General features: G+C 39.2%; 1 protein-coding gene across 1 annotated transcript; it reads right to left on the reverse strand.

Moving 5' to 3' along the window:
* Positions 1-1,291: 1,291 nt before the first annotated feature.
* On the reverse strand, positions 1,292-54,320 carry ELAVL2 (ELAV like RNA binding protein 2; the record flags this gene model as incomplete). Its single annotated transcript, XM_079548807.1, has 6 exons — positions 54,292-54,320; positions 41,754-41,844; positions 39,229-39,469; positions 22,088-22,191; positions 3,711-3,864; positions 1,292-1,521 (listed from the first exon to the last, which is right to left on the reverse strand). Exons 2-6 carry the CDS (start codon positions 41,823-41,825, stop codon positions 1,292-1,294), a joined length of 801 nt encoding a protein of 266 aa, XP_079404933.1. The 5' UTR covers positions 41,826-41,844; positions 54,292-54,320.
* Between the last annotated feature and the right edge of the window lie 17,769 nt (positions 54,321-72,089).

Raw genomic sequence — 72,089 nt, forward strand, 5'->3', positions numbered from 1 at the left:
CACATCCACCAAGGAGAGAACTCACCCCTGTCACCCAACCCATGCCTGATATGCACTTGATACTACTTGCTACAATTATGCTTTTAAGAGGAGCAAATTGCAACACCTCCTCATGGTTGTTGCAAGCATTAACTTCATGCTTAACATCTTACCAAAACACATCCAGATAAATTTAAACTGGCATTCACAAAAACGCACTGTTTAATAAAGAAGAATCACAAACAACCAAAAATTTAAAAGTTTCAATGCCTGATGTTGCAGAAGATGGCTATTATATTGCAATTACATCATTCTTCTTCCCAAAGAAGCAGCACGAACATTCCCCAAACTCTGAATACAAGCAGCATCCCTCAGTGCTGACCTCCAGCGCTGTTGAGCACTTGTGGCACAAAGGCTGATAAGCTGGAAAGAGTCTGGAAGTTCTGCTAGAACACTGTCCATGAGCTCTGATCACCGGGACCTAAAAGGAAGGGTGGCCCACACACAGCTTCTCAAGGCTGCTACGTTCTCTTCTTTCTAAGCACACAGCAAGCTGATTTTGTTGTTTGAAAAATCCAATAGCACACCTTGGAGTGTACCAACAGCACATTCCAGTAACATGGTCGGGGTGGGGGCTGGAAATAAACTATCAAAGTCACTGAAAACAGCAAGACACTCAGAAATGCAGGTAATAGGTTTTCTTTCACTCTCCTCTTGCCATTTGTACTTTTGAATACATTGAGTCGTCATAAGGAACTATATGCTGCAGTTTCCACACAATCAGACATATCCACAAAAACAGGTGCAAAAGATACCTGAATTTTGGAATATGGGAAGACACTAGCATGCACTCAGTAATAAGCCAGGATAAAATCTCGAAGACAGAATGGAGAAGAAGTACAAGAGTTGAGGAAGTGAAGGATGGCTGTGGCATATCATATGGCTAAGAGATATATTTAATTACTCATGTCACTACTGACTGAATCAGCTTTCAAATTAATGAAGAAAGCACAAAATTAAAAGCATCCTTAAGTGATTTGTACTTTTTAGTGACTGTCTACAGTAAAAAGAATGTTATCTCGTTTTTAACAATAAATAGGTTTACTAGATGCTTTCCAGCCATCAACAGGTTGGAACACATTTTTCTCTTTCAGCTATATTCTTGGAGCATAGCTGCAGAAACTCCATGGGTTTCTTTCATACAAATCACAGAGGACAGGAAGAGGACAGAGAAGATATCAAAGAGTGCAGGGAAACCAACAGGCCCCTGGGAAGATGCATTTTCCAGCTTAGTTAAACAGAAGTATCTGACTTACCTAAAACGTTGAGCCTGCTGAGCTAGAGGTGCTGGATACCTTCTGTTTGGAGAGTGGTACAGCTGGGAAAGGATGGCTTGATTGGTTTTTTGGCTTGGATTGTTAGCAAACTTCACAGTAATGGGCTCTGTGGCAGCTGGAGGCTTCTGGCCGTTCAAGCCTTTGATAGCTTCTTCTGCCTCGATACGTTTGTCAAATCGGATAAACCCCACACCTCTGGACATACCTGCATAGAGTGAAGGAAACTAATAAATTCGGAGGCACATTTGACAATATTTGATTCTCTCAATGAGTGCTATAAACAGTTGCTGAATTTTTAGCTTACTAGAACTGGTCATACACTGGTAGAAGTAAGACTTTTTAGAAAAGTGTTGCAGTGCTTGTTTTTTGGGTTGCGTTGGTTTATTTAAATTATACGAGGCAAGCTGCTTAGAAAGAAGCCATGGAAGGCTAAGTCAGAGTATATGCTGAAACAGTCATTTTAGAGGAATGGAAGTGAACCCAGAATTGCAGAACTCATTTGCACTGTAACCTCTGTTCAGTTGGTGCTACTCTGCAGTATCTAAGTGATTTACAGAACCTCCATAAATACAGTCTACTCCCTAGAAAGGAGAAATGCCTTATGTTCTCTTGCAGCACCCCTTGAAGTTCACTTTGAAGCAAATATGGTAGAAGAACACAAGAGTGTTCTAGGTTGCAGTAATAGGAATTACAGGACAAGTTTATTTCTGTAAGTGAAAGACTCCCTTTCAACATACAAACGTGTTTTTGTTGGGATGTTTTTGAAGGCAACTGATTTTTTTGGGCCACAGACTCTTCATGGGAATAGGCCAGTCAAAAATAACAGGCAGGGAGATCAGCAAGTATTTATAGAAAGTCTTAGGGAAATAAATCAAAACCTCATCCTGCTGCTTGGATATAAACATACTGAGGTGTCAATACTTGCATCTACCACATTAAGCTTCTACGTCTAGTATTACTTTTTGTTGTGTGCTCAGTTTAACAGTCCTGAATCCATTTAGAAGCCTCTTACATTTCTGTTCATGAATAAGCAGGCAAGTTTGAAGTTTGTCCTCACTTTAGAAAGGCATTAACTAGAAGAAGCTCTAGAGGCAAGTGTCACAGTCTCAACTTCGCATTTTTCATCCATCAGTTTTTGTCACAACCTTATTATTCATACCGTTCTGAGTCTCTCTTCCATTCTTCTTAGCAACTTTGAAAAAAAGCTTAACCTGAACAATCCATGTCAGAGAACCACTGTGTTCCAACTAGGATGAGTATGAGTACTTAGAATTATAGTAAACATTAAGTTCACGCGTACTTATTAGCCCCCATCAAATGCCACTCTTTCTGTGCAATATACAAAGCACTCTGGAAGCAGTTATTTGTTGAACAAAGATTAGAAATATGTCCAGCAAATCTACATCTTCTACAAGTCAGTGCTTTGCATCTAACAATCATTTTCATGTTTCTCTCTCCTCAAAGCGTCAATATTGAGATTTATGTTAAGATAAGTGCAAAAAAAAAAAAAAAAGCCTGGGCAGTCAACTATAGGCCAGCCAACCATCAGACAATCACATACATGTAACATTTTCAAAGTAAGGTTATTTGAAGACTTTAAGCCAGCATGAAAGTTCAGCATAGATGTTTTACTGCCCTAGTCTGAAGAGTAACCACCAGTGTCACTGACATTCATTTACTTATTAGAAACACAACCTAGACTGTAACTCACCTTCTAAAGCTTATTTCTATTTATACATGTAAAAGACACTCTGAAGACATTTATATGGTGTGTGAATGTGGTTCCCAGGCACATGGATTAGTAGTGGGCTTGCTACTGTTATACTGACAGCTAGACTTTGTGATTTTCAGTGTCTTTTCCAACCTAAATAATTCTGTGGCTCTTTAAGGCATTGCTAAATGCAGAGTTGAACTGCTCCTGAGGAATTCAATATTCATGCTCTTCAGAGTGTCTCAAGTGATCAAGGCAACCATGAAGACAGTCTTAATAGCAACTAACAGTCCACACCTTTTGTAATTCAAGCCTCCAAGAACCAGCAGTGCATTTCTGCATAAAATTATTTTTTAAAAAAATACATAGTAGCATTTCATGTATGGGGACTACTTTTACATAGAAGCTTGGAAAAGAAGATGATAGCAGCTGTAGATTTATTACAAGACATGAAACAGGATTCAAACCTGCACCTATGTGGTGGAAATGACTCAAGCTGGCTCATGATACTCCACAATCTATTTTTGTCCATTCATATTTATGAACAATTGTAGCAGAGGTTTCCATTTTTTAGCCCTTATACAGCTTTTATACATTTCAGAGACAAGACTACTGTACTGAAAGGTGAAATATTTTTCAAATTGCTAGTCCAAGAACGAGAGCACACAAAGCTGCCCACTTACCAGTGAGCTGGTCAACTAAAATACGAGAAGTTATAATGCGTCCATATTGGGAAAAGAGTTGTTCCAGTTCCTTCTGAGTCATTGTTTTGGGAAGTCCACTAACATACAAGTTTGCATCTCTGATAGAAGCTGAACTTGGTCGCGCATAGGAAACCTAAGAAGAACATGAAGTAATAAACATGACATTCAAAATACTTGGAACAGAACAAACCACACTGTTCTGAGATACTGAAGTGTTTTTCAGGATAGACACTTCACAATGACAGCTGTAAGACAGGAATGCAACACAGATCAGAAGTTGATTGCATAAACTCATACGTAACCTGTAACTTAAGCAGTGTTCTTAGTAGAAGAGAAAAGCAAGGTATATATACACCAAATCTATATATAAAGTGTTATTTCTGAGCAATTTTAAGATTAAAGAGGATTAATACCTAAAAATACTTTAATATCTAAAACTACCATTAACAACAAAAAATACCAGGGATACAGTCTTTGACAATTCAGATATCAAAGCAAAGACAGTATGAAGCACTTACAGATCTGAAGATGTTGGAGTACTAACTCTGCCCACTCTAAATGTACAAAGCTCACTATCAAATCACATACAATCACCCAGAAGGTAAAAATAAAAAGTCGCATTACTAAAAATGTGTAGCAGAAGAGGTAATGCAACAAGGAACAGCCTGATCTGGAAAGGACCTCAAAGGCCCACCAGGTCCAGAGTTTTACTTGCCTGCCTCAAAGTGCTTGCCAGATAGACAATTTCGTAAAAACTATTACATTCAACTCTTAAATATATCATGCACAGTTACAGGGCTCAGTATCTCCCAATGAAGTCCTGACAAGTTTTACCTGTAAAAAAAAACACCACAACTGGGCACACACACTAGTGGAACAGGATAGAACAAATTGCTTAGGGGCTTATCTTGTACAAAATATAAGGGTAAAAGGATTCTTAAGGAATAGCTAGATTTATCCCCTTTCTCCTCCATAATTCAGGTTCTGTGCAGCTGAAATTCGATTCCATAAATCTACCTTTTGCCTAGCCTTGAATCTATTTTCAGAATGCTTCCCACTTCGTTCACACATAGGTCAAAGAACTATAAGGCCCCTTTGTAAGGTGAAAGCAAAACAAAAAGCAATTAAGACTGATTGCCCCAATACCTGAACAAGCACTATCCTCAGTGCTGTTTTAATCATACGACCTACTAGAGAGGCATTATTAAAGGCTGTCTTGCTGAATGGGTTGACCTACAAAAATTCTATCTGTCCAACTTCAGACATGCTCCAACACAGAACCCTGTGAGGTGCACTACCTTCCTTTTTAACACAAAAGCCACACAAGAACTACAAAGGTGTCTTCAAAGTCCTTGTTTTCTGGAGTCTAGCATAGGCAACTGGGAATAACAGCAGTCTTTCCTCATTTACTTTGAATATTTTTAACCAAGGTGTTCAATTTCAACAGAAAAGCTGTCAGTGCCCGAGTTTCACAATGAACAGAAGTTCCCAGTTCACACAGTTTCAATCCTTCATAGAAGAATGCTCTTTACTGGAGCTGAGTCTACTTTCCTCTACATGCCGTTTCCTCTCCTCTTTTCAAATTCTAGAAATATGCACTAAATAGAAATATGCACTAAATCTAAATCAATTTTTTGGGACAAATTGAAACCAAACCTCTGAGGACAGGCTGGAGGAGTTGGAGCTATTCAACCTGGAGAAGAGAAAGCTTTGTGGGGATCTTATATGGGTCTTTCAGTACCTGAAGGGTGCCTACAGGAAAGCTAGGGAAGGACTTTTCAGAAGGCAGTGGAAGGACAAGAGGAAATGGCTTTAAACTGGAAGAGGATCGATTTAGACTAGCTATTAGGAATCAATTCTGTACTTTGAGGGTTGTGACACACTGGAACAGGTTGCCCAGAGAGGCTGTGGATGCCTGGATTCCAGGATCCCTGGAAGCACTCAAGGCCAGGCTGGATGGGGCTGTGAGCAACTTGGTCTGGTGGGAGGCGTCCCCTGCCTATAGCAGGGGGGTTGAAACTAGGTGATCTCAAAGGTCCCTTCGAACCCAAACAATTCCCTGATTGCCTCACCATTTCAGAGTTATTCTGTCATCCAGTAATATACGCTGACAAATATTACTTTCTATTATATTTTTTCTTTCCTTCAAAAATTTCTTTTACGTGTTTTAACTTCTTCAATACACTGTAAACTAAAACAGTTCATTTTGTGGATTTGCACAGCAGCTGGGAACTGATTACAATCAGTTTTTGCTAACTAAGAGCTTAGAGAGTACTCCATGAAAAGAGAACTGAGGATTATTCCTGGAAGATGATATGAAATACTTAGCTAAAGTAAGATAAACACAGCAGGTGTGTTTCAAGGCATTAAATGACTGTAATCTGCCATAAGAAGCCTCTAATTATGACAATCATAACACCAAAGTACCCAAAATGGCTGATTACGGTTGTTTTGCAGTACCATACAACTAATTTATTCAAATACTACACAATACTTCCATGTAAATCTTGATGAAATCTCATGAACTTGCAAACAAGGCATCAGGTAGCAGATGTTGAAGAGAACAGCAATTGCATTCCTGTGCCTTGTGAAAAGCTCTTTTTTGCACATCAGAAGTTTATCAGGTCCTTCCAGAGAGGCAAACAACTGTTCACTTCTGAAAACTTTCTACTTTTGATTTCATATTCAAGTCCAAGTCACTGACATTAGCTCTTCACAGAAAGACAGGCATGGAGAGACCTCTTATGTCACTGTGCTGTTTCTTATTACCAAACTACATGACCATTTCAGATGAGCATTTGTAGAGTTAAGTATGATGAGCAGAACAGAACTACAGAAATGAAAATGAGGGGGAAAGCATGGCATTGAAATTCAAACTAACAGAAGAGGAATCAGGATCAGTACCACAGGCATGGCAGATTTCCTGACAGAGCTACATCAAATAACCGATTCCGGGCTGAATGGTTTGACACATGTTCAGCAACACTTTTTGCATGTGGCAAATCTGCTACCACCACAGAGCTGTGAAGCCAAGACCCAGAACTTGCAAGCTGTGTCTGACACCAAGTTCTTTTCTTTCTGTATATTCAACCTCCATTCTGCCTAACACCCTGTATTTCCAAGAACTTCTGCTAGGTTACCCCTTACTCTTTTATGAGCAAGAAATGTACACCTTTAATATTCCCAAGTGCACAGAGGTAAACTGAACCAGAGACAAGAAAACATACAGAGAATGAAGTTCTGCTGCATTCAGCTGAAAGATAGTGTTGGATACCCAAGAGGTACAAAAAACGTAACAACTAAGGAAAAAGGTATTGACAAAGTTGCTGTGAGCTTCTTTAAGTAATAAAACTATGTTATATTTGGCAGAAATACCTGAGGGGGAGCCAGGCCAGAGCTGAGACAAACTGCTTGGCAGCAGCCTAGACAACATAAAACCCTCAAGTATTTCTGAACAGCTGAGTTCATGTCTGTTCTCAAAATGAACCCCCTGCACTCCCCAGAATTCAGCACCATTAGAACATAAAGGGGCAGAGCAAAATCCATTGTTAATGGAACTCAGTGAACATTCAAGTGAAATCTGATGCCAATGGAAGCAGGAATAGATAAGTTCTACTTTACTTAGAAGTTAGATGAAGAAGATGCATAGCTGCATGGATCACTTGCACATCTCAACTTTATTGGTCTGTTTTTCATTCTCTCTGCAATGGAGATAGACTGAAAGTTTGTTTTATCCAGGTTGAAATTAAGCTGTCAGATAAGTTTTGTTTCTATATGCATTTGTTCATGTCCTCTAGAGAACAGTTAGCATTTCAGGCAGTGAGCATTGGCTGGAAAAACAGTGACTTATCTTTACATGTTAAGAAGAAAGCTTACTCAATGACCAAACATTTCTCTGCTGAGAGACTTAAAGAAAAAAAACACATTAACAAGAACAACTCATAGTTTACTCAAGATTAAATCTGCTGCAGAATTGCTGTGGCTAGCTTTGAACTCAAAATATAACTCAACAGCTTTCTAAGCATGCATTTTTCTAATCTTAGAGAACAGGGGCTGCAAAACATAAACCTTGCAAACTACTTCTGAACAGAAAAGAAGTCTATATGAACAGAAGATACCCAAAAGCTTGCCTAGGACACACCTCGGGCTGCTACTGTTTTCCCAGACTGCCTTGACCTTGTTTCAAAAGTAGGTTATATAGTTCTTGACAGATTAAATAACTCAATTTTCTACACAATCTAATGTAGTGATTGGACTCTCCATCCAGCTGCCCATTGCCCAAATCATTCTAATTCAACACACAGGATGGAGTAAAAACAACACAAGCAGAAACGAGAGCTGTTAGGAAAAGAAAAAGATGCACAAGAAGCCCTCTCAAAGAACAACCTTAGGTCAGTTCATTGACCTGTGAGGCACTATTTAATACCTGTTTTTCTCTTGCTCAGCCATACTAAAGTGGGCTAGAACCAAAGAACCATTGCACAAGGTCTGCTTGATCAGCAGTTCAAGTTCAGCACTGCAGAGAATGAAAATTCAACCTTTCTTACTCATACACTGGCCTGACAAATCTCCCTGCTGATGAGCACAACCCAGCAACAGAGGAATAGATAGCACAGTTCTCACAAATGAAGCTGCTGAAGCAGTATAGGTCTGGAAGCATGATGATGTCCCTAACTACAGCTGGTTTCCTGCTCACCGTCTCCAGAACAAACATGTAGCAGTACCATATGCTAGAACTGCCTCTGCCTAACCTTTTATCTTCCATTCTCTGCTACTTCAATTTTGCATTTTGCTGCACAACATGACATGTGGCAAAGCATTCCCACAGTTAGGGCTCAATGGGTATTCCAGCAATGACAAGAAGCATCGTTTCTGTACAGGTGATGTCCTCTCAAAGAATGAGCAGCCAGGAAGCCAGTCACCTTCACAGCGCAAGAACTCTCTCCAGGAGGAGCCTAAGTGCTGGTGACTTTGGGCAGGAGGGTCAGGCAGGAAACAACAGGAGAGACACTGACATGCAACTGCTACAATCTGACCAGGAAGATACAAACCCTTCTCTGAGCAACTGGAATAAGCAATAGGTCTTGCTCCCCAGGAAACTTGAGTCACATCAATATCTGATGAGGAATACCACAGGGTGGGAGCAAGCAAACCATGAGTTTTTAGATACGCACTGATGATAAGTTCCTCACAAATCCAAAAGGAGGATACACTGCTGGACATCATACTTCCAAACAACAGAGAGTTGGCTGGGGATGCAAAACTTGAGTACATTTTGGCCAAAGTGATCATCAGCTGGAGGATTTTAGAATACTGTAAGGATGGAGTAGGGCAAAACGCAGGACCACAGAAGAGCAGACTTGGGCTTGGGAGTGATTTTTGAATATCAACTCCTTTTAACCACGCTTTCCTCCAAGTCTAAATCTCACTAGATTCTTCCAAACTGAACACTATAAAACAGCCCAAAGATCCATTCTAGCAAACAGCAAATCAACTAAAGGTGACCAGATACCTGCTAGCATGTACAAGACATTAAATTTCACGAGTGTAGGATGTGAAAGCAAGGGCAGATGACAAAGGAGGAACATGCAAACTGTCTGAACAGCTGAAAAAGAGGATATGAACAAACGCATCAACATCAGATAACTAGGAAAGACAGAACTGATGCTGAACTCATAGTAATGATGAGAATGTTCGTTCTTGTGATGCATGGATGTCTACTGCCAAGGCCACTGTTGATAAATTGATAAATGCCACTTGGAATAGTTTGACATAGCAGTCATGGCCTACACTGAATGCTTTTAAGAAAGCAACAAGCTCTAACTAGTAAGTATTACTCAAGTTTCAGTGTAATTCCCCTTAAATTCAACAAGGTATTCATGTATTTTTCATATCTAGGAACATACTATCCATGTAGGGAAACCTGCAAAAGGTACTCCTGCCTCTTGATTCATACATACTGGCATTTACAAAGATCAGCCACAGTAAGAATACAAACAGAAATCAGTACATCAGGATCACTAACTAAACACTACCTCTAACCACTTCACTAAGCACCAGAAGTTCTGATCAGGTGGGAAAAAAAAAAAAAAAAAAAAAAAAAAAAGAATCACAAGTTCAAACACCTAATATAACTGAAGATTTAACTTGTTCCTCTGGGACCTTTTTCCTCTGACTACTGCAGGTCAGTATTAGAGAAAAATAAGAATGCACAAAACATTACTGGTACAAGAGAACTGATGCCCATGCAAAAGAAATTTGTATAAAGTAAAGGACATTTGGTTTTTATTCATTCAGATTCATTTTCCTGTCAGTTTCCTAGTTCAGTTACTTCCTGATCCTTCCAGATTCATTCCTTTTATGTAATATACATACACTGAATCAACAGCTGTACTGAAGTATTACTTCCACAGATACTTCAACAGGTGAACATTTTATCAGTAAGCATCAGAGTTTGCAACATCAGAACTATTAAACAGTGCAAGTCAAGAAGCAGCTGGAACGTCTGATTTTTAAATATTTAATGACAACATATAGAACACATTTGCTCTGCAGGAACCAATTTAAAAACTGTTTTCCTGGAATTTTCCATTGCTGCTAATAGCAAAGACCTGCTACCAGAACCTCAAATAATATGAAATCCAAGTATTTTCACTGCTTTAATATTTCATCTCTCAGCATCAAGATGAATTGATTTACAGCTTTCAGCCCAAAACTGTGAAAGCTAGCAGGTTAAGCAATGAAGTTGCCAAAAAAAAATGCAAAGATCAAGTCTTTAAAATAGAATGTCTCAATTTCTTACCATCTGCTACTACCTTTTGATACTTCAAATACTGTAGTTCTATCTTTTTTTTTTTTTTTTTAACCACTTAGCTACTTAATAGTCTAAAGAGCAAGCAGGGAACATATGTTGCCTGCATGAACTTTAGGAAAATGTGATTAAAATTTAAAACCCTCTGCTTAAGGTATTCTGGGATCTTACTGTTTTAGAAGTCAGAATTTCAATGTATGTTTACCTCCAACAGCTTCCAGTGTAAATTTTTAGCTTAGGATGCTTTGGCTGATAGATACTACCCATTTCTTTTAAAATACTTGTTTTAGTGGAGAAAAAGAAAACCAGACATCCACAAAGTGGGCTAAACATTTCTGCAAAGCATACAGGTGTATATTGGGAGAAGACAGACATTAGGAATATAAGCACCCTTGGCAAGCACAATAAAATAAGGATATAGTTTCTGCTTAGGCAATGTTCTCAGAGGTGACTGTACAAGGCAAGTGTCTTAACCTGCACTTAGGTCAGTATATGAGATGCCATGATTCGAGATCTCTTCATGTATTTCCAATAGAATGATGAAGCAGAACAGTGAGCTTGGTTTCAGCTGTCACTAGTCAGGAAAAGGCTGCCAGAAGAATGTGTTGCCATGCATTTATCAAGTCTACTTTCTGCCTCTATTCAAATTAAAGACGGACTCATTCCAAACAAACCTTGAAGGCTGGTTTTCCACTTTATGCAAGACTGTTAGGTTAACACATAGGTGCTGTGCAGAGTTTATGCTGGTGGTAAAAGCTTGTACTAACACATTTGTGACAAAAGCAGACTAGCAACATGGGCTTCCCTCTGTAAATAAAAGCGACTTAGTGTGTTTTAATAGTTCCCAAGAAAGGTTTTTTAAACACTTCTTCACCTACATGCCTAAATTAGTAAACAGACTGATAACAGGTTTTGCTTTTACAGCTTGGGCTGCAATAGATAGCCCAGAAATGGCTTTTCAGTACTTTTAATCAAACCATGTTTTGCTATTCAGTCCCCATCTTATGAAGAATGCCAGCTAAACCCAGTGCCAGAGTTCCAGGTTAGTAATGGAATACTTGCTCATTCCATGCCCAACGCAAAGGGAAGGAACAGACCAATCTGCAGGTTTGTTCACTCAGAAAAACAGACACAATCAGAACCACAACTGGCCACAAAGTGGTAATCTGTGGGATCCTGGTCAGAGGGACCAGGATGATTCACCCAGACACGAGGCTCATCAGAACACTGAGATGCAAATATACTAATTGTCTCAGGACGTTTCAGCACAGCAATATCAGTTCCTACGCACTGGATCCCCCATACTGCCACACAAGGACAGCTATGCTGACCAGCACAGCTCTTTATATGGTCCTATCAACAGCTCTGCTGAAACACTGAAGCTCCAGCTCTTTCACAAGTAAGCCTAAGGTAAGATATTAGAAGTGACTACTGATAGACACAATAGTTTACAAAAACCAAAGGACATACCTCAAAAAAAAAAACAAAAAAACAACCCAACTTCTTTTGAACTTTGACATTCCCTGAAAAAAAAAAAAAAAAAAAAAAAAAAGTAAAAATGGTGAAGTCTCCTTACAGATGGGAGTTGCCTGCAACTGCTCACTGGAAAATCTTCCCCTTTGCATTTTTTACCATCTTCACTCAAGCATGTTACTGCAGAGTGTGAACACTGGATATGATGTCTCAAACATGGGGCTTTCATCAGTTTTAAAGTTAAATATTGAAGAGAAAAAATTCACTGATTATAGTAATAAACTTGTGCTCACAAGGATAGGTTACTGTAAGATTTTGTACTTTCACTTCTCTTTGACCACATTATGAAATTCTGTGTTTGACTTGTCAGGCAGGAGAACCACCACAGCCACCTGGCACTTCTCTCCTGCAGCACAGCTCACATTTGGCAGACCCGGCTTTCCAGTGGATAGCAGAGCAAAAGACCCAGCTGCAGAGAAAATCTGGACCAGCTGCTGGGAAAACCTGGATCAGCAGGAAATTAAGGTAAAATCTGGTTTCAATTCTATCTATAAATCCCAGCTAGACATTTTAATCTACTCTTCTCTCTTTTCTTTGCAATTTCCTCAAAACGGAACATAATTTAATCATTATGAAAGCAGATGTAACAAGAAGCTGAGTACAGAGATGTAAGCTTTATGATGGACACAGATCATGAGCAGATGCTATTTGGATGAGAAGAAAGGTCTAAGAGGAATGAGACAACCATGTGAGAAACTGAAAAAGCCCACAAGCAATCCATTGAGATAAAAACATCTCGCAAGGTGTAAAGCATAGGATTCTCTAGTCTAGAAAGAAAGCATTTCTTCACAGTACTATTCCCAAGGGTATCTTGAAATACAGCAATATCTCCTTATGAAAGCAAGACATTTTTTCAATAACTAAAGACACACTGTATACAGAGGCTGAGCAGTCATGTTGACACAGGTGAGGCCAACAGTTGGTCTTACATCAGCAAGTCATCAACTCTTTCCTGTCACTATTAAGCCAGTCATTAAGCTATGGGTTTTCTAAAAGAATATGGCTTATTCTCATCATTTCTCAGGAGCCCTACTGATCAACAATAGCATTGTATTCAACACATGGCAACAACACACCGGAATAACAGCTTATGTTTCATTTAAGATTTTAAGGGTCTGTTCTCTCCCAATGCCCATTCAGGGTTTACAGCTAGATGAATGCCCTCTACTTAGGAATCAGTCAGCTTTGACTCTCACTCAGTCCCACGCCCCTGGATAGCACCGACTAATCTAAGAACCATGTTTCATTTGGAAAAGCAACTGTAATTCACTGGTTTTTCTGGACAGAGAAGATGCTTCAACTAGAAAGGCTGTTATAACTTCCAGCAGCTTCCAAAAAAACCCAAAACCAACTATCTTCTGTTCTAGAATTCCCAGGAGGAACACACCTTAGGAAAAAACAACTTCCCACTCATGAGAGAATTTTCTGCAAGCAACGTTGTTGAAGATATCTGAATCTCTTTCATGCAAAAGTGATAAAACGTGATTCTATAAGCAAGGACAGATCAAGCTGGTACTGCACTTAAACACTCTTTTCCGGTGTATTGTGTGCTTATACAGTTAGAGTATACCTTCAAAAAATCCTTGGAAACATCACCAACATAATAGGAATGTATGTTTAAGTATCCTAACATAACCTGAAGTTAATAAGATTTTTCATAACCTCAACAGGCTTTGAAAAGAGTCAGCTAGAGAATCTCTATGCAGCATGTCACAATATCCAGCAGCGTGTTTCAAACATTACAATGGTCTACATTTGCCTTTGGCCTTGCAAGTAGCAGCTTGGTGTATAAGAGTAGCACCATCTATTTAAGAATATGGTCAGTTTAGGCTAAAAATACATTGGTGGTCTCAGAAAGAATAAGAAAAAAGATGAACAATTAAGCCCAAGCAAACATCTGAGCACTGGTTACCAATTTCAGCAAGGATGGCTCAAGGCATTTTAAATTAAGTGTCCAGAGAGGTTGTCCTTGACCAGGACACTGGTTTTCCTTCTGTCTCTTGCTATTAGCACTGAAGAAGACGTAAGACACCATCTTCAGACATTAGAATAAGAAAGGATAGATATGGTACTTTGGGTTTGACAGGCCCTGAACTGCACTCTCCAGTTAAAATTTTTTAACTCTTCTGTAATCCTAAATACGTATTCTACTTTAGGAAAACAGTGGATGAGGAAGAACACCAAAATACATAATTTAACACATGAAGAAAGTCAGCTCTTCTCTAACTTACTTGAGTTCACAATTTATGTCCTGCTGGCAGCTACATTTCCTGGTCCCTGCTGTGCTGCTTTTTTCTTTAGATCAATCTTAATACAATTGAGAAGAAGGTGACTAAGAACCGTTCTTAAAATATAACTGATAAAGTGTAGTTCTTCAAGATGAACATCTAGCAAAATTACCTACCACAAAAACAGGCTTTCAGAAGACCTGGTCTGAAGTGGATACAAAAGATCTCTACTGCAGGGAACCTGCTTTAGTAAGGGAGTGGAACTCACTGATCTCTAAAGGACCCTTCCTACACCTACAGTGCTGTGATTCAAGTTGCTTCCATCCACCAAATCACACATGCAGAAGCATCGAAGTTAACAACAGGAAACAAATGGAAACCCTGTTAAAAACTAACAGATTCAGGTTTTCATAAAAGTGCTTGAGACAATATAGGTAAAATGCTGTACTATCAGAAATCTATTGTATTACAAGAGAAATAAAGCAATTAAGATCACTGATGTCTTTCTACAAAAAAATGAAATAAATATCGCGCACTCCAGTGGATATAAGGATAATAGAGATTAGAATATAAGGAAAAACTCTTTTACAGTGAGAAGCACTGAAAGAGGCTGCCCAGAGATGTGCTTGATGACCTGTCCCCAGAGACTGTATCAGACCCTGGGCAACCTGATCTAGCTGTGGTGACCCTGTTCACTGTGGGGGAGTTGGATTAGATGGCTTTCAGAGGTCCCTTCCAAGGATTCTTGATTCTATGCTAATCCCAGGATAACAATTCTGCTGACTGCTTTGCCTTTAAAGGGTCTGCAGTACAGAAGACTTCAAAACCTGCAGTCAGTTATCATCTCTTTAAGAATTACTTACAAGATCTAATTTACGTGCAAAGGAAGAACAACAAATAAAAGGAGACATTCTCCAAACTTCTTTGCACCTGGAGAAAAGGCTTTCCTACTTCTGGCAGCCCTGAGACCTTTCCCATCCTTATCATTCCTGATTCTGATCTAATGAATACACTCTCCTCACTAATGCCCAACAGCTGCAACAGCATTACACACTTCAAGCACCTCCAGTTAAAAAACATAACCACTTCACTTAAAATGACAGGACTACATAGTATAATATCCAGCCCTTTACAGGAACATACAAAGAACAAAGCAAGCAGCCTCAATACTGCTTCTGTTTTTGAAGCTGAGATGAACAAAAAGAAGTGTACTTTTAAGTTCTCCATGTTCCTCCTCAGCAGCTCTCCAAACATAGAAACACTGACAAGCACATCATTGAGTCTGCCCCGCATTAATCACTACATACCTTGTAAAAATGTGAAAAAATAATTATCCAGATACTATTTACCTATAAAGCCTTTCACAAAAAAGTCTTACTGCAAGGATGAAAGATGCCTGCAGTCAAAATTTACAATGTCAAATAGCCTGGAAAACCATTAACTTGAAAAAGGTCAGATTCTCAGTACTTCTATAATTTCCAAAGTAAGTGCATCTGTATTTTGGAGTTAAGTACTCTTGATGAGAAAAAATAATTGTTTTTAATAAGCCGAAGCAGATGTTCATGCTTGACATTTGAAGCTTTCTGGATGCATGCAGAAAAGTCATATCCTACTTAGACTTTCCACAGCATGGAGAGGGCTAAGGACAATTAAGTGTAAATTGGTCCTGTTTTTTTTAATTATTATTTTCTTGCATTCTTAGTACTCAGCCCTATGGCAACATTTACAGTCTTCCTCCAGCACTGGTTTGCCCTACCACATCTATTCATGCTGGATATCTTTTGTGCAGGCTCAGAGAAGATCAAGCCCGCTCAGCTCAGCAGCCTTAGTGCAAACTGCACTGGTGTGAGGAGCCTCTGATCCCGGGAAAGTTGCAGTATACTCCTGCAAGAAAAGTGAACTGACCTAAACAGGAAAAAAGCTATGCAATGGAAGGAGAGACAAGTACAATTTAAAGCCCAGTCTCAGATTCTGTGTTATTCACTTTGGAGTAGTTTGGCATTAAGGAAGAGCCATGTCATCCTATCGTGGTTTGCAGGATATGACAGCAATATGCTCTCACAAGTGAATCCTTCTCTGAACACAAGGAGTAAGCATTCAGATAAGCCAATTAAATAACATTCATCATCTGACAGTATGAAGAGATTTGAATTTCAGTGAAGAACAAGTTTTACTTGGAGGTGAAAAGGTATGTGTGGGGTACGAAGGGGGCTTAAAACAGTTAAAGCTTTGACAGCATCTCCATAACACAGCTAAAAGTTGTATAATTACCATTTATATAACTCCTGAAGAAATTTATGGCAAAAAAGCATCTTTACCTTTGTTCCAAGATAAATTGTTCTACTGCTTCAGATTTACTAGAGTGCTTCAATTTTACCTGAAGAACACTCCTCAGGTATTTAATAACTACTCCGTCATGACCACAAAACTGTCTGGCACCACACCCCTTCTCTCTATCTTTGCTGATTGACAACATCAGTAAAATTCACTGGCTTTAACTAAACCTCCAAACAGAATTCCCTTTTGCCACTCACCAGATCAATGTTCTTTAGTACTGTAAGAGCAGAACTGAGGTGGTAAGGAGGCTCTCATTTCACCTGCACAGTTCAATTGCCCCGGGTATTTAGAATCAGAATGGTTTAGATTGGATAAAACCAACTCACCTACTCCACAATTCATACATTTCATTGCTCTCCAGAGAGATGAGAAGTGACATGACTAAAATTTTCTTCTAGAAGTGTCAATGTTAGAGAAGAGAGGAACAATCAAGATATTTTTTTCCTGCTGCACTAATTCAGAAATCAAACAAGTACTTTTTTATCCAGTGTTTTATTATTTCTTATGAAACACTTTCAAAAGCACTGTCATAGGTTTGTAATGGTACAGATCTTGAGCAGCAAAGTTAGAGGACAATACTTTTAAAATGAATCCTACTGTGTATCTAATTAATGGTTCTAGATAGCGGTTCACAGTGAAACTGCACAGTATAATGCCAAATGCTTAATGACATACTATCTCAGAGGACACAAACAAAGCTGCTGCACATGCCTTCAAGTCTCTCTTTGCTGTATTTCCAACACTGAACCAACAGCTAATTGCTCTAATTGCAGTTTTGTACAACAAGGCAGTGAACTACGAAAAATTGATGGCAAAAGTAGGACTTCTCTGCATGTGGCCAGAAAATCACTGAAACTTACTTCCAACTTCCTTTTGGAAATGTTACATGTTAAGTCTGATAATTATTTCTTTAAATATATGCAAAGCTATGAAGGAGTGGGAAGAAAACCCATGGATTTAATACTTTAGATAAAATACTTAAATCTATATTCCCTTGACAGGTGATAATTACCCACATAAACACTAACAGTCAAGTAAAGAACTCAAAAGAGGAAAAAAAAAACCTTACTAAATCTGATTTTTAAAAAGCAGGTAGAAGGCAGTTAGATAATCGATGCTATCTTACACAGAAGGTTAGGCCTGTAGCTAGGACAAGCTATTTTCATTCCCATTTCCAATTAATTTCCAATTAATATCTGTGTATGTGACTGCACCACATGTCACCTGCATTTAAGAAAGCCACCTGTTAGCCCTTGTATGGGGAAGCTCTGCCATATGGAGAGCTGAGATAAGGACTGAGGGAAGTTCCGCAGCCCCATCTCACCCTGTGTCAGAAACAAGCATCATGTTACTGATACAAGCTCTGTCCTTTGGGAGCTCCAACCCACTCACACCACATGCATCATTCAATCACCCTGGCACCCACAAGAAGGAAAGCCAAACTCTGAGATCTGTGTCCTTCTGCTAGCATTAATCACATTAAAATCCACCTCCTGACACAGCTTTGTACCAGTTGAAGGACTGACCACTGTTTTTTTTCCCCCCCTTTTAAGAGAAAGAATTCTGTCTGTGCAAAAGTCATTTACGACTTACTGAAAGATACTGCCATTCAGATCATCTTATTATTTAAACTGTCTTTCTGAAGGAATTTTCCCTAAAGTGAGGTGAAGGAAAATTCACAGAGGAAATCTACCTAACAAAGCATGTGCTGAGTTCACCTATCTACATGAAAGGAAGTGATACTTGCAGTATTGTCTGCACCTCTAAGCTTTCCACACTTGGGAATTATGTTTTCAGGACAGAACAGAACAACAAGCTACCATACAAGCAAATGGGTAATCAAAAGCCATCACTGCACACACACAGTTCTACAGTGGCTTTGCTCTATTTAGGAGTCAGTGAAAAAGTACTTCCTAGAAACATCTTCCAAAAGAGAAGCCACAGAAAGTGTTTCATGTCTTCTATGCCATAGCTTATTTTCACCTTGAAGCTGAGTATCTCAGTGAAGCCAAAATTCCAGACTACTGGCAATTCTAATAAGCCTACTTACATGTATTCCATAAAGCACTACAAAGGATGGTCTTTTAGAAAAAGGCAGCAGACAATAGGTTCAATTTTGCTACCCACACAAATAGCCAACAGCTTGCAAATTCATGTTTTAAATATATTTTACTTTAAGAAGACAGTAGGTGGCATCCCTTTTAGGTGTCAGAGGAATATAACCAGTGTTTAACAGTTATATTATACTAAAGGAGAAGCTGTGGATGAGGGGTACCTGTCCTATACACAATTCTAGAACATCTCACATTGGGATCAATTCTCCCTGAACAGGAGAGCACTTAGTTCAGGCACGACATGAAGGTCCATCACCTAAACAATTTCCCTCCAGAACTGCATGCCAACAGGGAAACAAGCACTCTCAGCAATTAATCTAGCAATCTGAGAAAATTTTTACAGAGATCTGAGAAATGCAAGGAGAATACACATCTTTTCTTCTAAAGTAAAAATATCCACTGAAGGCACAATTCCATCATTTTTCAGGACTGTACATTAAAAAGTGGCTGATATCCATGTTTTAAGTTTCGAATTTAACTTCAAATCAAATTCAACCACGAGCTGGATTTTGAGTTTGCCAGTAAGTACATAGTTTTTAAATGGGCTGTCAGGTCCAGATAAATAGGAATACTGCAGGTTCCATCAAGGTCCTGGTACTGACTGCTCAGAAAGGACTGCTGCCCCAGCATGTTCCTGCACAAAGAGCTCTGATATCAGCTTCACTTCTGTTCAGGATAGTCTCTGGACTGATTAGAGGAATATGAAATACAGCCTGCTTCCCAGGTGACTATTTATATTGCTTCAAAGACAAAGGCAGACATCCCTGACAGTTCTTCTCAACCACACAGACATCTCAGCTCTTCTAACAGAAGCAACTTTCTAGTGTACCAATGCCCTAAGTCCTGAAGCACATCAGAAACCCCCTTAACCAATCCTTTCCACTGTAGTGTTGAAACTGGTAAAGTCAATCAGTTTTAAACAGCATATGGGTGAATACAACCATGAGAACTTGCCCTGAAACCCAGCTTATGCTTAACAAGGGAGGGGAAGGGAGTAAAGCAGTCTTTTCCCAACTATCGTACATTAACCTTGTAAGAATTTGCTGAAGTTGAACAGAATGGAACACGGGCAAGAAAAGTCATGACAGAATGGCAAGTTCTAAGAAAAAAGCCAACACTCAGTCACTTGTCTTTTAACACAGTCCACAGAATACCCTGGGCAGATGCATTCCTTATTCTTACAAGCCAAGACATTTAATCCTAATTAATGCTAAGTTGCATGTACTTGCAACATTACTGGAGTAGAAATTTATTCCAAGTCTCCTTCAAAATCTGCACATGCTTCTGGAGCACCAAATGATGTCCTTCCAACTCGCCCCACCAAACAACATGGAGAGCTCCCTGTCTGCCACAGCCAAGCACCTACCCAAATCTTTTCATGACTCAGTGTTTGTCAAACAGCAGTATATGTGTGTTTCAAATAGCATCACATACTTATAAAACTTCATCGATACGGAAGAGGTAGGAATTCTAATTGTAATCACTGTCACCTCGAATTAATTTCAGCTATGTTCAACTGGCTCAGCAGGGGCTTTTAACTTCAAACATATTAAGAGGAGAGCTTTTGGTTACAAGATGGAGGGGCGTCACTGCTCAAGAGATCAGACTGCAAACCCTGCTGTTTAATGAAGAAGCTGGCTGACACACCACCTTCAGACACTAACATCTGTGGAACGGATTCAGAAGTCTCCATTATCTGATAGATTTTCATCTCCTATCCTGAGATTTCAGAACCCAGACAATTGTTTGCATGAATATTTTCTTCTGTGTATAATTGTGTGATGATACACTTTAAAAGTATTAATAACAAAAACATAAGAAACATATGCTAATTATAAAGCCATTTCCTCTTCACCATGACCCTGTCTTCATACATTTGGAGAAAATGAAACCATTTTGCAAGAAAGAAAAAGATGCAATTGGAATGAAGCAAGAAAAAACAACTGATGAGCCAGGTCTCAATATTTGTACTTTTAGAAATTCAGTAAACTGAATTTAGTAAATAGGAGACACAGGAGTGTGCAGTGCAAGACATCCCTTGCTCTCCTCTTTTCAGCCTGACAGATCATCAACTTTTCTCAGATGGGTGATGATCACAGTGCTAGTTACTTTCTGGCCCAGGCTAGCAGATCAAGAAACAGGCACCTTGCTCCACAGCTAAGGACTAGATGAGCCAGTGCCAACCTTAGCCACAGCTCCAAGCACTGTGGCTTAAGTTTTGGAAGAAATAACATCCAGCTCAAAATCATATTTAGCATCTGACTATGAGTCAGTCATCTTACCCTATAAATAATAAACAGCCCAGGTGCCCTTCGAGCTCTCCTGTATGACAGCAGACTGAACGACAGGATGTCCCTCTAAGTAGGGATGCCTTGAGGACACATGCACTGCAGTAACACCATACACCTTGACATCGAGAGACTCTTTGTTGATACAGATCCTCAGTAAATGAGTAACAGCAAAGACCCCAAATCCTACATAAGCTTCTATCTTAGATTGACTGTGTACATGTAATCCCTTAGACCTAAGCCATTGCCAAGCTAGAAACTAGGGGTGGATTTAAACATATTGAAATCAAGGTGGAATTTAGAAAACAAGAGTCTCCTCTAAACCTTGTGACTCAATGGGAGGGTCTCCTTGAGAAGCCTGTTTAGTCCTATATATCTTGTAAAAGTAGGGTAACTTATCTCAAATCTTGTGAAGTTTGTCTTACAATTAAGTTTTGTTAAATTACTTTTTTATAACAATAAATGTACTGCTGCTTTTCTTTTAGAAGAGAGGTGTACAGCTCCATCCATGACAGGAGCTAAAACAAGAACATGAATTCCAAACAAATAACCATATAAACACTAACTACCTCGCACAACCTTGCAAGACCAGTAACTCAAGATCTTTGTAGCCAAAACAGTTATCTCAGCATTTGATTTTAAGGACATGCAAGAGAATATTTTTAGGCTGCAAGTGCCTTGAATTATATCCTCTTATTTGAGAAGGTAGGTAGAAGTGCACAGGGCAGCCTTCAGACGAGATAAAATATTGCACATCTGTAACTCAAGCAAACAAAGCATTTGATATGATTTCTCATTTAGATCACACTCACGTGCAAGTGCTAAGAACTTGCAACTCTTGATTTTCTATACTTAATTACAATCTAGCTTTAAATCTAACTAGGTTACAAAGGACAAATCACCTACTTCATGGTGAAATCCTACACTATTTTATTGCCAACAGCAGAACACCTGAATTTCATTTGGAAGAACACAAGTCATAAATAAGAAAGTCAAGAAGTCAAAAACAATTTAGTTTCTCAAAGTCATAGAAAGAAATACATACTTTTATAGTTTTAGTTTGAAGTCTCAATCCATTCAGGGTGTTGATAGCTTTTTCAGCATCCTTCGGGTCAACATAGTTCACAAAACCGTAACCCAAGCTCTGTCCTGGTTAAAGAAAGGAAAAAGTGATCATTAGCGTATCTATGCTGTCAAACAGAAAACTAGAAGTGTTTTAAAAACCTGAAATGCACACACAATGAGTCATACTGAGGAACAGTCACCTGCAACAATGAAGATTAAGATGTTCACAATGCTTTATTTTTCCAGTAAGGCTAATATCCTTAACTAGCCTTCACTTTTCCCATAGATTACTCTAAGTTCAATGAAGAAATGGCCACAGTAATTTTAATGAAAGACTTGAAAAAACTACATGAAATACATTCAGTAATTTGTTATTAACTGTTGGGAGACAAGAAGTAATGCAAGATTTTTCAAGTTCATCTTTTTAATTGAGTACAGAAAGCATAATGGCAAAATTCTCTAATAATACTTCAAAATAAGGGAATTTCAAAGGCATTTTATTATCAGAATTTGAGCCAAGAGATCTCCAAAGCTGACTGTTTCTACAGATACTACTCACACAGAGTACAGTCTCATGGTAGCAAGGGGTTTTAAAAGACCATTTTGTTTCTCTATTCATATCAACTCATACAAATGACTGGACATCAGTTAAGTATCATTAGAACAAAGATGCCATGTTAACAGGTTCTTCCAGCATCACCAGTTCAGCTACCACAATAAAAGGAAGGGATGTCATCCAAGGGGACATGGACAGGATTGAAAAGCAAGCACATAAGAACATAATGACATTCAACAAGGCCAAGTGCAAGCTGCTGCATTTGGGCCAGGGCAATCAGATGTGTACAGATAGAGATTAACTTACTGACAGTAGCCCTGTAAAGAACAACCTAGGGGGACTGATGGACAAAAAGTTGGACATAATCAGAAGCATGCTCATGAAACATGGAAGACCAATATGCTGGGCTGCATCAAGAGTGGAGTGGGAATCACGGGAATCACCTCCCTCTGATCCACCCTCATGAGGTCCCATCTCTAGTACTGAATCCAGGCCTGGGGCCCCCAACATAAGAAAGATGTGGAGCTCTTGGAGGAGGTGCAAAGAAGGACCACAAAAGATTATCAGAGGACTGGAGAACCTCTGCTATGAAGGAAGGCTGAGTGAATTGGGCTTACTCAGCCTGGAAAATAGAAGGTTCCTGGGAAAGTTCCATTTCAGCCTTCCAGTTTTTTTCCTTTTTTTTTTTAATACAATATAGTAGCAATGTGACAAGGGGAGAAACTGTTTTAAACTAAAATATAGGGGAGACTCAGGCTATATTGTACAAATACCACTTAGAGGGCAGTGAAGCATTGGAAAAGACTGTCCAAAAGAGCTGTGGATGTCACAGCAATTTGTGGCAATTCTGTGTCAAAGAAACACATAAGCCCATGAGAAGATAAAGTCTGGCTAGCAACAAGCAATACAAAGCCGGAAGTCGAACCTCATCTCTTCCAGGGCTGCTGTTTGCTTCTGCTTTTGTTAAGGGAAAATGCATAAGGGGTTTTTTAGTTCATATACGAGTGGCTGAGTTCTAGAAAATCATTCCACACAAACCAGTAGAAGTATTAATTCAAACAATCAACAGGTTTCCCAGTTATTGCAAAGTATGTCCAAAATCTGCTGGTTGTTTTCCCTCTTTTTTGAAAATAAAACTTGAGTTAGAAAGATAAGGATTTAGAAATTCAATTAAATGTTTCACAGCCACAAAAATTTACACTCTAAACTTGGCTAGCACTAATGGTATCTGTAAAAAAGCCTACAAGAAATCTGATCTGACTATACATTTCAGATGGGGGAAGAACAGCATATCTACTGCACACATTTCACTCTTTCCTTAACATGGAATTAGCTAGCAAGTACAATACAAATAGATTCTCATTCTGTGCAGAGACGTCTTTTCTTTAATGTTCAAACTTCTTGCTTTCAAAACAAGCTGAGAAACTAGACGCGTAGGCTGTCCACCACATAAAACATTTAGAAAAGGAACTTCAACATTCTGTAATTAAAATCACTAATTTATGTTGCCAGAAGCTAAAGATAAAACCAAGTAGCTTTGGACTTTTCCATCTGACTCTTCTTCATCAGCTAACTTCATACACCAGAGTAGAAGTCACCTGCAAATCATCTCACATTTGTTTCCAAGTCTAATAAGATGTTTAAAGTACATTTGTTGAAGTCCACAAGTGTATGAGAGAGGAAAAAGTAAACCTACAGTTCTCCTTAAGTTAAATAATTCTTGGATTTAAACACAAATCAAAAACCATCTCTAGTGCCACTTTAGAATAAGGTCATCTGCATCTAGATCTTAACCTCAGAAGTGTTTCTTCCCAATTTGTGCATAATTGCACTGCCAGCAATTTTAAAAGCCGCCAATGGCTCTTGGGGCTATCTTATTTCTTATTGTGAGTTACTACTTCTCCCACAAAGGAAAAATAATACCTTCAAGGAGGTTACTTTGCCCATTTCTGCAAACGTGTAATACTTGACACTACATGCTCAACTGCATCAAATGAGCTTCTTCACCTCAACAGTTCTTGTGGTTATTTCACAGCTTAACATCTAAAAATCTGTTTCTGTATTATGTTTTGTACTGGATTTTATGCTCTGGACTAAACACAGAAACAGTATAAATGGCAATCCGCGGTGTAGGCTAAAACTAGCTAAAAGCTAAATAGAAATCACTTACAATAGGAAAAGCCAAAGTGGAGAGACGATTAGAAGAAAAAATCTGATAGAACACTCCTAGAAACAAGGCTTCTTCCCAGGTATCTTTACAAGTAGTACCAAAAAAAATGTAGAAAAAAAACAACAAAGGAATGGGCAGCAAAGCTGTACAGAGCTTTACTTCTTTACTTTCAGAGAAACAGAACTGGTGTGGAACTGACTCCTGTGGACCTCATCACTGCTCACCATACAAGGTAAACGCCACCATGAATTACTAAAGCCCAGTAATCACAATCACACACTATTACAGTATCACAGCAGTACTAATAAACAGGAAGATAAACTATCCTGGATTGTAGATCTCTTTGCAACTTCTGCTGAAGAACTTTTTGGTTATTTTCAGCAACTTCAACAACTCTACGGAGACTGTTTATACCACAGTCCTGTTCTCAAGAACAGAATGTTAGAATGTTAGAAGACCACGATGAGGATGCTTAGGATATTCTTCAGGAGAGAAGGAATGACAAGTTGATTGATCAACTTAACTGGCTGCTAAGCGAAATGCAAGTTTAGTCTTCCCCCAGATTTTGATTTGTTATTGCACATCACTATACAGCACCATGCATCTCCTTGAAGCACAGGTACATACAATATCTAAAAGAGCTTACTGCTGGGTTACTGAACCCTCAAAATCCACTGCAAGCCACCTCATTTCACTTGGCCACAGTTAACTACTCACACAAAGTTTTCTCATGAGCCTTGGGAAGAATAGACAAGGTTCCCTCATTACTACACAAGTTTCTCATAATGATTTAAGTAAGAAACAGGTGACATGAAAGAAAAAATAAGCCCTAGTGCTGTCCAAGTATTACCCAGAAAAATGCTCATGCCTGAAGTACTCAGCTGCATGAAACACCTAATGCATTCTGAGGTAAACCCCAGTTTAAGGTTGAAAGACATTAGCTAGCACGACTTGTCTCAGAATTTGCTTTAGGTAGGAAAGTTAGGAGCATACTGTCAAAGACAACAGTTGTCAGAGCAATCCCTCTCTGCCCACTCCTTCCTGTCAAGTCTCACTTTAGGTCCACTATCAATGTGCATACAGCTCATTTCCAACTGAAGTGGAAACCCGACCACTTTTTTCTTGTACCACCTCCTATAGATTCTCATTTGTATACGCACACCCTTTTGACTTGCTATCAATTTAGAAACATTCTAACTATAAGATGAAGCAGAGTTTTAGATTTAAATAAAATGTCTCCACTTTAAATTTGGAGGTGTCTTCTTGCTAATCATCATCTGCTGATCAGCAGTTTTAGGTTGGGTTGTGATCATCTGTCCAAGGCAACAGCATCTCCCAAGACCATCTATAAACCACTGCCTCTCACTAGTTTGACTCAAACCATTTGTACTGCTTCACCCAAGTCTTCGGTTCATCATTTCTAAACAGTAATTTTGAGTACACAAGATCAAAGGAAAACTGAACAAAATTGAACTGAATACAAAATTATTCATCTCCATCCCCTTTTTCCAAAAAACTTGCATTAAAGTTCACTTACATTAGAGTTGTGCAACCAGCTAAACCAGGACATTCAGCCCAACCACAGCAGGACAGCAATGAAGACACTTGTTATAGCCTCTCCTAGGAACTGGACTGCTGACAATAAGAAAAAGTACAAATCTTTTTTTTTTTTTTTTTTTTGAAATGCATTTTCTTCTGAAGCTTCACGAGAACTGCCACATAACAGCTACATTTCTTCTTGCTGTGTTTCCACAGAAGCACAGGAAAGAGCCCCCAGATCAGTCAACCTTCTTGATAAACAATTTTTTTTTTTTTTTTTTTTTTTTTAAAACTGCAACAACTACTGTACTTAGAAAATCACTGCAATCAAATGCAACCAAAGAGAACCTTCCTGTGGAGACAGATGTTTGCATAGCTCCTTCCTTCTGCAGTGGGCAAAAGATGACAGTATTTTGTAACTTTAGTTTAAGACAGTAGAAAAAAATGTTCCTCTCACGTTTCAGCCCAAGAACTACCACTTAGTTCCAGGAAGAACATACTTCTGAACCCTGTGGGCAGCTCAGAACAAGAAATACTATTTCAGACAAGTGCCAAAAGCAGCTTCTTCAACACCTCTTAACGCTGCTGGACTGGATATGCAGTAAGAGAGCTCAATCATCTGAACTATGTAGTCCTGTTAACAAAATTTGCCTGAAAGTGCTGAAGTGTCATTTACAGTCTGTTATAGCTTAAGAGAACAGCTTGAAACATTGACAAGGCTGAGCTTTAATAGATGCTAAGTGAGCCATTTTTAAAGCTACTTCTAAAATGCAGTTACAGCTGTATGATACAGAAATCCTCAAGAGGTCACAGACACAAAGTGAACTCAAGTGCTGCATTTTCAACAGTTAGCACTATTTTAACATTCACACAAAAGGATGTATACTGCATGATTGGTTGGAGAGCAGAAGATTAGCTTGGAGATTAGATTTCATGACTGACTAAAACATCCTGGTGAATTATAAGGCGTTACTTTATCGTGCTCTGCTCTCAGGAGAGAAAGAGACTCCTAACAAAAATGCAGAAAGATGCCTCTGAATCTTGGCACACCCACCACACGAGGGAGTCCTTGGCTGCGTTGTTTCAGAGCGACCAAGCAGCAAATTTAAGCGCTGAGCAAGCCACCTTTCCAGCCCTCCGTGACACTGTGAGAGCATCCAAGCTCTGACAATTCAAGCAGTAGCAAATACCTTCATGCATTTACTTTCCGTAAGAATAAAAAAAATTAAGGTAAGGCAGGCTAAAAAAACAAAACAAAACAAAACCAACTAGGATTCTAGTAGGGTGATTTTCCAGAAATCTCAAGACTGTTTTGACTTAGGCTAAGAAGTTCTATTGTGAAATACTGTAGTACATGAACTTATCCATTAAGAACACAAATATCACACAAAACTGAGTAACATTGCATATTATTTGCATCAGTATTTGACATGTTAGAACATGTTACTGAAGCTAAGTAAAGCCTAGGAGCTGAAATTTTCAACAAAAAATACTTAAGAATTCTGACAGGGTGCTTTTTTTTTTTTTTTCCATAACTGAACTTCAGTAATGAAAGTTACACCTTCAGTGCTTCACTCCTTCAAGACAGATTATCTGCTTGCTATCAGGACTGCTTATTTTCTAGTGAATACCATTTTTATGCCAAAGATTCTTAACTACGAATAACTTAGCTTAAATCCATGTTTTTTTCTTGTGTACAAAGCTCAGCACTCACGATTCCCTGAAGTACTGTTAAAACAAGCCAATATCCTATCCTTTTAAACAGTACCAAGTCAAGCTAACAGCAACTTAGCACTGGGCATGAGACACAGAAGAAAGCCTGAAGCTGTAAACACTGGTGTAAGAAGACTATTACAAGAAACACCAAGGACAACATTGAAGTCTACATAGAAAGGCTCTCATTTTCTTGGACCTGCACCAGTTTAGACATATTCCAGAAGTTCAATACAGTGGAAATGCTGCATTGCCTGACATGCCAAAGCACAAGCAGTGTGGTTGTTCATGCAAATACCATGTGAAGATCAACCTAAAAACTGCCGTTAGTCACAGCCAACAACGTCCTGAAGGCAAGCTAAAGGGGCCAAGGAAAGATCAGTGAGCAGGACATACAGCTACAAGTCCAACTTCAAGAGCACAAGCTTGATGAAAAGTTTCAGAAACAGGAGCATGAAATTGTCCAACTGAGTCGTCTTGATTCACAGCTGAAGTCATCAGAATGCTCCACAATACACCAGGCTAATCCTTCTGAGTGACAAGGTCACAGAGCACTGTGTGCCTCAACAACAGCATCACCCAGTCACTACATAGCAGCTCCACTTCAAAAGTTACTGCATCAGCACTGTCAAAGGAGCAATTTAAGCCACTGAGATCACCAGCATTATCATGACACTGAATAAGGCTAGGAGCACACACTGATGATGAAAGTTACTCAGCCATAATACTGTAACTAAAATTGTACTTCTCTGAGAACTAACAGATTAAGTACTGAATACCAGCACTACTGTCTTCTCACCATTTTCCTTCAGTAGCAATCACTATTCACAGTCCTTTCGAGTTAGTATTAAAGTTTGAACTGAGTTATAATCAGCTTCTGCAAGATGAGAAAAACTGCAGGAGCCACTAAGCAATTCCTAATTTAATAGGAATTTGTACTTGTAGATGTACTGTATTTACTGAACACTCACAGCTCTTACCACTGAGCTGGCAAGCTATGCAGCTACCAAGAAAACACTAGTAACCCGTGATTATTATTAGATTTCCATTTTTGATACTATGTCACCTCTTTTTCACACATCTGGACCCTCAGCTATTGCTCTGAATCAAAAAAGAAATCAGAATGAATTACTGATTATCAAATACTGATCAACACATTTGACAGTTTATTCTGCCATACAGTACGACAACTATGCCTAACTAAACAGCCATCACCAGAGCTTTAAGTTAACAGACTTTTTTCAGGAACAGATGCAGAAGTTCCACTCTAGCCAGGTTCAACTCTTATCTTCTCGGCCTTACATCTCACACAGTTTTTCCACATGTGAAGAAGGCTGCTATTCAACACTATTCCTACAGTCTTTGTTGTTTGTTGATGTCATACTCAAACGCAGAAGTGCAGCTCTGGTCCTTCCCACCACAGCAGGCAGAGAAAGTCACAGGTAGGAAGAAACCTTATCAAATAAGCACAGTAAGTCAGAATGGACAGTAATTGAACTTTACAAGCAGATACATTATGTTCAAATAGGAAATCTTGACCCAAAACAATTTCAAGTAGGGACAAGTAGAAGCCCCTTATTATGTTATGGTGAAAATGTACCAGGTAGCTTGTTAAATTGATTAGCTTTTTAAAAGATAGTTTCACTTTGTTATTCTGCTTGTATTAACACTGTATGCTGGCTGCTTCAGTACGTAATGGAACCACCATGAATCTGCAAAATCTCTGGCTGCATCATGTTGGTAACAGACAAATACTCTCTGTATTGATACTAGGACCATATAATCCACATTATGTCCTTTCGGACAAAGGGATTCAGGGTGAGCATGACATTAACACTAGTGCCCAAACTGAGCTAGAGTTCACTGAAAAACATCACAACTGCTATAAATACTTGGCACCAATCTCACAGCACAGCTACCCTGGAAGGCAGTGCTGGCCTACAAAAATTTCAAACTATTCAGGGTCTCTTAACAGACAAGTCTGCACAGGAATTAACATTTATTCCAAGTTACAGTTTAGAATCAGTAGAAAATACCACTATCTACAAGCAGTTAAAGAAGAGTGAATAACCAGTGATAAGACACATAACAGACAGCTGGCATGCAGCGGGGGGGAAGCAGAGCCCTGCCCTGCCAGAAGCACACAAGAATATCTCATGTCACTATAAAGGGACACGCCTTGCAAGACCCCGTACTTTCATGGGTTTCTTGTACATTATTGCAATCTCTGTCAAGAGTGAGTTTAAGTTTGCTTACAGAGAAGCACAGATGAAGCACATACTGCATTTATCCCAATCATAAAAACCAACTGCTGAATGGAACAGTTTTATGAAGGTGACATGAACAAAAACAGTGTCAATCCTGCAAAGCAGTGAAAAGTGAAGTAAAAACATGAAGAATCAAATGCTACTGAGTAATTTAAGTTAAACAAGTTACTTCATCTGCAAGTATGAGTTACTCTCAGGAGTACATGCTATGCAATAAATCATGTGGTTCATAATGGAAAAGCACAGTTAATGCCATTAAGTTATTTCCAGTTAATATCGAACAACAAGAATGCGGAATCAGAGTAAAGTCACCCATAATACACCACACTTGTTTTTAGTATATGCATTAGTACTGCTCATAAGGCTTGTCTGAAAGCTTCTACGGGATTATTCCTGCATTCCAAACAATAGGACAGTACTTCAACCACCAGCTAAGTAGACCGATTTTTCTGTGCTTGTGGGAAGAACATGCAACAGCAAAGTTTAAAGTGATTACTGCTGTCCTTCTGCTCCCACACACTGGGTCCCGAGACCTCAACAGGGCCCACAATCTAATAGCAGTAGAGCTTAAAATACAAACTTGCATTACAATTTAAAAGCTAATACTAAGAACAGCTCTTCTTTCTCAACCACTCTTGTAGAAACAAAGAAAACGGAGAAAAAAAAAAAATCCAGTGCTTCACAGTTATGTAAGAAACTAAGACGAAAAAGAAACTTCAGAAAGAAACTAAGTCACCACATATAAATTGGTCTGCAATCCCATTTGTTTTCCATTTGTGCTTTAGTCACTGTCTGTTCTAGGCATCCTGCTTGCAAAATATTTTGCCATGCAATACCTTCTGTCCATACCCCTGTTCCAATCAGTTATTGTCAGGCTGTCAGCAACTACCAAGAACCACTGCGACCAAGTCAGCACACCACAAAACTGCAGCAACTTTCGTCTGGCTTTTCCTCTACCTGACAAACTAGTCACCCACCTCAAGCACACTCAAAACCCTGTAGAAATATGTAGCAGGTTAGACTCTCAACACTACACACATTGGAAGTGAAGGCTGAGAAGGCAAAAAGAAGTGGGGAGTTATAGAAAATCAGCAAGCAACTTTCGGGAAGCGGTGAAATAGTAACCATCTGTTCTTGCAATGGTCCCTCTATGAGGTACCAGCACCACAAAGCAAACACCAGGAATTCCAGCTATTCAGTCTTACCATTCTCAATTTTTTTCCCAGAGAGATTTTTATTTTTGTGACAGGGACATGTGAGATTTCCTATCCTTTGAATGAACTAAGCAGCCACTTACCAGCCTAAGCCATTCTGTAGGAACACCATAGTATTAGTCTTCTCTTACCTTCTTCTGAGAGATGAAGAGAAAAGAACTTGCTTAGTTTGTCTCCTATCTCATCTTCACAGAGTACTTCAAAAAGGCAACATTTCTGGAGTCTTAGACTAAAAGTAATCCCTATGACTATTTTCTTCCCATTCTCCCATAATGTTAGCTTACAGGTCCTAGAATTAGTCAAGTATTAAGGTAAGAGAAGACTTTACAGCTGGAAAGTAAGCTTAACGCTTCAAAATGGTGACAAGATTCAAATTACCAGACCAGGTTCAAGTGAACCAAGAGATTATCTTGAAACAAAGAGCTGATGTGTGGGGAAACTAGAGTACTGCAGTAGTAGTGACCAGAAGAGTTTCCAATAGAACAGCTCCATTCTGCCCTAGAAACCCATGTGAACAGTTCTGCATAGATGCAATAAAAAAATAAAAAAATAAAAAATAGAGGTTAGCAAGTTTCACAGGTTCTAGCAATTAGAGTCAAGCAGCCAGGCAGACAAGGCACTTTCTACTGCTCACATGGAAGGCAGAAGATCTTTGTATTTGTTACCAAAGGACTGCAGTATTAGTCAAGCAACCATAGACCTAACACTCACTAAGAGATCAATGTTTCATCCATGCTCTGCTGATAGTGGGCTCACCTTAGAGAAAATCCTTCGATTCACAGAATCTAACGCTTGTTTGGTCACATTAAATGCAGCACTGTGACAAGGTGTCTCCTCTTAGACACAGTACAAACAGATCACTGAACAAGCAGATGTTGATTTAAATTTCTCATAACATCCCAGTGACTGTATACGTAAGTAGAGTGAATTATAAACAATGTGATAAGAAATACTACTGCAGATAACACCTAACGTGAAAGCTCAACTTTTGATGCAACACATCCAATTTGCGACTCTGATTGTAACATATCCAATTCCTTTTATGTTTTCCATTTTCAGTTGTGATCAGCCCAGAACCCTTCAAATTTATTACCACAGCTCTTCAACAAAAAAAATATTTTAAAAATGCACAAGATTTTAGTATTAGGAACTGTTTCCATACAAACATTAACTGCAATCATACCGATGTTTTCTAGATATATTTAATTTTTCAGAACTGTAGTTCTAGGCATCTGCTCAGCTATGTGATGCATTTGCTATTTGTACTATCTATAACCAAATGATAATTAGACAACGCTTCCAAATATCTAGGAAATCAGAGTCTGCAGAGAGCAAAATGAAATATGTTCAGCACTGACCCACAAAGTATGTGATTCTGCATCAAGAAACCTCACCACAAAACTAGATATTTACTGCATGTGAGGCAAGTGAGAAACAGGTTTTTGAAAATCGGGCTTTTGTGAACTTGATAACAGGGCAGCTGGATTGAATAACAATGGTCAACAATAACCTGTAAAAACTGTTTGTCATCTTTAGAAAGCAGGAAGCTTGTCAGCAGAAAGTGATGCAGGAAAATAACTTAAGGAGGGGAACACCTGGCTCCTTCTAGCAAATGGAACAGTCAATTAACCAGGCTTAATTTCAACTACGCAAGTCAACAGCTGTGAGTTACTGCTCCAGACTAGATGCATCCTACCTCAGCTTCCAGACAATACAGGCTGGTGTACTGCACCATAAATGTAAGGTCAGTATACACACATTAGTAGCTTAAACATGATATTTTGAAAGAGGGCGAGAAAAACAGACTTGTCAACAGTAAGATTTCTTTAGAGAAAAGCATGTGAATTTTATAAGCCAATGATTATTACAATAAGAACACTACACATTCTTTGGAGACAAGAAAACTAGGAAATTCTCCCTGATTTATGACATTGATTTCAACCACTCGTATGCCTGAGACTGAATTCCAGAATTTTTATTGTAGGTTACTACTCTTTGGCAAAAGCCTAAAAAATAAAGGTCTGAAATCAGATATTCTACACTGAGGCAAAACCTAAAAATTTATCTTCCACACAGCCAAACATACATGGCAGTAAAGACAGAGGACATTAAAACTGAATGCCATTTTTGTAAGAATACATTTTTTGTGATTTTTCATCTACATTCAAGTTTCAGAAAAGGTAGTACAGCAAACTACAATTTTTTAACTTCAGTGTTTAAGTGGCAGCTACTACTTCATCTTTTATTTCCTCAACAGCTGCTGAACCAGTCTGCCTTAAGGGAGCAGATACTCTTAACTTTTATAGCACTTCTAGCTTTTTTTAATCATTTAATATTACTTATGTGCTATCAAGTAAAAAATTACATGCTGCACTTAAAAATGCAGAAGAACTGAAAAATACTAAAAGGCTGTAAGAATTCGGTCATATTGCTTTGTTGAGACCATGGTCTCTGTACAACCGCAAACAATGTGCTAGTTTTACATTAAGTATGTATATACAACAGCTGCTGTGAAAACAGTGACTCCTGTTTTATGATGTTGGCACATCAGTGGTGGATGCTGGTGGTGTGACACTAAAGGTTGAACCTTCCCACTCACAACCTGTTTTACATTTTACTGCTGTGCAACAGTTGACAGCAGAGGGGCAGTCTGACAGAACAGCATCTGACATACGAGAGTGGATAAAGTAAAGGTATGGGACTGAATTTCTTCATGTGGAACAAATGGTACACACTGTCATTTGTTGATGCTTGCTGAAGACCAACCAGTTGATGTGAGCATGGTGTGGAGGTGGGTAGTGTGCTTCAGCAGTGTGAACAATGGGTCACCTCCAGTGCTGCAGATTCCTTTAAAAGTATGGCATGCGGGCTACTGCTCATCGCTGGTGAAAATGCATAGCTAATGGTAGCAACTAGTCTGAAAAATGATGTCTGGTACCCGAGAATTTGCTCTATCGAACCGCATTATTGTACTCATCTGCTGTAGTTCCCATGGAAATAAATGGGAGGTATTTTTGGAGTAACTTACAAACATCCACATTAGTCAAAGGAATCTGTGAGTTAACAATGATCCCTAAATATATGGGCACAATAACTCATTCCAGACAGATTATTTCACCAGCAAGCTAAGTGAGGCTGATGTCTCATTTGTCAAATGGTGTCTTGTTAATGGCAGTCCCTACATGGAGACTTCATAATCTTTGGTAATATCATGTTTTAATTTCTTTACTTACAGAAAAACAGGTAAGTAGATCAGTTGCCAGGTGGCTTAACTCTTGTTCGGAACACTCTACATGCTTAGCTAATATGACAACACCAACATTTCACAGCAGTAAAGAATGGTGACCCAGCATACCAAGTTGTGTGTGTGAACTGCATGCTTGAATATGATGGAGCAGCAAACTTCTGCATGCCAGCTTTCTCCTTCACAAGCAAAACCTCTAGATAAAATGGAATACAGAGCAAACTTCATAGTTCATTGTTGTACTAAAAGATACTAGCAAATCACAGCAGGGAGGTATGTTTGATACTGATATCATCTGCCAATGCATAGAGAGATTCGCATTTCTTGTTTTCTTTGTTAGTTAATGATTCATTGCTGTGGAAAGCTGTGACAACTGTGTTTGTACTGCTTACCCATTTATAAGCACAAAATTTCTTAGTATTCTTATACTGGAGTTGTCTTATTGGCTTGGAAAACAGATCTCAGTTCAAACACGCAACGTGCCAAGTTTCACTTCCCAAGCAGAGTATGCATCCAATACTGATGTGGACCAACCTGCATTAGACAGCTGAAGGCAGAATCAGTGTTTTGCTCCTTCATCAATTCTCACTTGCTGTTCAGTTTGTATGAAAGTGCATTTAGATTTCTATACTTACAAACCTCTCATCAACTTAAGGTATTCACCAAGTATTTTGCACTTGTGGCAGCTCATTTATGATCAACTGTTTAAATACAAGAATTAGAGTAATTCTGAAATCCATGAGAAGACTCTTCCTAATAATCTCTGATCTGAATTGAAGAAACAAATGGAAAATTCGCTCTAAACATTCTGTATTAAACCTGAAAGTGAATGAGAACAGCGTTCTCAACCAAGCATCCAACACAAGATTATCTTACTATACTGCTTAAATCAGAAGTACTTCTTCCTATGCAGCTTAGAAATACAGTTTCTCATCTGTAACAAACAACTTTTGGAACAAGACTAATGTCACGTTTATACTCACAGCTAAGTATATTCTTCCAAGCAGAGGAGCTGCCCTCAGAGGGATCATATTTGCCTTTATCTTTCTCCAAACAGATCCAAACACAACTGTCTTCAGCTCATTTAGCCCTCAACTGCAGATTACATTTAAATTAAAGGTCCTTCATGCCACTCTGCGCTACACAAAAGGCATCAGGCTTTCAAACAAAGCCTGCAATTAAGTTTTCCTGTTCTATTCCCAGGCAAAGAGTCGTCTGATACTAAGTAGCAACACTGTGAGCTTCTAGCACAGAAAGCATCAAAGCCATCACTTAAGAAAGGATTATTTGCACATCTACCTTTAAGACCCACAGGCTCATTTCTGTTAGCCTGCAGCAGCCTCACAATTGGGACAAGCACTAATCCCTAAGCAACTTTAATGAAGAATGCTAAACGTGAACTCCCAACTGCAAGATGGATAAACAGCTTGAAAGGCCATCCCATAAAAAGGTGAAATACCACCTATATCCTTCTACTTTGAGAACAAAAAGTCAGGGAACTAAGAAAAGGAGCTTTTTGTTTGGAGGAACTGAAGTCAGTACCTACAGAGAAGATCAGTTTGCTTTTTGCACCAATCAGCCTTCAGCTGAAGATGGAAAGGTGTGTCATCAGCTCACCTTTCTTTTGTCATCAGCTCTGTTTCTTTGACATCCCAAGGACTTCTGGTGATCACCATAGTGAAGAGTCTGGCGCGCAGTTTGGTAGCAAAGTCAAATAAGTAGGACTGAAAGTAATTTCTGTAGCTTGACCCATAACACTAGAATCTCCAATTTAATAATTATGCTACACTGACTTAAGAGCAAGTTATCTGCTATGGATTAGTGCTGATCATTAAGATCCAAAGGGTAGAAAAACTATCCTAATTCAAACGCACAAAATCTACCTAGACTATCTAGCAAGAAAGCAAGTGCAGGGCTCTGAGCAGCCTCTCAGCTTGATCCATTTTGTGCCACTGAATAGTACCTGCCTTAGGAAGGCTCAATTGTCAAATGGCAACTGAAAAGGATCACCATGAGTACAAAGCCTAGTGAATTCACCAACATGGATCCATTCTTGCAGTTTTTTTTAAAAGCCAGGCTCTTCAGGAAGGACTGCCTTCTTTTGTGGGAAATTTACTTCCGAATTTGTATGTATATAAACTATGTGTAATGTAGTAATGTAGCAGAAGAAAAACATGACTTCAACAAAATCCCAGTTTTGCCATCTTCGAAACACAACATATCTCTAGGCCAAGAACACTTATTTCAAGAAGTTTGAGAATCTGCCTCATGACAAAGAAGTATACCTTATCAACAAAACCATCTATGGTTAGGAACACTGTGGCATTACCTACATTCAAGAGTAGCTAAAGCCAAGAACACCCCTTTATTTCACAACTCATTCTCACACCACGCACAACTTTTTGGATCCTGTTACAAGTGTTACTCCAATGTGTAACAAACAATTACAAAAAGCATTCTCAAAAAGCAATGGGAGTTATTTAGAAGTAATATAAATGTCATACGAATATTTTCACTCACTGCATGTTAGCAGACTATGAGGATTGCAGATTAAAGTATTTTGTGATATCCAGAGGCCTGTAGCTACAGCCAGTCTTCAGTACTGTCTGAGCAGCACACTAGACAAAACACAGGAGAACTTCACCTTAGCCCACTCCACTCATCCCTGGCAGATACAAGTGTAAGTGAACTAAACACTAGGGAGTATTCACACCCCACGTTTCATGGTGTTGTTGTTTTTTTTTTTGTTTTGTTTTTTGGGGGGGGGGGGGTTGTTTTTGCTTTTTAATGCTTTAATAGAATTATATTATTACAATATTATATTATTTTATAGGGCCCAGGACAAATTCTTCTTACTGCAGCACAGGCAAGGCAAAAAGTTGTCTGCTGTCAGAGTCCCACTTAAGCATCACCTTTCCACCAGCAACACAACTTTTACCCGTACCAATGGGAGAAAAGTTGGAGAATTTCTATATTGCTAAAAGAGGAAGTAGACAATAAGGACAAGAAGAAAGCTTTCATTCATGCCAAAGACAAGTCCTAGGGTCAGTGTCAGAGCTGCCAAGTTTTAGCCTTGGTCACCACGAGTCATGTACGCATTTGGGGAACACATCTCCAAGCACACCCAAGGTATCAACATGCACACGAAAGAACTGATTGAAGCTACACACAACCTTTATCACCTAAAGCCTCTTCCTACCACTGCTGCCCTGGGAACACTCAGTCACAAGTAAGTCTATGCCATGTGGGGGAAATGCTAACGTTCTGTCACTATCTTCCAGTAGAGATGGTTTCGGTCTCCCAAACTAAATAAGGAATACCTTTAAGCACAGTATACTCTAGAGCTGCATCTAAGAAGTTCAGGTATGTTTTTGAAAGCTAGGCATTGGACAGCTCTGCAAAAAAAAGCCAGAAAATAGAGTGCCAAAGTCAATTTTTCTGAACAAAAATAATGAAATGTCAACATAAACTGTACATCAATGTTTTTTTAATTTGACAGAGCTTGGAGTTCACAAATGGAAATGAGACAAACTGAACACTGCCAATGATCCTTTCATTTGGTTATTAAAGTGCAGGCATCCATCTGGTAGTTCTTTCAAAATCAAACAACTGGTCTAAACGCATGCACTTTGAGCACCAGCTGTTGGTAAAATGAAATACTAATCGACAGCATCACTCTGCTCTTCATGTTTGCATATTCTAAGACTGCACACGTCAATTCAAGAGCATACCCTAAAGAAATTGGTTTAAGTGCTGCAACACAAAAGCTAAATTAATTAGTCCACTCTTCTCCCAAGGTAGAAGGTTAAATCCCTACATCTTTCAAAAAAGAAGTTTTGAATCAGCTATAGCTACCAGGCACAGCTCTAATAACAGAGCAGAATAATTATATAAGGCTTACTTGAGTTTTTATGTGCTTTCCAGTATCACAGAAAGGTTTGGGCTGGAAGGGACATTTAAGACCACCTAGTTCCAACCCCTACTACAGGCAAGGACACTTTCCTCTAAATCAGGTTGTTCACAGCCCCATCCAGCCTGGCCTCGAATGCAGCCAGGGAATGGACATTCACAACCTTTTTGAGCAACCTGTTCCAGTGCCTCACCACCCTCACAGTAAAGAATTTCCATTATCTAGTCTCAATCTGCTCTCTTCCAATTTAAAGCCATTATCTAAAAAACTTCATTCCAAAGAATCAGAAAGCACAGAAGATTTTAAAGCAATTATAGTACTCACATACAAAACTGGATGAAATACAAGCATTTATTTTTTCTGTTTGGAATCTAGATGATAGACTAGATCCTTCAGACCAACAATGTCTGCATTGCTTTTCCTGAATTTATTCCGTAAATGAACAGAATTGCAAGCCATCATCTGACAGCACAGATTATGGGAAAGTGAAAATATGAAACCAACATACCTGTTATTTTGTCCCTGACAAGCTTGCAAGACTCTATCTCACCAATGCTGCCAAACAAACTCTTCAGCTCTTCTTGTGTCATGCTCTGTGGAAGGTAGTTGACTATTAGATTAGTCTTGCTGTCTTCAGTGTTTCCAGAATCAATCGGTGAAGAGCAATTGTTTACAGTGTTTGAACCATGGGCTGTGTTATTGCAAGTTGGTCCATTAGACAGTTGTGTTTCCATGGCAGCAATTACCTGCTAAAAACATAGAAAATAAGAAACATCAAAATTAGTATTTTACACTCTTACGGAGAATCCAGACAAGAATCTAAAAGAACCGCTACTACGCACAAGTGGCGCTGTCACAGCCAGATAATGCTTCCACATGCAAAAGCACTACTGAAGATTTTTAAGTGCTGCCCTGATTAACAGTTTCAAACCTACAGGCAAATTAAGTCATCATTAAAATCAAGACGTACCTCAATTAATACCAAAAGCTTAGTCCCATCCTGCAATTCATTTAGGGCATCACAGACTTCCTAGTACAGAAATAACCAAGAACTGTCCTTTTTCAAGAGCCATCGATGCTATCAACTTGCAAGTGACAAGTGAGGTACATAGTCCTTAATGTATTTTTTTTTTTTTTTCCAATTATTTGGAGGTGTTGTTTTTGAGATAGGTGGGTATATAACTGTATATTGACCCTAGGTCTAAGAGCACTAGAAAGATTAATAATTTGAAGGAAATACCTAGAGATGTAAATGAATGTGCTGAAATGGAAAACAAAGTCTCCTTTATAACTTCTAGATCATTATTCTGCCACCACAGGCTAGAAGTAGGTTTCCAAATCTGTTTTGACTAAGTTGATAACTTGGGGTTCTCACTACTCCTTTCCTCTGTCCCCTAAAAACAGTTGTTTGATACTTTAATTCAACCTACTTTTAAGTATCAAATAATTGAGCAATTGCTACTTTAGAAACTCTGTATTCCACCTCCAGGTGACTAGTTGCTATGATAGGCAGAAATGATCCACAAAGACTTTCTGCCTCTCTGACAATCATCCACTATTCATAGTTGGTAAAGAGCATGTTTTTTAAGTGGCAGTCTAATAAAGAAGGCTTAGGTAGCCTACTGAGGACAGATGTCAGCAAAAACTCTATAGAAGTTATCTGTTAACAGATCATTTAACAAAGAAGCAACACTCATGACATTTCAGTAATCACTGAAATCCAATATAATACTAAGATTTCTAGGAGGAGTTCTGACACAGGAAAACATTTTGCAAAGTTGTAGAGTAGCATGAGGTTAGAATTTGTCCTAACTCGCTTCTTCTAAGCAGTATTATCCAATCAGTGCATACCTAAAGACCTGGCTAGGTCAGAGAAGGCAAATCTTAGTTCAGTGGAAGTATCAAAGGAGATGAAGAGTGTCTGAATGAATTTCAGACATTCCCAAGAAGATATTTCTGTTTTGCATACAAGCGTATTTTCCAAGAAGTTACTTCAGCACACAGAAAGAAAAGGAAGATCCATCTATTCAGAACATTTAACGTAGAAACACGTTCTTTTTGCTAAGGAGCTACCACTGGACCAGAAGCATTTTATTCCCTCATGATTAACCACCAGGGAGGGGACAAACTACTACTGGCACTGCAAGGAAAAGTCTGCTGAAGAGATGAGAACATAGATGATTCAAAGACAAACTGTTTTTCCAGAACTCTAGTGTATTTAGCAGAGCTGATAGCCACCAATGCTTTCTTTTCATACTGCAACTATGGCTGCTTCTTTACTCCCCCTCCAATCAAATTTTAAGTGTACACTAACCAAAAATTAGGAGTTAGCAAGGACAAGACGTCCTCACTTAATTGCACATTTATTTTCACGTTCAGGTGGCAAAAATGCTATCTTAAGCCAACATTCAAATGAACAGCTGCAGTAGCCTGTGTGTGCTGAAATTACAGCACTTCCCAGCTATAGAACCATCTGCTCTGATGGAAGTGATACTAATGTTTTACAATTAATACATATTCCATTGATAGGCTGGATACAACTGTTCAGAAAACACAAGCCACATCTTCAGAAGTTACTAAGTATTTTCCAGCCAAACAGACCCAAAATAAAGTTAAAATTTTTAACAATTTATTAGAATAAAATTTTTAAACACTTTAAAAATAGTGATCATAAATACATAGCATACAGGTTTTCAAAGTTACTGCAACTTAGTATTCAGACCATACCAAAACAATATTAATGCAATACTACACTCTTCAATTATCCACCAGATATTTTGAATTATCACTAAAATCTCATTATAAGAAAGGCAAACCACTGCAGTATAATTTCTACAGGAGATCACCATATAACAGGTAAGTTGTCGTGGTACACCAGTGTACTCTAGACCCTGACAGAATAGAGACACAGCCTACAGCCTAGAATGAAACACAGAACAGCGTTAGCGTTCCAAATGAGATTGGAGTTTGGTATGGCCTCAGCACTATTAACAAAAAATGTAGCCTACAGAATTTAAGAAAAATCCCACAGACCCCAGTCCAAGGCTCTGCTGCCCACGAACCACTTCTAAGCAGAGAAGCCACATCACACAGTCTGACTGCCATGTTAGTTTGGAGTTGCCGTCTGCAATATGGACACAAAAGGACTGTATGTTAGATTAGCAAGATAATGCAACAAATCAGTTTGTACAAATTTACAGCAATTGCATTTATATTCCCAGCACGTCCACGCAGTGTGGCTTAATTGAATTTGAGGCAATTCCAATCTAATCTTTCCAAATTTGTTATTTTTCTTGCATGAAATAGGATGATTATTTTTAAGGGAAGATTTAAAAGATCATTACCTACACATCTACGCTGGAAACTACCATAAAAACCACTCTACCCAGACGGCACCTTAACACATCACAGCTGGGGGTTTTGGTTGGTTGTTTGTTTTGTGGTGTATTTCTCCCCCCACACATCTCGGAGTCTTCAAAACAGAACAGGAAAGACAATTTGCAATCAGCATGGAAGGTGTACCACTGAAGAACATCTCCCCTTGTATTCCTTCCCCAGTCCAGAGAAACACAGAACATGCTACTTGGCAAGGATCTAGTCCATAAGCAAAATCCTAGGTTTTAAAAATTAAAATTTTGCACAGAAGACCTTCAGAAAGGTTCCTACAGTAGGTACTCCAAGAAGGAGCATCTGCAGATATGCAAGTTGCAGGAGATTTGAGAGTTTCTCAAGTGGAATACCCAGAGAAAATAATCAGTGGAGTACCATTTCATGATGGCATTTTATTTTCTTTAGAAAAAACTACCACAAATCTAGGTGGATTTTAACTGAACACTGCTAGGAGGATATCACAAAAGCTAATGGACCATTTGCAGCTAATTACAGCTTTTCCAGATCTTAAATACAGCCACAATACTTTGCAGAAATAGGAAGAGTATTGCCATGGTTTGAGGCTGGTGTAAATTCTAACCCTTCTAACCCCGTGGTTAGCAGATGAAGAAACATATACAGTAAATCTAACTTGATCTAAAAAGAAAAAGTCAGCTTTTACAAGAATGCCACATCCAGGTTTTACAAACACATTTATCAGATTTGTTTTTATTAAACACTTGAAAAACTTGTCCTCTCATTAGTTTGTTACCAAAAACTTTGTGTTTATCTGGCTTTACATTGAGCCTTTATTTTTTAATTTAGGTTGATATCAAGACTTTTAATCATTACTGTAACTGTTCATGCAAAAAGACTTTTTGTTATCAGCTGCATTCTCAATGGCCTCAAACCAAGAACAATGCACAGACATGCATTTCTCAAGCACTCCATGGTACCCAAGTATGTTCAATAAACTGCTTACTAGAGGAGGTCTGTTATGTCTATACAGGTTTTATTAAAGAAACTGCATTAAAGTGTCAGATCCATGAACCTGACCTACCGCTGCACGCCCCAGCAAAGCAGCAGTAACTGGTATTTGCTTCCTGCACACCACAGCTAGAACGAAAATTCCTATTATCCATACGTACTTAAGGTGCATTCACTGCAGGCATCACTGAGCTCCTAGCAGAATCACACTTGTCAAAAATCAAAGTACCTCATTTCAAGTACTTCCAGCACGCGTAACACTGCTGCACAGCTTCAAAGTTAAAGAGTCTTTTTACATCTCATTTGGAAAAAACAATTCTTACCCTTTCAATACAATTTCCACCTGACCTGAAAAACAAGGAATATGGCCAACTTTGCCAAAGAATGCCATGATTTTTTCAAAAAATATTTCCAAACTAAACAGCACTAGAAGATTAAAATGGTAGCATTCCCAAGTTAAAGAAAGCCTCAGCTAGTGGACTACATATGGCAACAGTTTTTGACATTACTACCCTCAGAATATTACTCTTCAGATGGCTACAACAGCTTGGCAGTCACTGCATTCAATAACTAGGAAAAATCAGTACACTATTAAAGAAATGCAAGGTTGTCTAATATACTGAGATTCATCATAAGTAAGCTGGAAAAGGAGTTCTGCTGTTTCTTTTCAGTCCTAAAAGAGGACCCAAAGAAAGTTGCGCAGTCCAGCAAACAGTGATTGGTTCCCTTCAATAACACACTGCATTGCATCATGAATCTTTAACTAAATTCACTTTTTATTTATCAAGCACAGTTTTAAATTCAAATAGCCTTAAAAACTGCAGCATTAACTGAATCTCTGTTTCTAATTAGCTAATTTTAGTTAGCTGATATTTAATTCATGAGAATTGCCTGCATGGCAGGAAAGGAAGTAGTTCTTTCTGAGGGTTTTTTTTTTTTTTTAATTTAAACAACAGGAGTTAAAGAACATAGTTTAAGAAATCAGTATGATTTGCCATGGAACAGTTCAAGTCATAGTTTTTGTTTTTAAACAAGGCTTTAGAAAACTAAAGCAAGGCTTCAGAAAATTAAAGCAAATGAAGATCAGCAATGCCATATTCAATGGTCTGCTCCTCCTTTACCCTGAAAAATAGGTATTTTGACATGGAACATGTTCAATTGCTTATACTCAGCAGGAAACAGCAGCTAAGGCTGCAACCTGGCAGCTCTGACAACAAAGGTGAAGTGAAAAAAGAAACAGAGACTGCTGTTATCACCTCAGGCGCATACAGTAGAGAAGTCTTCAGTGCATCATACTAACAGGTGGAGATCCTCTACTATCTCTTTTTATTAATTTTCTCATCCACTCCTGTGCATTTTGTCATCAAGGGGAAATCACTTCATATGGGCTTTATACACTCAAGTTACTCCTTAACTACTTAACTGAGTTACTTCTTAGTTATACACTTAAGTTACTACTTAGAAATACCACAACAAAAATCACTGCATAGCTGTTCCAATTAAGCTATATACTTTCAAATGGTTTTACGAAATAAAGGTGATCACAGAAAATCAGCACCTTGAATCTAAGTGACCAGACACTACACATTAAACACCTGCCTCGCCTTCTCAAGCAGGTTACTACTTATCAGAAGCAACTAAAACTGCACCATGAGATTAATACCTCACAAGTGACACAATACTTCATAGACCCCACCCAAGCTCATGAAGAACAGCGTAAGACTTTCAGAATATGCCTCTTCCCCTTTGAGTACAGATAGTGCAGTGGAAGTGAGGCATCACATGTTGCTGTTTGGATAAGCACAACACAGACATAGGTTTCATGACATCAAGCAGCAGAACAAGAACACACAGACAAGAACAATGTCCTCTGTATCTTCAAATATGAAGATCAAACCAGAATTTTACTTAGCCTCCGCTTGTAATTTCTTGTAACATCTGGTCTGTAATGCACTACCTACTTTGACTATGCACCACCAACAAAAGCTACTTAGCAAGGGTAAGTGCCTAAGGAATATCCCTAAATACCTTAAATACAGAAAAACTACGGATTATTTGAAGGCTCATGGAAATGCAATAGTCCTGACATAACCTGAGTCAGTTTTGCTTTAAAAACAGAACTAAAAAAAAATGTCCTTCAAAAATACGTAAGTGCATTGTTACTTGTACTTTGATGGTTACCCTGTGTCCACAAGTAAGGACTGCTTGGAGAGTTTGTACAAACAAGTGAAGCAGTTTCACTTATTATGAAGCACCACAAAGCAGCATTTCTCCTCCAAGAGCCCTTCTCAGTAGCACATCTATTCACTTCTGTCCTTTCTTCCATTATATCATTAAAAAAATTGCAGCAAGAACTGGAACAGCAAATTGCTCCAACAAAAAATTCACTCAGCGTAAGAGGAAACTAACAGCAGAGAACCTTTGGATTTATGCACAGTATGAAGATCTTGGGATACATTATTAATCAAAATCCCTCACAGCTCCAGGAGAACATAGAATTAAGTTTCTGAAAACAGACTGTGACTGTTAGGTTGAACATGGTCAGTGTTGAGAGCAAGAAGAGTAGTCACTACACAATGACAGCTTACTGTGCAGCCCCTCAAAGGCAACATCATTAGAAGGAAAATATTCTGGCAATCATTCTGACACAGATCAGAAAACAAGCAGTACTGTTACACCTTAGCCTCAAAGGCAAGAGAGAAGGCAATGAAAGGTACAGAAGACGGATATCAAAAGGATACATGGGATGTAAGCAAAAAGACTAATTAATCCTCGTGATTAATGCTAAAGAAAATAATCTGCAGAAGTGTTCGGCAAGAAGAGAAGCAGCCAGACTTGTCTGTTTCAGGCAGGTAATGAGTGAGCAATTCTGGATGATTGAACAGGACACTCATTAGTACAGGCACATTCTTTCTACCAAGAAACACCTTAAGAGCTCCAGTACCTGCACCAAAAAGACAGAAGAAAGAGCATGTGGAAGTTCATAGGGAGCACTAGGAACATATACCTGAATCAGAAGGAATGTCTCCAGACAACAAGCAATGCTTCTGAAATCTTAGCAGTCCACAAAACACCACCAAACCTGTAAGCTGCTCTAAACAACACTGCCCCACTAACACTGCAACTGTGTGAAGAAGCCAACACAAAAGACTTTTAAGCAGGGCTGAAAAAGTAACACAAGTGCAACACCAGTAGTTACCTGTAACACCTGCGTTTTGTTGAATGATTAGTTTGAGTGAGCTTTCAGTAATGTAAAACTATGTATTTGTAATCATTCGAGTCAATTTAGAATCAAAGCACTTTTACCAAGTTAACTACTTCCAGCACAAGAAAGCATTGACGTTAGCTCACACACAAGATGAAAGAATCCAATTTAAAACTGTACTTTTCCTTTTCACTGCTTTCATTCATTTAAAAAGTTTAGGCCAGCTGTGGACAGAGTTAGGGTTATTACATCTGAATTCCTGACTACAAGTCACACTGGGCATGCGTGAACACAGACATCATTGCTGGTGAGGGTGCAAACCCCATGAAAAATATCACTAGATCACACAGAGTTCAAGTCTGAACTCTCATCCAGTTCCATCTGCCCCAGTTCTCCAGCTTGTCCAGTCTCTCTGAATATCAGCACAGCCTTCTGTTGCATCAGCCACTCTTCCCAGGATCACACCACCAGTAAACCTTCTGAAGGCAGACTCTACCCCTCCACTCAGGTCACTGATGAAGATGCTGAACAAGAACAGCCCCAGTGCAGACCCCTGGCATCATAAGAACTATTGGTGTTTATCAACAGCCAAGAAAAAGCAAACTAGTTTAGTCTGATTCAGGGAACAGATTCAAATTTAAAAGCAAACAAGACAACTTCTGATTAGAAAGCACACCTCCAAAGGCATCTTTACTTCATCTAATCTCTCACTTATGTACCCAAAGCAAAACAAAGCAAAAAAAGCAAACTTGTCTATCAAGCTTCCCAGTATCTATGATGCAAGAGGAAACGCATGAAAAAATGGGTTCCTTCAAAACATGTTTAGATAAACTCTCACATCCCTTCAATTTTCCATGACAGCACTCATCTTGCTAACAGCTCTTTGTTAGCTGCAGAGGTAGCTGGGTCCAAAGCGCAGAAGTACCAGACACAGCAACAACTCACTTTGACAGCTCTGGACCTCCCTGCCCTGGAAAAGCAAGGTAAATCCTCTTGATTCCTCTCCCATAAAGGACATTTTTTCCCCTCAGACAAATCATAAATGAAAAGTAAGCAGGGAGAAGTTTGGCAGTTAATATCCCTACTCCTTATAATCCTTGCATACATAGCGATTACTCAATCCCACATCTCCAGTCCTACAAACAGAAAAAAAGCAAACTGCTGGAAGTAAAAAGCAGCTTTCACATAGTTTTATCCTCCACACATTCTCTCAAAGCAGTGTCAGACTGGGACAACAACAGCAAGCATGCATGCCTGTATACCTGCATGAGTCCTCATCACCCAGAACCTTGAAGAGAGCCATGTTACAGTCTGCAGATAGCATTCTTCTCAGCTCTAAAACTCTTGACAAGCAAAACGTGTGCAAGAGGAAGAAACATTCAAAGAAATCTGAAACACACCACCAGCCTACAGATAGCTAAAATAAAAGCATAAATTAAAACTAAAAGACTCCTGTGAAGTCACAGGAGGCATCGTTTTGCAGGTTTCTTACTTCTGGAAAGACAATTTAAAGAGGATGAAGAACAGCATTTCCATTTTGAGAATGATACTAACAAGAGAAAACAATAAGGATTGTCCTTCCTAAGCTGGAAAGCTGAAGGTATTCTCCATTAAGATTCCATACGAGTGAAAGCAAATGAAACAGAGAAGGACAAAGTGATGTGAGTTTCATCCTGATACAATTGCTTCAGTACATTTTTAGCTGATTTATTTCAAATATTAATCCCCACTTTCCCTCCCTTGTAAAAGGGCAAAAAGTAGAGACACGGTACCAACTTGGGCAGCCTTTTTTTTCCCCTCCCAAAATCAGCATGGGGGAAGAACCAAAACAAAAGCAACACTATTCAGACTTCTCAGTCAGCATTTTCCTTTCCACCTTCTTTAAGCTAAGAGATGCTCAAATGCTGTTTACAGATGTGTGAAGCTTCCACTATTTCTTGATATCTTTGCTGAAAACACACAGAAAGGATTGAGTAAATACACCAATAAGCCATGTCAGGTAACTCAGTAAGTATGAGCAAGTGTGGCCAAAACCAGACTTCATGCATTTTTTTCTGAACACCTATTACAAGTTAAAGCTATGCAACCTAAGAAATATTCTTAACCACCTGAAGCTAACAGTCACTTATTTCTGAAAAAAAAAAAAAAAAAAATTGAACACAGCTGCGACACTCCACCCTGCCTGTTCTACCAAGAGCAGGAACTCACTGCAGTCCCTTGAATGCAGCAGACTTTCACAGTAGCAGATGAAGAGAACTTTATTTCCTCATCCAGCTATACAAGTAATGAATAATGCAACACAGATAGAACATGACAGATCCATATGCTGTACTGAAATGACTTATCTGCAAATTTGTATAATCCAACTAAAAATGTAGAGAGACTTAGGCAATTTTCCTGCTGTAAAGTAACCTCACACTTGACTGAAATCAGCAGAAAAATCTGAACTCATCTGAAGTTTTGACCTCTGCGGGTGGAATTGCTGCAAAAGCAGTAATGTGAGTCAAGGTGCCAGAACTGCTTGTAAAGTCTAAAAGATGGATAAATCATTATTAATACAGATACTTACAACTGTCTCCATAAAATAGGTTTCCAGAACCACAGAGCCACCATATATTAGCACTTCAGCTCAACCTTTTGCTGAGATACATCTAATTTGTCCTCCATCTCTAGTGTTTCCCAGTGGTCTATTTTACATTTAATGCCACTAAATTGAATAAACATTCCCATTGTTCTTTACGGGCTAGACTAATTTTTTTTTTTTATATCATTTAATGCAGTACCTTGTATTAGATGCTATAACCAAGCCTATTACAATTTCCATCTAATATATTTACACATTTCTATGTTTATTTGTTATGTCCAACCCACTAAAAATTCTATTAAGTAGGAAATATAGACATTTTTACAGCATATTCTATATTTTTTTAATTAGTTTTGAAAGGCTGACTTACAGCTGTATTAAATCTTTCTCACTGCATCGAAAGCCTGAAGTAATACTCCATTCCACAGTAACATCATGTCTAACCCAGTAACAAAACAAACAGCTATCACGGAAGTATGCTGCTGTGAAAGAGCTCCCAAGTACACAGACTTCTATCTTCGTCCAATTTATATTATTCTTTGCGCATCTTCCTACTTTGATATTAAGTGACAGGCTAGAGAACTGCTCACAAAGTTGCCAAGAAGTCTCAGGACAGCATGAAAGCAAGAACAAAGGCAATCCAATAGCACACGGCCCTGAATAATTTCATACTTTCCTGCCTTTATATGAATGCACACCGAGTTCTAGGAAGTCTCCTACACAGCCCAAAAAATTCTAACACATTCTACAGGATGAAAATGAGCCTGGCTGGAGAACTACAACACGCCGCAAAAAAAATTTTACTCAAAGAATTTTAACAGGTTGAAAATATGATACTAACATGATCTGACTCAAGATGCCCTCGCCTCTAGCATGGGAAAACCCACATGTTCTTACTTAGCGTTTCACAACAGCCATGGTCAATTCTAAGGTAGTTACTTTCACCTGGCACTTGTGTTTGAGACAAGGAAGTTAAGATGTTGTTCTTCTCCAACACTCTTTGTAATCATCTGTCAAACCACATTACTGCACCATGACACAAAGACTGACCTCTGTCAAGCACTGACTACATCAATACATCACATGGCAAACTTCAGAGCATGACACTCCTCTTGGCATGGAGATAGAAATCTCCATTTTGAAGCTTTACTATATGATTCATCATGAAGTACTTACAAACAGTATTAAATCCACTTCCACAGAACAAATAATGAATCTGGGGGGAAACAACAACGACCTGGAAGTGTTGGGAGGAGCAGAACACTCTAAGAACCAAATCATAGAATGGCCTGGATCAAAAAGGACCACAGAGATCATTCAGTTTCAACCCCCTGTGTGTGCGCAGGGTCACCAACCACCAGGCTGCCCAGAGCTACATCCAGCCTGGCCTTGAATGCCTGCAGGGATGGGGCATCCACAACCTCCTTGGGCAACCTGTTCCAGGGCCTCACCACCCTCTGAGTGAAAAACTTGCTCCTAATATCTAACCTAAACCTCCCTGTCTCAGTTTAAAACCATTCTTCCTTGTCCTTTCACTATCCACCCTTGTAAACAGTTGTCCCCCCTCCTGTTTACATGCTCCCTTCAAGTACTGGAAGGCCACAATAAGGTCTCCCTGGAGCCTTCTCTTCTCCAAGCTAAACAATCCCAGTTCCCTCAACCTTTCCTCATAGGAAGGTGCTCCAGCCCTCTGATCTTAGTGGCTCTCCCCTGGACCCATTCCAACAGCTCTGCATCGTTCTTGTACTGCAGGCCCCAGGCCTGGACACAGTACTGCAGATGGAGCCTCACAAGAGCCAAGCAGAGGCAGACAATCACCTCCCTCTCACTGCTGGCCACTCTTTTTTTTAAACGCAGCCCAGGATATAGTTGGACTTCCAGACTACAAGCGCACACTGCTGGCTCATGTCACGCATCGTATCTACCAGGCATCAGCAAGCCACTAACAACTGTTCTGAAATAGTATGCATCTTTCCTTGAGACACTTCCATCTTGCAAAAATATGATGCTCTCTGCAAAAACTTCTGAAGCACAATTTATGTTCATATTTTACCAGGAGGAAAATATAAAAACACAAAACCTGTGCAGTGGAGACAACAGCAGTCAGTGCTAGGGCAAATCTGGATGATCTACAGACCTTGGTATCAGACACAGGTTCTCATACTGTCCGGTATGATCACACCTTACTATCAGACATAAGATTCTTGAAACAGAAAGGCATGAGCAGCACTAAGTTTAAAAGTTTAAGTAGCAGAAAGGAAAAAAACAGATCCCTGTTTCAAGGAAATGCCATCCAGACTGTAATAGCAACAGCTCCAAGTTTGAAAAAGGCAGTTTCTTTAGTTGTCTGCACAGAATAGCTAAAAAAAAAAAAAACACAAAAAAACCACAAAAAAACACACACAAAAAAACAACAACAACAAAAAAAAAAAACAAAAAAAAAACATCTGGAAGAACATTATTTACTCCGCAATTCATTAGGATGGCAGCTCATCTAAGCTCTGCTCCCTAAACTTTAAGTGCACATTTTTAAAAGAACAGCATAACTAAGACTGTAGACAAATCATTCACTCGAATGAACTCAAATACACATAAGTGAGAATGGCCAAACTTTAAAGAAATCTGTCAATACAGAGTGCTGCACTGTCTCACAGAACAAGGATTTTTTTCCTCACACTGTGGTGAACTACTTCTAGGAAAATGATATTTCTTTGAACTAGCATCATCACTGTCTCTTCCTGTGCAGCAAGGAAGTCAAGATCTACTGGAATCATCCTGTAACTGTTTCTTAACATGCAGATCAGTATCTCCAGAACCCCAAGCCCTAAAAGCAATAATCTGTACATCCTGTGTGAAAGGCCCAAACCTGTATGTCATTGTCCTACTACATATGTACAACATTAAAGAACACAGGATAAGTTATTTTTAAATTAACGCAGAAGTCAAATGAGTCAAATTATTCCTTTCACTCAGGAGACATGCCACACGTTGAACAGCAGGTTTCAGCTTTTTCCTTCCTCACACAGTACACCTCATGCAACTGCTCTTTAAGGATTGTTTGTAAGCAAACAGCTTGTTGAAGAATGGACTCAGCACACCCAAGTACCAGATCTTCCTCTTCTCTCAGCAGCTGGTAAAGTTTCAAGCTCCTACTACTAATGTGAACTGTCATTAGCATTGTTTCAGTGACTTATTCAAAAGGAAGTTCTCAGAAGGTTGCTAAAATCTTAATGAATTGTAACAGAGGTTTGAAAAAACAGATGAGCCAATACTGCTAATTCATTTTTCACTGGTGTGAGATAAAGGGGTTCCTGCATTTTATTTTCAATGGAAATCCAAAAGAGTAGATAAAAACAAGCAGAATGCCTCAACATTAAGACCATACAAAGTTCGAAGAAAGCTTCCTTCCTCCCTAGATCTGCAGACAATGACAGCAGCTCTCAAAGCTGTATTTCATTTAGCTGATGAAACTGCTAAAAATGTTTAGGTACAGAAAGTGCTTAAACACAAAGTTTCTCAAGAAGCAGAGACTGTCCTCACAAAAAAAAAGACATTCCATATGGTAACTATTTTTATCCTGTTAAGCATCAGAGGTTAGAGAAATCACAGAGATGTCTCCAAACTACCAGCTCCTCAGCTGATTTTTTAAAAAATCTTTCACATAAAGAAAAAGCAAGTTGGAATCATTTTTAGCACTAAAATAACTCAGACTCAAGAACTATATAACTCCTTCAAGTTCATTCAGCTTCCGTATCTTATCAGCCTTCCTAGTAAGGAATTAGAGGAAAATCAAGCATGATAACCTTTGGCAAAAATACCTAGAACATCCACAGTTGATCTAAGACAGTTCTAATTTATTGCAGCTGCATCTAATGAATCACAAAGAAAAGCTTTCTGCTACAATGCAAGCAATGAACCTCAGAGGCTACATACTCACCAAGTTACCAACAACCCATGACTGTTCTCACCATCAGGTATAGAACAATCTCTGTACCGTAGCTAAGCAAGTGCAACACTGAAAACACTGCTCTGTTTTATAATCTCTTTGGATATATTACTGCCATGTTATCAGACTAGGTAAGCAGCTTGATACATTCACTGCTGCTAGAAGACCACGTCTGATTCCTCAAACCCACAATAACTTACCTACTTTATACGATAAGGAAAAGCAGCAGTCTTCCTTCCTGATAATTCATACACAGATACCAACATAGGAGCCTGTGATCAGCCAGACTGAAATTGGGTGAATAAACTAAGCTGCCTATATGACTACCATACGAACCTTTCCAAGAGGAGAGACTGTGGTCAATCTGAAAACATCAGTCATGATGCAGCTTTGGTGAATACAAAAATCATGCTGGGATTCTAGACAGAACTGCCTAGAAGACTTAGAGCAAGAGGGTGGTACAATAAGCCAGTGACTGAACCCTGGAGTTCAGAATACTGTCAGTTTTCTACACAAAAAACTTGAAGCCTGAGTAGTTTGTTCGTAGCCACCAAAAGTTGTCAGCTGGTTGCCTTTGATATATTAGCACATCTTTATAAGGTTGCTGTTTGTTTTGGATTGTATTATGAAGTTCACTATCTCTGCCTCTATTTACAAGCATTTCTCCAGTCTTACGGGACTTCTCTGGTTTCCTAGCTAATCACTACAGCTACCAGGCAATCAGTGAGCAAAATTCTCCATTAAAAAATAAACTTAAATGAGAGTAGTTTCAATTACTTAGTGCCTCATAATTATATACAGTTACTTGATCTTCTTTTACCTTCTTCATAACAAAGGGGACAGAAAGAAGGAGGGTAGTGTAGTAGAAGCTTCAGGAGCTAGTAAAAGTTTTTAGCTCTGACAAAGATTTATCCACGCAACGGGTACTTCAAAAAGTACCATCTTCTCAGAAAAGAAGCAAGCTTAAAGGTCACTCTACAAGGAATTAACACACATGCTGAAGAATAGAAACTTCATTTTGACACCTGCATTTCTTGTTTGCAGCACACTCCACATGTGGGAGGATTCATAGATCTGCTGGAGATATACAGGAGGAATGGAAGAACAAAAACAAGCATTTGGTTTAATAAGTACTACAATAAACTACTTGTTTATGCTACCGAGGGCATCAAGCTTTTTACCTCCTTAATCAGAGGATGCATGCCATTCACTCAATATCCTTAAGGCAACCCTTCAGAAAGAAGCCAGTGGCTCTGACCACAGAACAGTCTTCCAACTGAAGACACAACCAGGTATTTCAAGAACAAGCTCACTGCTAACATTAGCACTACAGCCTAAAATATCAAAGATTGGTTTTGGTGCTGTCCAAAAAAGAAACTGAAATCTAAAAACAATTTCAGGGGAAACATTTATATTCTATTCAGGAGTATCAATAAATCAATTTCAATATTACCTGTATGGCAAATGCTCTAAAACCCACCTTACAGCAAACAGTAAGTACTTCCACACACACACACACACACACACACACTCTCTGCTCCCAGATTCCTATAACCAGGAAAGAACAAAATGCTGTATGAGAAACCATCTTTTAACAGTAAAAAGCAGAAATCTCAATTAAAAAAGTCAAGGAGAAAAAAACATCTTCAATTCTAATGTTATTTTTCTTTAAAAAAAAAAAAAAAAAAAAAAAACAGTAAGTGGTGTGGTATCCCAGCTGTCACACCAGTCTGTTACATTCTAATTTGCTTATGCAAAGTACAAATTGTTATATTTTTCTACCAAATTCACTACAATAAGTGGGTTAACTACAGAGACTAACATTATTAGCAAGACTTTCCTCCAAAGCATTGAGAAGAGGTATGAGTTCGACATTTATTGAAGACAGGTGTCAGAGAAGCAGCAGCAGGAATCTTTCTACAGACCTCAGCAAGGAGTAAGTGGTAGACACGATTCAGCTGGCTGAGAGAGAGCCTACCTGACAACGAGAAAAGTACTATCAGCTGTTTGCAAGACTATTACAATGGCTTCTCTTGACCCAGAACTAACTGCAACCCCACAAACTGATTTACAAGATTATATTCACCTCTGCATGCAATCTGCTCCTAGGACTCCTGGTTCCTCCTGGCTTTCAAATACGTCTTCACAAATTATTCAATCATACACAATCACAGGAATATACTAAGAATATTTTCCTACCTACCACCTCCTTAAAACAAATTCCTTCACCCCACAAAGTTGCAATTTCAAACACTGGTGCTTGACAAGACTAAGAGAACTAAAGTAACACCAATCAAGTTCTTAGAGGGAATTCAATCAGAAAGCACCTATGCAAGCACTGAATTTATTACCCAATGAGAGCAGATTATTCCACTGCACAAGCTTAGTGCAGTGTGACCCCCAAAAAACTCAGAACAGCCCCTTTTCATTCATGTACTTCATAGCAAAACCTACTTAAAATTAAGGAAGTCCCACATCTGCATTACATTACTAAAATTTATATGTAAAAACATGAAACAGGAGAATATTCCAAGTCAAGCCTGACAAACCAATCCCATTTCATGCTGTAAGTGATGATAATGACAAAAGCTTTCATCAGGTAAGCTCTAACACATTGGGAGCTCTCAGCTGCACAATCTTCAACTTTTACAACTTGCATATTTAAGTATTTCACTTCCCATCATAATAAAAAGACTGTTAACATCTGTTAACATCTGTTAGCATCTTATAGAGAAGTCAGCCTACAGCTTTTTCAGAAGTGACTTTTACATACACAATACTATAGCTGACAATCATGGGATGACTGAGAGGACAATCAAATTACTTGTCCTAGAAAAAAACATGCCTTCATCTGGAAATTCTATCTCAGTTCTGTATACAATACTATCTCCAGGTGGAAGACTTTTTGGAGCTTTCTAAACTTAGGGAAATTGGTATATTATTTAAATGAAGGAAGACTGATGTCCTAGTAAGAGAGAGGTAATCCCAGGGTTCATCAAATGTATGGTCACCTGCAAGTAGCAGAGTTCAACAAAATAAAAGCCAAACAGGTTAAATGAGTTTGAACAGTTACAGAAGACTTTACGGAAGGCTCTGAAAGAAATTCTCCGGGTGAAATTTATGCATCAGACCAAAAGCCCTCATTTTGCAGACCTTGCATTCTTTACCCTCCGAATCTTCTGTTTCCTAGAAGTTTTCTGAAGTTGAAATTCATCTTGGTTAAGCATCATACGTACACACTACTTGTTGGAGTACCTGCTCTGGTAGCTATCCTCCTTTTGAAATGCATTGATAAGGAACCAAGAAATCCAGAAGGCCTGATCAAAGAGAAAGCAAACAGTATTTTCAATGATACACTTTCAAATTCTTCCCATGGAAGATGGGCAGAATACAAATATGAGTTCAACTGTTAACGATGCAAACTCTAGATACTACTACCCAGCAAATATTGTTTGAATTTGTTAGGACACTCAAAATCTTATTTCATCCCACTTCTGTGATACTGTAATGGCACTTCTATCACCGATGCTAACAAGGGACCCATTTGTACCTAAGAACACTGTGCTAAGTCTCACAGCTTTGCAACATCCCCTTGCATCTTTGAGCAAGAAACAAAGACAAATCAGGACGACAAAAAAAAAAAAACAAAACACAGTACTATGGTTAACTACACAGGATAGTATCTGGTGTAATACCCAACAACTCTTCGGTTTTCCTTTCTGCTTTCTCATGTCAACTCCTGAAGTCACACCTGAAACACTAAAATCATTCAAAAGGCAGATTTCTTCATACCTCAAGTTTTACAGCAAAGGCCCAAACCATACAGTGCTTACACAAAAACAATAATTCACAGATATGACAGCAGCCATTTGTAGGGATCAAAGATCGGTGACAACTTGAAGTCAGTTTACATCTCAAATCTACTTTATGTTCAAGAGAAGCCATTTTGCATCCTGACACTCCTCCAGTAGCCCTATAGCATAGGAAGTGCCGCAACAGGGGCTGCTTCTTCAAGCAAGCCTCTTTTAATCTTTCATGTATCAGTAATAAGTATGTCACCGAACTCCAGTAAAGACATCAGATAAGAGACTAGAAGCTTGCCTGTATACACTTTGAGAAAAACCTCACTTTAAAAAACAATTGTTTTCAGCAGGAGATGACAGGAGCTTAGAAATAATAAGTCCCAGCCTCATCTTTATACTGGCTTTTAAAACACTTTCAGACTATCTCTTTCTTCAGAAATTTTATGCACTCAAGTTTTAACAGACCAGAGCTTATCCAGCACACTGTGCATCATACCATCTGGCTCCTAAAGTGAAACTTTACTTCAAAAAACAACAGCAACAACAACAACAACAACAAAAAAAAAAAACAGCAAACCAACAGATATGTGCCATGCTGTACTAGCTCATTTCATCAGGCTTCACTTGGCTGCCCAGAGAAGCTGTGGATCCTCCATCCCTGGTGGTGCACAGAGCCCGGCTACATGGAGCCCTGGGCAGCCTGATCTGCTGAGTGGTACCAGCCCATGCAGGAGGTTGGAATGTGGTGGGCTTTGAGGTCCTTTTGAACCCAAGCCATTCTATAATACAATTTGCTTCTCCTAAAGTGCCACCCTATCCAAACCCTTTTTACTTAAGTCTTTAGGGTGCTCCTCTGCCATTTTAATTTATTAACATATTGGAAGAAAATCAGTGTGAACTCAACGAATCAAACCTTTACCTTCCCCCTCAGCACAATCTGTTGTAGAGGGGTAGCACTGTCTCACAACCAGGAAATCTCACATAATAGACCATTTTCAAGCTCATTAGAAGTGTTAATGGACATGAGGCCCAAAATAGTAACTTTCCCTCAGCTCATAACACTTCCTGTTTGTACAGATTGCTGAAGTGCTTTTAAGTCTGTTTTCCATTCTTTGCACCAGCTCAGCTCAACTGGTGCACAGGACACAAAGTTTTGGCACAGAACAAAGTTATTTAAACACTGACAGTTATACACAACCTAAAGCAGATGGCTGGTTCTCCTGTGAGTTTAAGAGTAAAGATTCATGCAAGTCTGGATGTGCTCACCAGGCCTACTTTCCCGATAAGCCAGGGAAATTAAGGAACCCAAATCCACAAGCCTGCAGTTACCCAAAAGACCACCTTACACAGGTTCAGCTTCTCTTCTAACATCTGCTGTTCATCTGAATTAGAAGTAATGATATGAGTCTAAGTTAAAGCACAGGACAATGTCACAAATTATCCATTCAGACAACTGATACAAGAACTTCTGTCCAGGATATTTCACTCTTGCTCAAATCATACAGAGAGTACTAAGGTCAATACTGAAATAGTGGGGGCTTTGTTTTGTGTTTCTTGAGTTGTTGTTTGAGTTCCTAGGATTTTAAACTCCTAGATTTTTTTTCCTCTGTTCCAGATCTACAGTGCCCTTCATTAAGTCTTTGCAGCGTGGTAACTTCAATCATCATGTCATTGGTATGCTATATCATTCCATCCTACATATCTCATCAGACCTGAACTGAGCAAAAACAGTACTCGTACAGTCATAGCATTGAGAAGTCCTACATAATGTTCTTGCTGAACTCAAAGACTTACAATGCTATGATGTTTTGTTTCCAGCACAATTCTTAGTATTTTTCCCCCCCAGTTAGGAATTGGTATTCAAATTAAGATGACAAAATGCTTCAGTGTGTTAAAAAAAAAAAAAAAAAAAAAGTGATTAAGTTAGAGAACTCACCAGAAAAGTAACCATGATTTTTAACTATTTTTGTAACAAGCAAATGATTTTCGCCATTAATATCTGTGCTTTGTTTGAAACTCAGTTCATGAACAGAAAGCCGTTGTGACACAGCATTGATGGAAATAAAAGAGCAAAAAAAAAAAAGTTAAATATCAATATGCAATTAGTTTTCAAGGAACAGTGCAAATGACTTCTTCTATACCTCTCAAATGAAATACAATCAAGACAGACATCTTTCCCCTTTCTAAAGAAGTGACTGCATAACATCAGGTTTTGCTAGAATCTCAGCGGCTCCAGCTGCAGATTAAAATTTGAAGCTTATTGCTAGAAGTAAAATTCAGCCACATGGGTGCAGGACAGCAGAAGACAGGCCTACCCTAATTCTCTTTCAGTCTTCTTGCAGAGAGTGAAGAGACTATTGCAGTAAGCATCTAGCTCTAGACCTTGCAGACTTCCTAGCAACAACATCCTTTGAAATAAATCTTAAAAACAAGCACTTATCGAATACCACATTAAAAACGCAGAGTTCACTAAAAAACATATCCATTATGTAGTGCTTCCCTCTAGTGTAACTCATTATATGGAGTCATTATGAATAGAACAGTAACTTCAAAAAGAACAGTCAACCAAACATTCTATACCACAGCCTCCAAACTGCAGCCTCACAACTTGTAGAGAAGACAACTCACATAGTTAACTAACAGTGTTTCTGTGCATAAGAGAGTCTGATTTCAAGGTACTTCTGAACTGCTATCCCAAGTTGCATTTCTGAACACAGAGATATTGACTGCTCTTAGAACATCTCAGTAATTAAGTCTAAATAATGTGGTTTGGAGATCTTTACTATCATCAACAAAGATTAAGTGTAAAGCAGATCTAAAAGCAGACTGCAAAAGATAACTTATACCCTAACACAGAAGGAGGAAAAAGCATTGAGGTTTTTCTTCTACCTCTCAGATGCTAACACATTAGCCCACTAAACAATGCGTTTTCAAACTGCAGAAGTTACTTCAACTTACCAGCACTGGTCAACTTAAGACAGTCATCTGGAAAGACAAAGGCTGAAAGAGCAAGACCTTTCAGCTGCGGCTGCATGGTACATACTAACAACGGTCATGGAAGAAGCTGAGGTACTCAAGTGCCTCCTGGAAAGACCAATACAAATATCAGATGTAGGGAACTACAGAAGACTTGAACCAAACAGTGGTATCCAGAGAAGAGACGAGAACCAACAAGCAAGCAGAAATACAAGTAGATCTTAAACACTAGAAAAGACTTATCCACATGGTGAAAATGGCCAAGCATCAAAGATGTTACAGAGATAATACAGAATCTAAGAGAAACTTTAAACCCAGCTGGATTTGGTGCTGGGCAGGCTATTCCATGTTGACTTTGTTTAAAGCCAGGGATTGAAATGTGCTGTAATACACAAATACTGACGAATACGTGAGTATATTGTCCACATGTCCTATGATGATACTTTTAATATGTCCCTTATAGAAAGTACTAACAACAGACAGAGGAACCACTTGTTATTCAATTAGCTGGAATAAATGCAGAAATAATTCACATGCTTGAAACATCATTACAAAAGTCCTGCCAATACTATCCTTAACTTCTAGGGAAGCCACTTTGCTTGAAGAGTTAACAAACTTAGGAAGTTTGAAGAAAAACCTCCAGGCTTTAAATTTTTGACTAAAACATACCCATTTGATGTTTCTGAAAATGCATCTCTGAAATTCTGCTCTGACATTACTAATGCAGTCTACCTCCTTGAGGCTGTTTGTGACAGCTTCATTATCAACTAGAGACAGACAAAATGTGTCATGCCTTTACGGATGCTTCAGAATGGAGTTCTTCACTTTTAAGGAACAGTTGTACATGAGCTATAAAAAGAAAGAAAAAAAGCACACTTGGGAATGAATTGAAACAGAAGGAAATTGCCTTGAACAGCAACTGTTGCTTAATCCATTGTGCAAGTTTATCACTGTTCTGGTTTTCTGGGATTTCTTTCTTCCAAATATCAAATACTGCCTACAAAATTCTTCACCAAGCAGTCTCCGATGACATCTCCCAAAAGCACTGAATTTTACAGTAGTGTTATACTGAATGCAAGGCCAGGGTGGATGGGGCTTAAGATAACCTGCTCCCATGGCAGAAGGATTTGAATTAGACTGTCTTTAAGAAACCTTCCAACCCAGACTATTCTACAGCTCCACTAAATAATTCAGAGCACTTGCTAGACTGAGCCCAACCAGGTTTTCCTCTTACAGCAAATCCTGCAGCGCCAAATCAACCAAGTACCTTCAATTTCAGTTCAGTCAGTGTTTTTGCTTTCCTGTCATCCTGCATTCTGAAATCTACAGATGCCTCAATGAGAAGTTTCAGTACACTTTTTTTTTTTAAAATGTTGGACAACAAAGCAATCAGGCAACAGTTCAGTCATACCAGTTAGCTACCAGATCATTTCCAGTTCAGCATCTACAGTCAACCTGTCACCAATGCTTGCTTCAATACACAATAGCCTGCCTGCTTAACAGAACCACGACAACAAATGATTAGCTGAAGCTGAGCAACATACTACTGTTTTGCACAAGAGAGACAACGAAGAAGTAGGGCATTGAAGTACAAGAACACCACCTCTTTTTTGCCACAGATAAGATGCCGTATTCTTACATCAACTTACACTGTTTCTTTCCATATAGAACAGTGTTTTCAAACATCACACACATTATATCTAAGGATTACGAGTGGAAACACTAGCCTGCTAATAATCCTGATGTTGCATAGCGAGTGGTCCTATCTTTCTCAATGTCTCTTCTTGTGCTGAGGGAATAAACTGCCTTTAGAAACATCACATACTAGAATCAGCCACAACTACTCACGAGTGGGCACTTCAGTTTTCAGGAACTCCACACAGAATCAGGCAAGTAAGAACTCCAGCAATTGTGCATATTTTGCTTGTATTTCTTGACTCATCTCACAGAAGCACAGCATAAGATGCATATGTAAATAATTTTAAATCAGCTGTTTTCTAAAATACAACAGGCAGAAAAGTCACTTGTTTTTACTGGGCTTAAAAGGAACAGGCACTCAACCCCTTGCTCACTGACAAGACAAATGAACAGGGCAACCCTGAAGTAAGTTCTCACAGCATCCACTCACCTTCTCCAAATCAGACAGTGTTACAATGAGAAATAGACAACTGTATATGTCTACACACTGTTTCTTACAAAATAAAGCAGAAGATGCTTGAAAATCAAGTCATTTACCTTCTGCATGTTACAGAATTTTTTACCTATGCAAATACAGGGTTTAGGATTAAGAAAGGACAGCATTAAGAAAAAAACAGCATAGGTCTGAGTTCAGACATCACCTCCAGAGGTATTTTATTAATATGCAGCGGTAGTGATGCAGGTTTTGAAGGTGTTTAAACTTAGATTGAGCAAGATTAAATCTGTAATGCAAAAAGAGCAGGAAAACATTGATTAGCCAGCAAGAAGCTGTGCTCTCTATACACCCACACAGCACAATAAGTCATAAGTACTTCCTAATCAAGGAACAGCAAAGCAGTTCAAGAAAATTATACTGCAGATATCCATTGTAAAGTATGGTTTTAGAAGGAGAGTCATAGAGACTGCCAGCTGTTCACTGTTAAGAGACCTATTCCAAATGCTAATCTTGTTAATAAACTGATGACAAAACCCTCGTTCACTCCAGAACCGGAACTCAAAAGAAGGCTATTATTTATTCCTAAGTTGAAAAACTGTAATTCACTGGACAGAAAATACATATAAAAATCCAAGCAGGTATCTTTAGAAAAAGACGATAGAGATTCCTTTGATATTCCCTCTTGACATCACTTGGCTAAGTATATATCTGCAGATCTTGATTAGGTAATAAAGCTACTGAGGCAGAACAGCCTATGACTATCTACTTAGAGAAAAAGTATTAAGCAAGGACAGAAAAAAATTTAATCTGACAACTAGACAGAATTTTTTTTTTCCTGTTCCCCACTATGTCAGTCTGTCTCCAAGCTTCTCAAGATCCTTCTGTACCAGTCCACATGACTAGACCCAGCAACTCTGGCAGAACAAGGTTCCCCAAATCATCATTATCATATTTAGATTGTATGAAGGGACCTTCACTAGCCCCATCACAAGCAATTCTGTTCATGTCATTCAACCCTCTCTACTTCCCATTCTGTTAGACAAACATTAATTTTAGTTAATATTCCAGTTCTATGAATTCTAGTTACATTCAAACTCAAAAGCTGCTATGCTTCAACACAATAGCTATTTAACGAGAGTCTGACATGTTCAACTGTAGATCAGTTTGTCTCTCCTCTCTCTTTCAAGATCTCTTGGTTCTGAAATGACACAACTGTTGAAGACAGCTATCACCTTAACTTCAATCTGCACAATCCCAAAGGTAACTGGAATCACTGACCATGAAGTAGAACACACCAGTAGTGCAATTTAGGATCCACAGTAACTGCCTTTAGCATCTATTCACGTGAAGCAAGCATTGCACTCAGAAGACTGCAAGCGGTAAAGATCAACATCAACACAACCTCTCATAACACTCTTCCCTCCAAACTGGAAGGATAAAGATTTGACAAGTGAACTTATTCAGTGAACGAGGAACTGGTTGCAAGATTGTACCCTGAGAGAGGTGGCCAATGGTTCAATGTCCAATTGGAGATCACTCATCACTATGAGTAGAATCCCTCAGGGGTCAGTACTGGGACCAGTGCTCTTTAAGATCCTCAGAGATCTAGACTGGTCTTGGCCCTGCTAAGTCTACAGTTTTACATCAGGGTCATGGCAACTCCCACTATCAATACAAGCTAGAGTATGTAATAATGGAGCACGACCCTGCAAAACAGACTAAGAATACTGCTGCATGGCAAACTGGACATGAGCCAGAATGTGCCCTCACAGTCCAGAAAGCCATATGTATAGCTGGCTACATCAAAAGAAGCAGTCAGCAGGGTGAGGGAGGTGATCCTGACCCTCTGCTGTGTTGGTGAGGCCTTACCTGAAGTACTAACCCAGATGTGAAGTCTTCAGTACAGAAGAGATGTGGACTTGTTGGAGCATGTCCAGAGGAGAGCTATACAAATGACCCAAGGGATGGAACAACTCCTTCATGAGGACAGGGTGAGAGAGTTAGGGCTGTTCAGCCTCAGAAAAGAGAAGGCTCTGAGGAGACCTGCCAGCAGCCTTTCAATATCTATAGGCAGGATAAAAGAATGAAGGGGGCAGCCACTTTAGCAGGTTGTGATAAAACAAGGGGAAATGGCTTCAAACTAGAGAGGAGGAAATTTAGAGTGGATATAATGATGAATTCAGAGATTCAGACTGGAGACAATGTGAGGCATGAGAACAGACTGTCCAGAGAGGTGACGGAAGCCCCATCTTTGGAGATCTTGAGCATCAGGCTGTACCTCTGAGCAACCTGATATCCTTATTCTCTGCAGGAGAGTTGGACTGGCCAACCATTAAGGATCCTTTCCAACTCAAAAGATTCTGAGAGTCTGTGGTCAAGGCAAAGAAGCTGATGCACAACCATTAGTCATGTACTGTAAAATAGTCAAGTATTTAAATTTGCCATAATTCTTCAAGTAGTTACATGGTTTTCATGCCTTGTACTAATCCTCCTGAGATTATGCATTATTATATAACATATAAAAATGGAAACCAAGTAAGGTAATCTCGATACAAGCCAACAGTGACTAGTTTGGTCACATACTGTTGAAGGGCGAGCAGTATGCCTCTTCTACAGCATTACCATCTCCTAACTAGAACCAGAAGGACGCAATAGCAGTGTTACTGTCAGAAATAAATGGCTACAGACAAAGTCTTTACATGTTTCATTTACTATACAAAAGCATCTCTGTTGTTTAGAAGCACAGAAGATCAGCTAACTCTTCAGCTCCTCTAAGTTATCACTTCACAATATTACAGTCAGTTCCATGTGTTAAATGGTAAGTCAGGGGGCAATATAAATTTGAGTCCAATGTAGCACAGAACAAACCACACTAAGGTGCTACATTTCCCCTGACCATCACTGCGACCACCATGACTCAACCACATGTGGCTCTGGGCAGCCTGGTCTAGTGGCTGGCAACCCTGCACACAGCAAGGGGGGTTGAAACTTGAAACAAATGATCATTGTGATTCTTTCCAGCTCAGAATCATAGAAATAGAATGGCCTTTCTAGTGAGCTCTATGCTGTTAGAGAAATAAATACTGCCCACACCAAGGTCTATCTATCCCACATCAAGGTCTATACATAAGACTCTGTATGACTTGCCTTCAGAAGAGCCTGAACCTCACCAAAACTCTGACATTTAGCTGTCCTAGAAGTACACCCAAAACCTTACTTGCCATCTTAATCTGTATCAATACGCCAGAAGAAAAAAAAAAAAAAAAAAAAAGCAAACTGATATGCAAGTAGCAACTTTGAGCAGCTTTTCCTTGACATAAAGAAATTGCGTCAGTGCTGGCCAGTAAACTCTTTCAGTTCTCTTACCGAGAGAACAGCACTAACACCTTCACATCCAAGCTGTCAAAGGATCCTTATTCAGACCAAATCTATCCTTAGGGACTTCCAGAAAAGGCTTCTGACAGTCACTGCTCTCAAGAGTTGCTCATGAAGAGGTACATCATTTTAGCTTTAACAGCACTCTCAAGACTTACAAAATCTAAATGTGGATCCTGTTTGCCTCTGAGCTAATTCCCACCAGGAAAATAAGTTCAGACAGATTACAGTATTTACTTTTGATTAGGTCACTTACATGAGGAAGAGACAACTAAGTTCTTTTCTTCTTCTAAGTTCTTCTCTCAAACAAATTACATCATATAGCCTCTAAGATCAGAAAATATTTGGCTCTACTATCCCAAGCTTCATAAATAAGTGTAAAGAACATTCATGTAGTACGTATATAAACAACTGCCCACATAGTGTGCAGCAATACTAGCTAATTGCCATCCCAAATACCTAGAGCCTGAATGAGAAGATGGAGAACCTTAACCTTAGAGTTACAATTGTTAAACAGCATAAAGGACTGGATTTCACTTTGGAAGGCAGCTCATATAATATCCAATAACTTCACACTGTGTTAGCATCTCTGGTTATTAAAGCATTCTAGTTTGACTTTGTCACATTCTTTATACAATGCTTCTGTCAACTGAGACCAAAAGCTATAGTTTCCAAACCCATGATTTCTCAAAGAGGAAGCAAATGACAAAGCAGCATCTGACCCTGACACATACCTATCACATCCTGTCCTAGTTTTTTTAGGCCAGGCACAGTAAATTAAACTTACCCCAAACATTTTTCAACTTCACTATGAATGCAAATTGTTTCATTAAAAAAAAACTGATTTTCCTTTATAAAAGGCCTAAATCTAAGGACCCTGCCATACTTGAATTCTGTCTAATATATAAATGCATTTATTAGGCAAAGAGGTAGACAACGGTGTCATTCAGATCAGGAGTAACTTCAGGCTACAAACTGTTTAACACCTAGATTACCTTGTGTGGATGTAGGAGCTGGACTCAGTTTTTCTTCATGAGTTCTTTCAGCTCAGAACAGAAATTTTATGATAACAGATGTGAAATCTGATCTCTGACCAGAACAGACTTAGCCCTGAAGTTAGAACAGGTTGTTCAGCACTTCATCACTAGTGGCTGGAAGCCCTTCTACAGGTGAGACTACAGCTCCCTGGACTACGACCCTTTTATCCCTGTGGGGAAAAAGCCTTTCCCTTCTTTCAGCCTTTCTGTCCCTGCTCAGCACAAGGCCCAGGACCTTTCCCCAGAGAAGCCCTGATCCCATAAAGTATTGCTGCTAGTGATCTGTCTGCCTGAGTCAGGGCCGCACTGTTCTCTTGCCTTGACTGCAGTCCTTCAAAGCTCCTCTCTCTCAACGGTTCCAGACCCTTTGGACAGCAGGCTTGCCCTGGAGAATATGAATGATATCAGTAGGTACCACCTACAGACATGATGAGGGCAAGCTCCTCCATACTAAATATAGTCAGTGCTACAGAGTACACAAGACTCATAAAAATTCAAAAAAATTCATAAGATTCATAAAAAGGAGAATCATGGAGTATTAACCACTAAACTCAGGAATCCCACAGATTTTCCATCTCCAGCCAGCTCTTGCTTAAGACGTTACCAGAATTCTGCAATCATGCTAGGAATGACTCAAGGCAGATTATCTCTATCACTCTCTCCTCAGTCACAGAGTTATGTTTCAAACATGTGCATTCCTCTACAACTCACTCTTGGTAAATCAATGCTGGGTAGTTAGATTCAGCTTCTCCTTGACTTGCACAGAAATGACTCCAACAAGCCAGTGACTTACTCATGGACCACAGTAAGTCTCCTCAGATCACCCATACTGCACTTATGTAACAGCAGTAAGCCTTTGCTCCAGCCACGAGGAACCTTTCCAACCTTTCTGACATCGCAAATATTTGACAGTGGCCTCTCCCCTTGCAAAATGATGTTGCAATATGCAGCTTGATACACCATCTAATACTCACACTTTTCTCACTCCAGTATCTCACATTTTTCACACTTTCTGAAGAAAGAACAAAGACCTAGCAGTCACAGATAGTTTTAAGATCTGTCGCTTCTGGGGATAGATCACTGCAGATCTTTAATTATGGCAGTGAGCACTAGTGATATTGAAAAGTTCCCTAAACCACAGATAAATAGAACCAACTCTGACAGCTGATTTAACCTGTAAAAGAATGAAGCAAGTAATTTGCCTTGGAAGCACTCCCTTCTAAAAATGAATTCCAACACCTTACTCCCTTCTTGAGAAGGACAGGATCCACAGCTGCCAAGAACACATGTTCCACTGACATTTAAAAACTCTAAATGCCAATACAGTTGGAAACAAAAATCTGGTACTAGGTCAGGTACTCATGCAAAAGGATTATCAAGCAGATATCCCGCCTGTTGACCTACAACACCCACCCTCAGCAATCATCCCTACCCATAAGCATAAACTGAAATACAAAGAAAGAAGGTTTTCAACTGCTAATAGCTTGAATTCCTAGGCCACTTTGAAGCCTGGTTACTCCTTGTTAACCAGGAGACTATTTGGAGAAGTCATATCTCAGAGGCACATAAATATCAGAGCAGACAACCACATCTGGAAGCCAGCCTTCTCAACTTAAGGAAAATTAATGTATCTCCAATGAAAAGATTTGGCTAACAGAAATGGAACTGGAATTAAAACAAGTTTCTCCTCACCTTTTACCCTCATCTTCTGAGGCTCCCTTCCTTCCCTTCCTTCCTCCACCTTCTCCTGAGAATGAGGGGAAAAGACAAGGAGGCTTCTACAGGTACTTCATCATACAGTTCAGTTGCTCCACCATGGCCTCCTCACACACTCACAAAGGACCCAGAACACCTCCTTCAACCCTGACCTCAGTGTACACAGGACTATTCACCACACCCTTCTCCTCACTCACTCCTGTCCGCCTGCACATCATCGTTTCACCCTGCTCTCAAATCCATTTCCACAGGGCCTCCAGACGGGCCCAATCCATGCCCTGTGGTGGGCAATCAGCTGCATGCAAAGGACAACCCACAGAGCTCAGCCCTCTCCTACAACCCCACTGCTAAGGCCTAGCGCTGCCTGCTGCCACAGGAGGAAAAACAGGCAGCCAGTCCAGATGCAGATCAGCATAACCCAAGGAGTAAGTGGAGCAGTACGGTGGAGGAAAAAGAAAAAAGGAAGCAACAATCTTTAAAGACTATGTTTTTCTCATAACACCCAACAGATCCACAGCAACCGGGGGAAAACCCCGCAACTCCAGACAGCGGGGTGGTGTTTCCCATCCTGTATGGAGCTACATAAGAAGTACTTCCCAGGAGCAAAGCACCTCATCTAGCGCCTATCGTCATAAAGAAAACATTTTAAACATTTAACTTGAGCATGACTATGCCACCAATGTTTCCATTTGCAGGCTGGCACTGATCTGGACTAACTGTACACGCAATGGCATTTTCCCAAAGCACAAAGAGCAGCACACCTGGACACCAAGGATGTGCTGTCTCACTGATTTTCAACAGCACAACAAGGCAGATGGAATCAAGCATATATGAACAGATAACCCAAAAGTCTAGCTTTATCTAAGTCAGGTACTACCTAAGTCAGGTACTGCTCCAACTACTCATCTGCCATCCCAACATGAAAGGCCTCTTCACCTATACGTTACACATACAATGTTTCAAACACTTTTTTTTTTTTTTAAATAAGAAATTCCTGTTCCCGTTAATCCAGTCAAAGAACTTCCATATTTTCCATTTAGAATTAAGAAACCCTTTCATTGATGTATATTACCTGCCATCCATATTTCAAGTGTTAACAGCCATCCAAGTTGCATTAGATGTCTAAGTCATACACTTCATACACATTTAGGTAGTTCAGTGCAAAGTCTCGCACATATGTATTACAATTTGACTCCATTATCTTAGTAAGTAGTAAAACAATGTGATAAAATATACAGCTTCAGCCCTTCCTGGCATTTCAATAGCCATGTTTTCCAGATGTACAAAGAAAAAAAAAAAGCAACACAGCCCTCTCAAATGAAGTCATGAGAAGAGGTATTGCAGAAGCACTGAATGTAAGACAGAAGCACCTCTGGAGTGTGGACTGGTGCAACTGCCATGATCAAGCAGCTGTCTCAGGCTTTCCTCACAGGACAAGCGCTCCAGTCACTTTAGTCAAGGAAGACTATCCATTGCTCTGCCCTCAGTCACCAATCTACTAAAATACAGTAATAGAGAACACATTTTAACTAATGCTATCTTGGACAAAAAAACCCTTCAGAGATTTCATACGCATAGCTTGTTACACGCTCCTTGATATGGAAGCAGTCAACCACTTCATAGGAGTTTAGCTATGCAAAAAACCTTCCATACACAAAAAAAATAATCCCACACCCAGTTATAATTCAGTACAGATATTCCTGGCCATCACTTGATCTCTAACAAGATGACTAGTTTAGTATTACTGAGTTGCAGTGGATCAGAGAAATTTCACTACAACCACTCTCCTTATGACAATAGCCTTTACCAAAAGGCAAGTATGACTCCATTTACTTTCCTTTCAGTTTGTTCAATCATTATAGAAAAAAAATTCAGCTACTCATTTAGTTAATGAGGCTGTAATCCTCATCTTGCCTACCAACTTCTCAACCATGGATGCAGTCCAACACAACTTGCTATGCCAAGTTTCACAGTTTAGCTATCTGAATGCAAAAGCAGCTCCTAAACTCTTCATTTTAAGCAGTTCACTTGGTCAGCAATTTTGCAGCCACCTCTGGAATGGGTGCTCTGGCCAGATTAAGATTAGCAGTTTTATATCAGTAATTATATTTTGGGATCTAGCTGAAGATACAAACACTTCAAAAAAAGTTATGCTTGTTAATAAATTCACTTCACTATGCATGCAGGCAGCACATGCATAGTTTGTTATGAGAAGCATATGGTGTTTTAGAGTTATGACTTTAGTTGTCCCTGTTTCGAAAACAGACAGAAAACAGCTTCTAATGTATATTGGGAAGAAAGAAATTGCAGCAGGAAGTCTGACAAGATTTGTAACCATGTTACTAGAGATAAAAATAATATCCTTGATTATGATTTTAGCAGGTATTAGGATTTTAAAAGCTCTTTGTATAACAACTGATTTGCAATAGTATTTCCTGCATACCTATATTTAATTACATTTGTTGGTTCAAAGCCACAGCAAGCAGTTGATAGAAAGAGAAAGGAAACTCCAAGATATTGCCCTGCACTGAAATTTTACTGCTACATATGAAATGCTAGTAAAGCTAGTGGATGAATACAAATACAGATCACAGCATTAGGTATTTTTGCTATTTTGGGTGGACAAACAAAATGGAGGGCAGAGTAACAAGGATTCCATTAAAAAAAAAAAAAAAAAAAAAAAAAAAAAAAAAAAAGGAAGGGCTGGAGCTGCTAATTGCGGCAGTTTGGCACAACAGTTATTACCTATTTAACAGCTATGATTGCCCATAGAAGCACAAAACAATCAATTAGATGTCCAAGCACCTTTCTTTCTACTTCCCTCTCACACCCATTAGAAACGTGCTCCTAGCCTGCAGCTCCAAAGGACATCTCCTCCTCCTCCTCCTCCTCCTCCTCCTCCTCCTCCTCCTCCTCCTCCCCCCCCCCCCCCCCCCAAATGCACTCTACTCCAAGTTACCTAAAGTTGCAGGAAACTTCAGTACAGCGGCTGGGTGTATTTGCTCCTGCCCCACTGGCACCATGCACTTACTAAAAGCTGCTTCACCATTCAGCCTTTCCTGCACTGCATCAGATCAGGCACAGCTGTTTCTGATGGGAGAGCACTGTAACTGCAAGGAAACATTCACAGGTGCACTCAGAGCACGGAGGATAAGCACAGTTCTGCACCAGCACTGAAAATGGAGGGGCATGCCACAGAAACCCGAATTCACAAGGCCCAGTTTAAACAACAGACCGGTAAACCCTTGACCTTCCACCGGTGCCTTTCATTTCTCACTGTAGGTATTTCCTACAGCAATCCTAAATCAGAATTATTTCCTGATAGTACTTCATAGTTCCAATATTAACAAAGCAATGACACAAACATGAAATTCGTATTTGTTTTTATCTATATGAAGGCCTGCTAATACTACGCTTCCCACATAGGGAAGCTTCCCTATGCTTTTCCCACACAGGAAAAAAACCCTGCAGCCCTCTGAACTTCATATCCATACCTTGTATTTCCCTGTCCCAGTCCCAGAAAAAGAGTTCTTGCTGAAGGACTCAAAGCCACATATTTTTCCCTAGTGAACTTAATTTAGCCTCCATGAATGTTAAAGTTGGAGTACACCTTCTGCTCCCCTCCAAATGAAGTCAAAGCAATCCTTGAAGGTCCTTTCACATGTGGAGGTGCAGCCCATGTGGAGCTGGCAGACACTGCAGGAGGGATCTGTTCTCCTCCCTCCTTCCTAGCCCCACCAACCCCCACCCCAGCAACATGGCCGAAAAACTCAGAATCAGCTCAGCATGCCACAGGCGAGCACAGAGCACAGTGGGAGGCACATCCCAAATACACCTTTGCCAACCATAACTCTGCTTTTAAAGAAAATGTGCTAGAAATGAAGCTAAAGTATTGTCAACAACGTAAGAAACAGAGATCCTACCAGTGGAAATGTCAAATTTGTACTACTTCTCCCTTTCTACAGGTGAATCTCCATTCCTTAGAAGTCAAATTAAGACACTTAACCTATGAATTTCCATAAAACCCCCAAAAAACATTAGTTTTACTCATCTGCACTGTGTAATAAATCCAACTAATTTTATTTGTCATTAAAATTTGACCAGCGGAACAACATTAAGTACTGCAACAGTCACAGAAATGGAGTTTCACCCCCATAGAACTTGCATAAATCTCTTCCAGTTCAATCCAAGGAAAGATGTAGCAAAACTCATTCCAAAAGCAAATACAGCTAGCATA

The sequence above is a fragment of the Tetrao urogallus genome, assembly GCF_951394365.1.
Source record: "Tetrao urogallus genome assembly, chromosome: Z".
Classification (NCBI taxonomy): domain Eukaryota; kingdom Metazoa; phylum Chordata; class Aves; order Galliformes; family Phasianidae; genus Tetrao; species Tetrao urogallus.